Source organism: Prionailurus viverrinus, chromosome A1, assembly GCF_022837055.1.
Source record: "Prionailurus viverrinus isolate Anna chromosome A1, UM_Priviv_1.0, whole genome shotgun sequence".
In the NCBI taxonomy this organism is placed as follows: domain Eukaryota; kingdom Metazoa; phylum Chordata; class Mammalia; order Carnivora; family Felidae; genus Prionailurus; species Prionailurus viverrinus.
The window spans coordinates 86,845,049-86,917,137 of record NC_062561.1 but is presented as its reverse complement, the minus strand read 5'-3'; the positions used below and the strand labels follow the sequence as shown (position 1 = coordinate 86,917,137).

General features: G+C 35.3%; 2 protein-coding genes across 2 annotated transcripts; one reads left to right on the top strand and one right to left on the bottom strand.

The window, feature by feature from the left end:
• The first annotated feature begins 35,034 nt into the window (after positions 1–35,034).
• LOC125163958 (olfactory receptor 14A16-like) lies at positions 35,035–42,099 on the top strand. The gene is made up of 3 exons (XM_047856314.1): positions 35,035–35,936; positions 40,862–40,880; positions 42,085–42,099. The coding sequence occupies exons 1-3, from the start codon at positions 35,035–35,037 to the stop codon at positions 42,097–42,099; spliced, it is 936 nt and encodes a 311-aa protein (XP_047712270.1).
• Positions 42,100–57,263: 15,164 nt separating this feature from the next.
• On the bottom strand, positions 57,264–58,199 carry LOC125163951 (olfactory receptor 1C1). Its single transcript, XM_047856302.1, has one exon. It carries the CDS (start codon positions 58,197–58,199, stop codon positions 57,264–57,266), a length of 936 nt encoding a protein of 311 aa, XP_047712258.1.
• Positions 58,200–72,089: the final 13,890 nt, after the last annotated feature.

Genomic DNA, 72,089 nt, shown 5'->3' with positions numbered 1-72,089 from the left:
AACATTAGCATAATATTTATCCATTTGTCAGGCACTGGACACTAGGGATGTTTCCATAATTTGGCTATTGTTTATAATGCTGCTATAAAACTCAGGCTACATGTATCCCTTTGAATTAGTAATTTTGAACTCTTTGTATAAATACCTAGTGGTGAAATTGCTAAGGTAGTTCTAATTTTAACTTTTTGAGGAACCTCCATATTTGTTTCTGGAGTACCTGAACTAATTTGCTTTCCCACCAACAGTGCAGGAGAGTTTCCCTTTATCCTCATCCCTGACAACACCTGTGGTTCCCTGTGTTGTTTTCCTTCCTTTTCAATTTCTTAGAATAGTTTAGATAAATAAGTATTAACTCTGCTTCATTTAATTTTATTTTTTTATTTTTCCCTTTTTTAAAAATTTAAATATTACTTATTTACTGTATAATGAAATGTTGGTTTCAGGAGTAAAATTCAGTAATTCATCACTTGCATATAACATCCAGTGCTAATCACAAGTGCCTTTTTAATTCCCATCACCCAACTAGCCCATCACCTACCAACCTCCATTCATCAACCCATAGTTATTTCTCTAAAATTAAGAGTCCCTTGTGATTTGTTTCTCTCTCTTGTATACCTCTCTTCCCTATGTTCATCTGTTTTATTTCTTAAATCCCACATATGAGTGAAATCTTATGTATTTGTCTTTCTCTGATTGACTTATTCCGCTTAGCATAATACATTCTGGCTCCAAACACATCATTTCAAATATCAAGACTCCATTCTTTTTTGATGACTGAGTAATGTCCCATTGTATATATACCACATCTTTATCCATTCATCAGTAGATGGATGTTTATGCTCTCTTCATAGGTTGGCTATCGTTGATAATACTCCTATAAACAATGGGGTTCATGTGCCTTTTGGAATTAGTATTTTTTGTATGATTTGGGTAAATAATAATGCATTTGATGGATCATAGGGTAGTTCTATTTTTAGTTTCTTGAGGAACCTACATACTGTTTTCCAGAGTTGCTGCACCAGTTTGCTTTCCCATGGACAATGCAAGAGGGTTACCTTTTCATTGCAGCCTCATCAACACCTGCTGTTTATTTTGTGTTAATTGTAGCCATTCTGACAGATGTGAGGCAATATCTCATCATGGTTTTGATTTATATACCCCTGATGATGAATGATGTTCACTGTCTTTTCATGTGTATGTTAGTCACCTGATGCCTTCTTTGGAAAATTGTCTATTCATGTCTTCTGCCCATTTCCTAACTGGATTATTTTTTTTCCTGGGTGTTGACTTTGATTAGTATTTTATAGATTTTGGATACTAACCCATTATCAGATATGTCATTTGCAAATATCTTCTCTCATTCAGTAGGCTGTCTTTTAGTTTTGATGATTTTATTTCCTTCACTGTGCAGAAGAATTTTATCCTGATGAAGTCCCAAAAGTTCATGTTTATTTTGTTTCCCTTGCCTCTGGTGACTTGTCTAGTAAGAAGTTGCTCTGGGCAAGGTCAAAGAGGTTGCTGACTATTTTCTCCTCTAGGATTTTGATTGTTTTCTGTCTCATCTTTAGGTCTTTCAACCATTTTGAATTTACTTTTGTGTATGGTGTAAGAAAGTGATCCAGGTCCATTCTTCTACATGTTGCCATCCAGTCTTCCCAACACTATTTTTTAAAGGGACTGTCTTATTTCCATTGGTTATTCTTTCCTACTTTGTTGAAGATTAGTTGACCATATATATGTGGGTCTAATACTGGGTTTTATCCTTTTATCTATTGATTTATGTATCTGTTACAAAAACAATACCATACGGTCTTGATGAGTACAGCTTTGTAATATAGTTTGAAATGTGGAATTGTGATGCCTCCAGTTTTGCTTTTCTTTTTCAAGATTGCTCTGGCTATTCGGAGTCTTTGTGGTTGCACACAAATTTTAGGATTGTGTGTTCTAGCTCCACAGAAAATGCTGGTGGTATTTGTAGAGATTGGATTAAATGCATAGATTGCTTTGGGTAGTAGGGACATTTTAACAGTGTTTATTCCTCCAATTAATGAGCATGGAATGGTTTTACATTGTTTTGTGTCCTATTTTTTTTCAGAAGTGTTCTATAGTTTTAAGATGACAGATCTTTTACCTCTTTTGTTAGGTTTATTCCTAGGTATCTTATTGTTTTTGTTGAAATTTCAAATGGGATTGATTTCTTGATTTATTTTTTCTGCTACTTCGTTATTGATGTATAGAAATGCAATGAATTTCTGCACATTGATTTATATCTCACAACTTTGCTGAATTCATGCATTAGTTCTAGCAATTTTTTTGGTGGAGTCTTCATGTTTTGTACATAAAGTATCATGTCATCTGATAATATTGAAATTTGACCTCTTCCTTGTGAATTTGGATGCCTTTTATTTTTTGTTGTTGTTGTCTGATTGCTGAGGCTAAGACTTCTAGTACTATATTAAACAGTAATTGTGCAAGTGGATGCACTTGACTTTTTTGGGATTGTAAGATAAATGCTCTGTTTTTCCCAAGTGAGAATGATTTTAGCTGTGAGTCTTTCATATATGACCTTTATTATATTGAAGTATGTTCCCTCCATTCCTTCTTGTTGAGAGTTTTTATCAAGAATGGATGCTGTTTTTGTCAAATGCTTTTTTTCTCCATCTATTGACAGAATCATATGGTTCTTACCTTTTCTTTTAACAATGTTGTGTATGAATATGATTGGTTTGCCAATATTGAACCAGCCCATAAATAAACCCAACTTGATCGTGGTAATTATTTTAATGTACTGTTAAATTCAATTTGCTAATATCTTGTCAGAATTTTTGCATCCAGGTGCATCAAGAATATTGGATTCTAATTCTCCTTTTTAGTGGGGTCTTTGGTTTTGGAAAATAGATAATGCTGGTTTTGTAGAATGATTTTGGAAGTTTCTCTTCTATTTCTACTTTTTGGAAACAGTTTAAGAATAACAGGTTTTAACTCTCTCTTATATGTCTGGTAGAATTCCCCTGGGAAGCCATCTAACCGAGGACCCTTGTTTGTTAGGAGATTTTTGATAACTAATTCAATTTCTTCACTAGTTATGGGTCTGTTCAATTTTTTCTATTTCTTCCTGTTTGAGTTTTGGTAGTGTGTGGGTGTCTAGGAATTTGTCCATTTCTTCCATTTTGTCCAGTTTGTTGGCATATAATTTTTCAAATTATCTCTAATAATTTTATTTGAAGTGTTGGTTGTGGTAAGTCCATTTTCATTTGTGATTTTATCTATTTTGATCCTCTCTTGTTTTTGAGAAGTCTGGCTATGGGTTTATAAATTTTGTTTATTTGTTCAAAAAACCAGCTCTTAGTTTCATTGATCTGTTTTAGTGTTTTTTTGTGTGTTTGTTTGGATTCTATGTTGTTAAGTTCAGCTCTGATCTTTATTATTTCTCTTCTTCTGCTGGCCTTGGGGTTTCTTTGATGTTATGCTTCCAGTTCTTGTAGGTGTGCTGTTAGATTTTGTATTTGGGACTTTTCTTGTTCCTTGAGTTAGGTCAGGATTGCAATGTATTTTCCTCTTAGGACTGCCTTTGCTATATCCCAAAGGTTTCAGACTGTTGTGTTTTCATTTTCATTTGCTTCCATAGATTTTTTTATTTTTATTTTTTTCTTTAACTGCCTGGCTGACCCATTCATTCTTTAGTAGTATGTTCTTTAACCTTCATGCATTTGGAGGTTTTCCAAACTTTTTCCTGTGGTTGATTTCAAGTTTCATAGCATCATGATCTGAAAATGTGCATGGTATGGTCTCAATTATTTTATATTTATTAAGGGCTTTTTTGACCCAGTATGTGATCTATCTTGGAGAATGTTCCATGTTCACTGGAGAAGAATGTGTATTATGCTGCTTTTGGATGAAAATCTCTGAATATATCTGTCAAGTCCATCTGGTACAGTGTATTTTTCAGGGCCATTGTGTGCGTATTGATTTTATGCCTAGACGATCTGTCCGTTACTGTAAGTGGAGTATTAAAGTATCCTGCATTACCACATTCTTACCAATGAGGTTGCTTATGTTTGTGATTAACTGTTTTATATATATGTGTGTGTACTACCGAATTGGATGCATTAACATTTATAACTGTTAGCTCTTCTTTTTGGATAGACCCCATAATTATGATATAATGCCCTTCTTCATCTCTTGGTACAGCCTTTCGTTTAAAGTCTGATTTGTCTGATATAAGTATGGCTACTACAGCTTTCTTTGACTTCCAGTAGCACAGTAGGTTTTTCTCCATCCCCTCACTTTCAATCTGAAAGTGTCCTGAAATCTGAAATGGGTCTCTTGTAGACAGCAAATAGATGGGTCTTGTTTGTTATCCATTCTGATACCCTATGTCTTTTGATTTGAGCATTTAGTCCATTTACATTCAGTGTTATTATTGAAAGATATGGGTTTAGAGTCATTGTGATATCTCTAGGTTTCATGCTTGTAGTGATGTCTCTGTTGCTTTGTTGTCTTTGAAACATTCTACTCTCAGTGTCCCCCTCAGGATCTATTGTAGCTGTGGTTTAGTCCTGATGAACCCCTTCAGTTTTTGTTTGTTTTGGAAAACTTTTATCTCTCCTTCTATTCTGAATGACAGGTTTGCTGGATAAAGATTCTTGGCTGCATAATTTTTCCTATTCAGCACATCGAAAATTTCCTGCCACTCCTTTCTGGCCTGCCAAATTTCAGTAGATAGGTCTGCTACTACTCTTATATGTCTACCCTTATAGGTTAAGGCCCATTTGTCCCTAAATGCTTTAAGAATTCTCGCTTTACCTGTGTCGTTTACCAGTTTCACTATGATATGTTGTGCAGGAGGTTGATTCAAGTTAGGTGTGAAGGGAGTTATCTGTGCCTTCTGGATTTCAATGTCTTTTTTCCCCCAGATTGGGGAAGTTTTCAGCTATGATTTCTTCAAGTACACCTTCTGTCTGTTTCTCTCTCTCTTCTTTTTCTGGAACTTCTATTATATGGATATTATTACATTTCATTGAATAACTTAGTTCTGTAATTCTCCCCATGTGGTCTAGAATTTTTTTTTATCTATCTTTTTCTCAACTTCATCTTTTTCCATAATTTTATCATGTGTTTAATTTATTCTGCCCTCTGCTTCTTCAATCCTCGCTGTGACTACCTCTAATTTATTTTGCATCTCATTTACAACATTTTTTTAATTTCATCATGACAATTTATTAGCTCCTTGATATCTGCAGAAATAGATTCTCTGCTGTCTTCTGTACTTTTTTCAAGCCCAGCGAGTAATCTTTTAACTATTATTCTAAATTCTTGTTCAGTTATATCGTTTATATCTGTTTTTGTCAATTCTTTAGCTATCATATCTTCCTAGAATTTCATTTGAGGAGAATTCTTCTATTTCATCATTTTGGCTAGTTTTCTGCCTCTTATGTGATTCAAAAGCTTGTTGTGTATCCTGCATCTGCAGGTACTACTATATGAAAGAAGAGCCATACACTGTCCAGGGCCTGGTCTTTCAGGAGGTTGTTTGGAGAGTGTAAATTTCTCTCTGTTGTTGTGACTTTGGTTGCTCTATCTCCCTACTCGTAATGATGTGTTGGCCCCTTCAGGAGGTGTGCTTTGATTTGTTCATTGAAGTACTACTTGAAAAGAGAACCAACAAAAACAAAGCAAAAGACAGAAACAAAAACAAAAAGCAAAAAAAAACAACAACAACAACAACAAAACCAAAAAACCCAGCTACAACAAACCAACTGGGCAGGGGAAAAAGAAAAGAAAATTGACCAGGCAGAGAAACTATACTGCTTAATCAGACACAGAGAGAGAGAGAGAGAGGAAAATAAAGAAGGAGATATTGAATAGGTAGAAAGAGAATATATTAAATATGTCTGCTTAAACAAACCAAAAACCAGAATAACCAGACTCTGGAAGGAAGAAATAAGGAGAAAAGGAAGAAAATACATACACATATTATATATATCATATGTATATGTATACACATGTATGTGTGTATATATATATATATATATATATATATATATATATATAAAATAGTCCAAGAATTAAATCATAAATGCAAAATGGCTGGGTGCCTTGGAACCAGGTGCAGTGCTGGTCTGGAGGAGAGGCTCTCTGGTTTGTCAGTGTCAGTCTCTGGTGGCCACCCAGTTACCAGATGCAGAGGGGCGTGGTTTGCTGTAGGTGGGTCCCGCCTTCACTGTGGGTCTGCTGTCCATTCCCTGAATCCCCACCTTTTTGGTGATGGGGAGAAAAATGGTGATACCCCAGTCTCTCTTCATGGATTGGGTGTCTCAAACCACCCGGTTCCTCATAGTGTTATCACAGCGCCACAGGCATGAAAAAGGAGGTTTGTCCCACTCCACTGTTTCCTGAGCCTCCCTGGCTCTTGGCTGGAATTTAAACCACAGTGTCTTCAAGGGCCCTGCTCTGTGTACCCCAGTTCCAGGGAAGTGCTGCTCCATGCCACTGATATATGGCCTCTGGCTATTGGGCACAGGTAGTCTTTGTCCTTTGACTGGTTATATACCTTCTTCCCACAGCACTCCAGAAAGTGGATTACTTTCTCCCACTGTGGATTGGTCCTCATAACTAGATACAAAACCCAGGGCTGGCTTCCTTCTTCCCCAGGTGTGGGAACAGGGCAGCCAGCCCCAGTTTGGAGAAAGCCTGGCAGTTAGAAATTGGATCTTTCTCCATCGCAAGTCCATGGTTTTTCTCTTGTCTAGATACTGTCCTATGCTTTCACAACCTCTCTTTCTCTTCCCTTTGTCTCTCTGCAGAAGAGGTTCCCTCCCCTCTGTGCCTATGGACCCCGTTTTATCTCTCCCACTTTGCAGTCACACACCTGTGGTTCATCAGGTTGTCCTCGTGGGTCCCCAGAGAACTGTCTGTCGCTCTACAGCCCAGACTCTTGTAATTGAAAGTCCTTTGGCCTCAATACTGCAATGTTTGAAGGATGAGGGAACTTCAGGTCCCCCTACTTCTCTGCCATGTTGGATCCTCTAGGATTTTCAACTCACAGTGTCATGACATCTATAAATATAACTTTATTCATTATCAGTCTGTATGCTTTTAATAAATTTTATTATTTTTATCTTAAAATATTGATTAGAACTTCTGATGTTATGTTAAAATACAAATGACAAGATATACTTGTTTTGTTTTGATTTTCTGTGATATGGGCATGGTGACATTTAGAAAATATTCATCATTAATAGTGATTTCACTTGTAGACCTTTCATAGATGTAGATTTATCAATTGGAGAAAGTTGACTTTTATTCCAATATGACTAAGAGTATTTATCCTCAATGCATGCTGGGTTTATTCAAATTATTGTATGTAATCCGTTGTAGGAGTTACTTTTTTATACTTTATTCTATGAATTTGATATATATTATCTAAATCAGTGTTCAAATGTAAAAAAATATTGCATTCATGGTAAAAAATCTCACTTGATAATGGTTTATAATAATTTTCCTGTATTCCTGGGATCAGTTTGCTAATATTTGAAGATTTTAATAATTTATGTGTTCATGAGTTACAACAGTTTGTAGTTTTCTTTTAATGTCTTTGACATTGGTATTACAGTAATACTGTGCTCACAGAATATGTTTGAAAACGTTTCTTTTCCCTCTATTTCTTGAGGAAGGTTGTAAACCACTGCTCCTAGCCATCCACTCAATGCTCTAGAATCCACTAGTAAAGCCATTTGAATCTGGACTTACAGAATTGATACTGAAAATTGTGGGGAATAACCTTAGGAATCCCCCAGGCTTATACCAATGGGTTAATAAGGCATAAAGAAATACAAAGCAGTAATATGCTCACACCTGAGTTTGGGTAAACAAGATTGGCACCCCAAGAATAGGGAGGTGCAAAGGCAACCCCAGAGAGGGGATACAAAGGACCCCAGAATAGAGAAGGGGTGCAGAGCCCACCCCCAGAATAGAGAGGGAGGGGCAAGACCCCCAAAATAGACAGGAGTGCAAAGACACCGATTACAAAGATATAGGTGGTAAACAAGAATAGGCGTTCAGGACATAAGTGCCCCCCAATTTAGTACTTTAGCAAGAAACTGCTCTCACAGGAGGGAAGGACCAAGTTAGGCAAACAGGTAAATTAGACTATAGACTGCTGTGCTGCAGGCAAAGCATCCTAGAGCAGAGATGGTTAACAAAAAAAAAGGTGCCTTGTTAACCCTGAGGTTATTCCCCCTATATGTCTTTTATTCAAATAATTATTATTTTAAAATATATTTAATATAAATATATAAATATAAAATATAAAATATAAATATATACATTATATAAAATATATTTAAAATATTTAAAATAGAAGATGGCGGCTTAGGAGGACGCTGGGCTCACCGCACGTCCTGCTGATCACTTAGATTCCATCTACACCTGCCTAAATAACCCAGAAAACCGCCAGAGGATTAGCAGAACAGAGTCGCTGGAGCCAAACGCAGACGAGAGGCCCACGGAAGAGGGTAGGAAGGGCGGCGAGGCGGTGCGCGCTCCACGGACTGGCGGGAGGGAGCCGGGGCGGAGGGGCGGCTCGCCGGCCAAGCAGAGCCCCCGAGTCGGGCTTGCAAAAGCGGAGGGGCCGGGCGGACTGTGTTCCGACAGCAAGCGCGACTTAGCGTCTGGGAGGTCAGAAATTAACAGCTCTGCTCGGAAAGCGGGAAGGCTAGAGGACAAAGGGAGGGAGAGCTGCTGAGCCCCCTGACAACAGAGCTCAGTTTGGTGGGGAACAAAGGCGCTTGCCAGCGCCATCTCCCCCGCCCATCCCCCAGCCGAAATCCCAAAGGGAACCGGTTCCTGCCAGGGAACTTGCTCGCTCCGCGCAAACACCCAACTCTGCGCTTCTGCGGAGCCAAACCTCCGGCAGCGGATCTGACTCCCTCCCGCTGCCACAGGGCCCCTCCTGAAGTGGATCACCTAAGGAGAAGCGATCTAAGCCTGCCCCTCCTGCCCCCGAGCACCTTGCCTACCCACCCCAGCTAATACGCCAGATCCCCAGCATCACAAGCCTGGCAGGGTGCAAGTAGCCCAGATGAGCCACACCACCCCACAGTGAATCCCGCCCCTAGGAGAGGGGAAGAGAAGGCACACACCAGTCTGACTGTGGCCCCAGCGGTGGGCTGGGGGCAGACATCAGGTCTGACTGCGGCCCCGCCCACCAACTCCAGGTATACACCACAGCACAGGGGAAGTGCCCTGCAGGTCCTCACCACGCCAGGGACTATCCAAAATGACCAAGCGGAAGAACTCCCCTCAGAAGAATCTCCAGGAAATAACAACAGCTAATGAGCTGATCAAAAAGGATTTAAATAATATAACAGAAAGTGAATTTAGAATAATAGTCATAAAATTAATCGCTGGGCTTGAAAACAGTATAGAGGACAGCAGAGAATCTCTTGCTACAGAGATCAAGGGACTAAGGAACAGTCACGAGGAGCTGAAAAACGCTTTAAACGAAATGCATAACAAAATGGAAACCACCACAGCTCGGCTTGAAGAGGCAGAGGAGAGAATAGGTGAACTAGAAGATAAAGTTATGGAAAAAGAGGAAGCTGAGAAAAAGAGAGATAAAAAAATCCAGGAGTATGAGGGGAAAATTAGAGAATTAAGTGATACACTAAAAAGAAATAATATACGCATAATTGGTATCCCAGAGGAGGAAGAGAGAGGGAAAGGTGCTGAAGGGGTACTTGAAGAAATCATAGCTGAGAACTTCCCTGAACTGGGGAAGGAAAAAGGCATTGAAATCCAAGAGGCACAGAGAACTCCCTTCAGACGTAACTTGAATCGATCTTCTGCACGACATATCATAGTGAAACTGGCAAAATACAAGGATAAAGAGAAAATTCTGAAAGCAGCAAGGGGTAAACGTGCCCTCACATATAAAGGGAGACCTATAAGACTCGTGACTGATCTCTCTTTTGAAACTTGGCAGGCCAGAAAGAATTGGCAAGAGATTTTCAGGGTGCTAGACAGAAAAAATATGCAGCCAAGAATCCTTTATCCAGCAAGTCTGTCATTTAGAATAGAAGGAGAGATAAAGGTCTTCCCAAACAAACAAAAACTGAAGGAATTTGTCACCACTAAACCAGCCCTACAAGAGATCCTAAGGGGGACCCTGTGAGACAAAGTCCCAGAGACATCACTATAAGCATAAAACATACAGACATCACAATGACTCTAAACCCGTATCTTTCTATAATAACACTGAATGCAAATGGATTAAATGCGCCAACCAAAAGACATAGGGTATCAGAATGGATAAAAAAACAAGACCCATCTATTTGCTGTCTACAAGAGACTCATTTTAGACCTGAGGACACCTTTAGATTGAGAGTGAGGGGATGGAGAACTATTTATCATGCGACTGGAAGCCAAAAGAAAGCTGGAGTAGCCATACTTATATCAGACAAACTAGACTTTAAATTAAAGGCTGTAACAAGAGATGAAGAAGGACATTATATAATAGTTACAGGGTCTATCCATCAGGAAGAGCTAACAATTATCAATGTCTATGCACCGAATACCGGAGCCCCCAAATATATAAAACAATTACTCATAAACATAAGCAACCTTATTGATAAGAATGTGGTAATTGCAGGGGACTTTAATACACCACTTACAGAAATGGATAGATCAACTAGACACATGGTCAATAAAGAAACAAGGGCCCTGAATGAGACATTGGATGAGATGGACTTGACAGATATATTTAGAACTCTGCATCCCAAAGCAACAGAATATACTTTCTTCTCGAGTGCACATGGAACATTCTCCAAGATAGATCATATACTGGGTCACAAAACAGCCCTTCATAAGTTTACAAGAATTGAAATTATACCATGCTTACTTTCAGACCACAATGCCATGAAGCTTGAAATCAACCACAGGAAAAAGTCTGGAAAACCTCCAAAAGCATGGAGGTTAAAGAACACCCTACTAACGAATGAGTGGGTCAACCAGGCAATTAGAGAAGAAATTAAAAAATATATGGAAACAAACGAAAATGAAAATACAACAATCCAAACGCTTTGGGACGCAGCAAAGGCAGTCCTGAGAGGAAAATACATTGCAATCCAGGCCTATCTCAAGAAACAAGAAAAATCCCAAATACAAAATCTAACAGCACACCTAAAGGAACTAGAAGCAGAACAGCAAAGGCAGCCTAAGCCCAGCAGAAGAAGAGAAATAATAAAGATCAGAGCAGAAATAAACAATATAGAAACTAAAAAAACTGTAGAGCAGATCAACGAAACCAAGAGTTGGTTTTTTGAAAAAATAAACAAAATTGACAAACCTCTAGCCAGGCTTCTCAAAAAGAAAAGGGAGATGACCCAAATAGATAAAATCATGAATGAAAATGGAACTATTACAACCAATCCCTCAGAGATACAAACAATTATCAGGGAATACTATGAAAACTTATATGCCAACAAATTGGACAACCTGGAAGAAATGGATGAATTCCTGAACACCCACACGCTTCCAAAACTCAATCAGGAGGAAATAGAAAGCTTGAACAGACCCATAACCAGCGAAGAAATTGAATCGGTTATCAAAAATCTCCCAACAAATAAGAGTCCAGGACCAGATGGCTTCCCAGGGGAGTTCTACCAGACGTTTAAAGCAGAGATAATACCTATCCTTCTCAAGCTAGTCCAAGAAATAGAAAGGGAAGGAAAACTTCCAGACTCATTCTATGAAGCCAGTATTACTTTGATTCCTAAACCAGACAGAGACCCAGTAAAAAAAGAGAACTACAGGCCAATATCCCTGATGAATATGGATGCAAAAATTCTCAATAAGATACTAGCAAATCGAATTCAACGGCATATAAAAAGAATTATTCACCATGATCAAGTGGGATTCATTCCTGGGATGCAGGGCTGGTTCAACATTCGCAAATCAATCAACGTGATACATCACATTAACAAAAAAAGAGAGAAGAACCATATGATCCTGTCAATCGATGCAGAAAAGGCCTTCGACAAAATCCAGCACCATTTCTTAATAAAAACCCTTGAGAAAGTCGGGATAGAAGGAACATACTTAAAGATCATAAAAGCCATTTATGAAAAGCCCACAGCTAACATCATCCTCAACGGGGAAAAACTGAAAGCTTTTTCCCTGAGATCAGGAACACGACAAGGATGCCCACTCTCACCGCTGCTGTTTAACATAGTGCTGGAAGTTCTAGCATCAGCAATCAGACAACAAAAGGAAATCAAAGGCATCAAAATTGGCAAAGATGAAGTCAAGCTTTCGCTTTTTGCAGATGACATGATATTATACATGGAAAATCCGATAGACTCCACCAAAAGTCTGCTAGAACTGATACAGGAATTCAGCAAAGTTGCAGGCTACAAAATCAATGTACAGAAATCAGTTGCATTCTTATACACTAACAATGAAGCAACAGAAAGACAAATAAAGAAACTGATCCCATTCACAATTGCACCAAGAAGCATAAAATACCTAGGAATAAATCTAACCAAAGATGTAAAGGATCTGTATGCTGAAAACTATAGAAAGCTTCTGAAGGAAATTGAAGAAGATTTAAAGAAATGGAAAGACATTCCCTGCTCATGGATTGGAAAAATAAATATTGTCAAAATGTCAATACTACCCAAAGCTATCTACACATTCAATGCAATCCCAATCAAAATTGCACCAGCATTCTTCTCGAAACTAGAACAAGCCATCCTAAAATTCATATGGAACCACAAAAGACCCCGAATAGCCAAAGGAATTTTGAAGAAGAAGACCAAAGCAGGAGGCATCACAATCCCAGACTTTAGCCTCTACTACAAAGCTGTCATCATCAAGACAGCATGGTATTGGCACCAAAACAGACACATAGACCAATGGAATAGAATAGAAACCCCAGAACTAGACCCACAAACGTATGGCCAACTCATCTTTGACAAAGCAGGAAAGAACATCCAATGGAAAAAAGACAGCCTCTTTAACAAATGGTGCTGGGAGAACTGGACAGCAACATGCAGAAGGTTGAAACTAGACCACTTTCTCACACCATTCACAAAAATAAACTCAAAATGGATAAAGGACCTAAATGTGAGACAGGAAACCATCAAAACCTTAGAGGAGAAAGCAGGAAAAGACCTCTCTGACCTCAGCCGTAGCAATCTCTTACTCGACACATCCCCAAAGGCAAGGGAATTAAAAGCAAAAGTGAATCACTGGGACCTTATGAAGATAAAAAGCTTCTGCACAGCAAAGGAAACAACCAACAAAACTAAAAGGCAACCAACGGAATGGGAAAAGATATTTGCAAATGACATATCGGACAAAGGGCTAGTATCCAAAATCTATAAAGAGCTCACCAAACTCCACACCCGAAAAACAAATAACCCAGTGAAGAAATGGGCAGAAAACATGAATAGACACTTCTCTAAAGAAGACATCCGGATGGCCAACAGACACATGAAAAGATGTTCAGCGTCGCTCCTTATCAGGGAAATACAAATCAAAACCACACTCAGGTATCACCTCACGCCAGTCAGAGTGGCCAAAATGAACAAATCAGGAGACTATAGATGCTGGAGAGGATGTGGAGAAACGGGAACCCTCTTGCACTGTTGGTGGGAATGCAAATTGGTGCAGCCGCTCTGGAAAGCAGTGTGGAGGTTCCTCAGAAAATTAAAAATAGACCTACCCTATGACCCAGCAATAGCACTGCTAGGAATTTATCCAAGGGATACAGGAGCACTGATGCATAGGGCCACTTGTACCCCAATGTTCATAGCAGCACTCTCAACAATAGCCAAATTATGGAAAGAGCCTAAATGTCCATCAACTGATGAATGGATAAAGAAATTGTGGTTTATATACACAATGGAATATTACATGGCAATGAGAAAAAATGAAATATGGCCTTTTGTAGCAACGTGGATGGAACTGGAGAGTGTGATGCTAAGTGAAATAAGCCATACAGAGAAAGACAGGTACCATATGGTCTCACTCTTATGTGGATCCTGAGAAACTTAACAGGAACCCATGGGGGAGGGGAAGGAAAAAAAAAAAAAAAGAGGTTAGAAAGGGAGAGAGCCAAAGCATAAGAGACTGTTAAAAAATGAGAACAAACTGAGGGTTGATGGGGGGTGGGAGGGAGGAGAGGGTGGGTGATGGGTATTGAGGAGGGCACCTTTTGGGATGAGCACTGGGTGTTGTATGGAAACCAATTTGTCAATAAATTTCAGAAAAAAAAAAAATAAATAAAAAAAAATAAAAACTGAGAACAAACTGAGGGCTGATGGGCGGTGGGAGGGAGGGGAGGGTGGGTGATGGGTATTGAGGAGGGCACCTTTTGGGATGAGCATTGGGTGTTTAATGGAAACCAATTTGACAATAAATTTCATATACTGAAAAAAATATATATAAGTATTTCTTTGATGATATATGCATACTTAAATTGCATGTGGATTTGTTTATTATCAGTAAGGACAAACAATAAATTGAAATATTTTAATATCTAGGAAAAAAAAATATTTAAAATAATTATTATATTAAAATATAATAAAATTATATTGACCCAAACGACACTTGCAATCGAAGAATAAAGCCCATTTGATTGTGGTAAATGATTTTTTAATGTATTTTTGGATTCCCTTTGCTAGTACTTTTTTTTAGTGTTTTTTTTTTTAATCTAGGTTAATCAGAAATATTGATCTGTAGTTCTCTTCTTTAGAGGAGTCATTATCTGATTTGGGTATCAGGGTAATGCTGATCTCATAAAATAACGTTGGAAGTTTTCCTTCCTTTTTTGTTTTCATTCTGGAATAGTTTGAGAAAAATAGTATTAACTCTTCTTTAAATATTTGGTATAATTTACTTGTAAGGCCACCTGGCTCTGACTTTTAGTTTATTGTGAGGTTTTTAATTACTAATTCAATTTTTGTTCTGGTAATAATCTGTAAAAATTATATACTTCTTGCTTCAGTTTCAGTAGTGTATTTTTGTAAGAATTTATCCATTTCTTCCAGGTTGTCCATTTTTTGGATTATACTTTCTCATAATACATTCTTATCATTGTTTTCATTTCTGTTATGTTGTTATTTCTTCCCTCTCCTTTGTAATTTTATTTATTTTGGTCATTTTTCTTTTCTTCCTGTTAAGTCTGGCTAGAGGTTTTTCAATATTAATTTTTTTTCCAAATAACAACCTCCTGGTTTCATTCATCTGTTCTATTTTATTGTTGTTGTTTTGTTGTGGTTTTAGATTCTATACCATTTATTTCCACCCTATTTGTTATTATTTACCTCCCACTTCTGGTTTCAGGACTTTTTGTTGATCTTTGGCTGGCTCCTTTAGGTATAAGTTTACGTATTTGAGAGACTTTTCTTACTTCATTTCTGTAGGCCTCTATCTACCTCTCTCATAGAAAAATGTTTGCTTCTTTCCAAAGGTTTCAAAAAGTTGTTTTCATTTTCATTTGTTTCCAGAAAATTTGTATTTCTCGTTTTGTTTCTTGGTTGATGCATTCATTGCTTAGCAACATGTTACCTAACCTACATGTGTTTTTAGTATTTCCAGATTTATTCTTGTGTTTGCCTTCCAGTTTCATGATGTTGTGGTCAGAAAAGGTGCATTTTATGATTTGATGTTTTTGAATTTGTTGAGGATTCTTTTGTGGCCTAATATTTGATATATTCTGAGGAATTTTCCATGTTCACTTGTAAAGAATGTGTATTTTGCTTTTTAGCATGGAATGTTCAGAATATATCTGATAAGTCCTTCTGGTCCAGTGTCATTTGAAGCCATTGTCTCTTTGCCGGTTTTCTGCTTCCATGATATGATCATTGAAGTAAGTGAGTATTGAAGTTCCCTACTATTATTGTGCTATTATTGATTAGTTCTTTCATGTTTGTTATTAAACTTTTATGTATTTGGGTGTTCCCATGTTAGGTGCATATTATAATTTTATTTACAATTTATAACTACATTTTTTTATAATTTATAAATTATTTTTAAATTTATATAATTTAATTTATATATTTATAATTGTTATATCTTCTTATTGGATTGTCTCTTTCATGATTATATAGTGCCATTCTTGTTTTTTGTTACAGTCTCTGTTTCAAAATCTAGTTTGTCCAATATAAGTTTGCTACTCTGGTTTATTTTGACATTGATTTATGTGACACATTTTTCTACATGTCTTCACTTTTAATCTGCAGATAAATTTCAGTGAGAAATGAGTTTCCTGTAGGCATAATATAGATGGACCTTGTTTTCTATTTATTCTTTCACCATATGTCTTTAGATTGGATCATTTAATCCATTTACATTCAAAGTAGTTATTAATGGATATGTATTTATTGCCATTTTATTACTTGTTTCTGGTCATCTTCTTGAATATCTTGTCTATTTTTCTTTCATATTTGACTTTTTTAAGTGATATATTTGGATTTTTCTTTATTCTGTGCATATTTATTCATGGTTTTTACTTTATGGTTACCATTAAGTTTGTATATAACATCTTCTGCATATTACTGTCTATAATAACTTGATGGTCATTTAAGTTTGAACCCATTCTGTACTCCTCTCCTCCCCAAGTTTGAGGTATGTGGTGTCATATTTTACATCACTTATTTTGTGAGTTCCTTAACTGATTGTTTACAGAAAAAGTAATTTTCACTGTTCTTGTGTTCCCTACATTCATACTGTCACTTTGTTTTTCCCTTTCCCCTGACAAAATCCCCTTTGGTAAAATTGGCAAATCTGTTTCAGTGGTCAAAAACTCCTTTAGTTTTTATTTGTCTGGGAAACTTTTTGTCTCTCCTTCATTGTGAATGATAGCTTTGCTGGATAGAGTACTCTTGCCTGCAGACTTTTTTTCCCATTCAGCACTTTGAATATATTATGTAATTGCCTTCTGGCTTGCAAAGCTCCTACTGAAAAACCTGCTGATAACCTCATGATGTTTCCTTTGTAAATAATTATCTTCTTGTGTATTTCTGATTTTAATCATTTTTCTTTTTCATTGTCTCTTCCCATTTTATTTACAATATGTCTTGTTGTGGATATGCTTTTGTGGATTTTTTGGGGGGTGTTCTGTATCTCCTGAATCTGTATCTGTTTCCTTCCCTAAATTTGGTAAATTTTAAGCTATTATTTCTTCAAATTATCCCCTCCCCCTTTCCCCTCTCTTCTACTTTTAGACTCTTATAAAGCAAATGGTATTATGTAATGGAGACAGTGGATTATTAGTCTATTCTCTACTGCATAATTTTCTTTTTTCTTTTGTTCACCTTGTTAACATTCTGTTTCTCTGTCTAATAGATCATCTCTGCTTCATCTAGCCTGCAATTTATTTCATCAAATGTGTTTCTGATTTCATTTATTTTACCTTTATATCCGCTATGTCATTCCTTATCTTTGTATTAATGGTCTCATTGAAGCCTTTGACTCTTTTTTCAAGTTAACAAAGTATCTTTATAATCATTACTTGAAATTCTATATAAAGCATGTTACTTATATTTGTTTGATTTAGATTTCTGGCTGTGGCCTGTTCTTCATTTGGGACAAATTTCTCTGTCTTCTCAATTTTTCTAATCCTCTGTATCTGTTTCTGTGTATTAGCAAAGTCAGCTATGTAAGAATGAAAAATTAAGAAAAAAATGAGGGGAGCCTGGGTGGCTCAGTTGGTTAAGCCTCTGACTTCTGCTTAGATCATGATCTCATGGTCTGTGAGTTCAAGCCCCGCATTGGACTCTGTGCTTACAGCTCAGAGTCTGGAGTCTACTTCAGATTTTGTGTCTCCCTCTCTCTCTGACCCTCCCCCATTCATGCTCTGTCTTTCTCTGTCTCAAAAATTAAAAAAAAAACATTTAAAAAGCTAAAAAAAATGATAACATACATGTTTACTTACAAGTGAATTAGAATGAGAGATCAATTTACTTATATATTCAGGTACCACAGAGTGAGGGGGGCAAATATTTACAATTGTTAGCTCTTCTTGATGGATAGACTTCTTAATTCTGATATAATGCCCCTCTTCATATCTTGTTACACTCTTTGCTGTAAAATCTAGTTTGGGGGAGACTGAGTGGTTCAGTTGGTTAAATGTCCAACTTTGGCTCTGGTCATAATCTCATAGTTTGTGAGTTTGAGCCCCACGCTGGGCTCTGTGCTGACAACTCAGAATCTGGAGCCTGATTCAGATTTTATGTTTCCCTCTCTGTCTGCAACCCCCCCCCCCATGCTCTGTCTGTCTCTTTCTAAAAAAATAAGCATTAAAATTAATAAAAAATAAAAATAAATAAAAAATTAGTATGTCTGATATAAGTAAGACTATTCTGGATTTCTTTTGACATCTGTTAGCGTGATAGATGGTTCTACATACCCTCACTTTTAGTCCACAGATGTCCTCAGACCTAAAATAAGTCTCTTGTAGACAGCGTAGAGATGGGTTTTGTTTTTTTATCCATTCTGATACCTTATGTATTTTTATTGGGGCATTTAGTCCATTTCTATTCAGAGTGATTATTGAAAGATATGAATTTAGTGCCATTGTGTTATCTGTAGATTTTGTTTCTGGTGATTTTCTCAGGTCAAATATATAAAACAATTAATCACAAACATAAGCAAACTCCTTGATAAAAAATACTGTTATTGTATGAGAGTTTAATAATCCACTTACAGCAAAAGATAGATCATCTAAGAAGAAAATCAACAAGGAAACAACAGCTCCCAATGACACACTGGGCCAGACGGACTTAACAGATATATCCTGTTAGGATATATCCATTTTATCCTAAACAGCAGAATACACATTTTCTTGAGTGCACATGGAACATTCTCCAGAATAAATCACATATTGGGCCCAAATCAGCCCTCAAAAAGTACAAAAATATGATATCATACCATATACATTTTCGGATCACAACACTGTGAAACTCAAAATCAACCACAAGAGAAAAAAACTTGGAAAGCCCTCAAATACATTGAAGTTAAAGAACATCCCACTAAAGAATGAATTGGTAACCCTAAAATTGAAGAGGAAATTAAAATAAAAATACAAGGAAGCAAAAAAAAATGAAAATATGACATTCCAAACCCTTTGGGATGCAGCAAAGGCAGTTCAAAGAAAATGCATTACAATTCAGGCCTGTCTCAAGAAGCAAGAAATGTTCCAAGTGCATAACCTAGTTATACACTTAAAGGAGCTAGAAAAGGATCAGCAAATAAAGCCCAAGTCTGCAGAAGGAAAATAATAAAGATTAGAGCAGAAATAAATGATATAGAATCCAAAAATTAAAAAAAACCCAGTGGAACATATGAATGAAACTAAAGGAGAGTTCTCTGAAAGAATAAGCAAAATTGATAAACCCATAGCCAGAATTCTCAAAAAGAAAATATAGAAGATCCAAATAGATAAAATCACAAATGGAAGGGGAGAGATTACAACCAACACCACAGAAATACAAACAAATATGAGAAAACTATGAAAGAACATATGCCAACAAACTGGACAAACCGGAAGAAATGGACAAATTCTTAGAAACTTACACACTACAAAAACTCAAATGGGAAGAAATGGAAAAAATGACCAGACCCATAATCTGCAAAGAAATTGAATTGTTTATCAAAAATCACCCAACAAATAAGAGTTCTGGACCAGATGGCTTCCAGGGGTAATTTTACTAGACATTTAAAGAAGAGTTAATACCTATTCTCCTCAAATTTCTCCAAAGAATAGAAATGGAAAGAAAGGTTCCAAACTAATTCCACGAAGCTAGCATTACCTTGATTTCAAAAGGAGACAAAGATGCCACTAAAAAGGAGAATTATAAGCCAATATCCCTGATGAATCTGGATGCAAAAATTCTCAACATGATACAAGCAAATTGAATTCAACAGTACATTAAAAGTATTATTCAACATGATCAAGTGGGATTTATCCCTGGGCTGCAGAGTGGGTTCAATATTTGCAAATTAATCAGTATGATACACCATATCAGTAAAAGAAAGGATAATAATCACATAATCTTTTCAATAGATACAGAAAAAGCATTTGACAAAATATAGTACGCTTTCTTCATAAAAACCCTAAAGAAAGTAGGGATAGAAGGAACCGACATTAACATCATAAAAGCCATATGTGAAAGGCTCACAACTAATATCATCCTCAATGGGGAGAGTCTCAGGGATTTCTCCCTATGATCAGAAACAAGACAGGGATGTCCACTCTCACCACTGTTGTTCAACATTGTACTTAAACTCCTAGTCTCAGCAATAATACAACAAAAAGGAAGGAAATCAAATTGGCAAGAAAGAAAGCAAAGTTTCACTCTTCACAAATGACATGATAATATATATGGAAAACTAGAATGAACAAAAACATTGCTACAGCTGATACATAAATTCAGCAAAGTCATAGGATATAAAATCAATGTGTGGAAATTGGGTGCATTTTTTATACATTAATAATGAAGCAACAGGGAAAGAAATCAAGGAATCAATCCCATTTACATTTGCACCTTAAAGTATGAGATACCTAGGAAAAAAAAATCTAACTAAAATGGTAAAAGATCTATACACCGAATACTATAGAAAGCTTATGAAAGTAATTGAAGAAGACACAATAAAATAGAGAAAAATTCCATCATCATGAATTGGAATAACAAATATTGTGAAAATGTTGATACTTACCAAAGCGATCTACATATTCAATGTGATTCCTGGCAAAATAATGCCAGCATTCTTTACAGAGTTATTACAAACAATCCCAAAATGTGTATAGAACCAGAAAAAATACCAAATAATCAAAGTAACCTTGAAAAAGAAAAACAAAGCTGGAGGAATCACAATCCTGGACTTTAAGCTTCATTAAAAAGCTGTAGTCATCAAAACATTATGTTATTGGCACAAAAAACTGCAATACAGAACAACAGAACAGAATAAAGAAACCAGAAATGGACCCAAAAATATATGGGCAACTAATCTTTGACAAAGCAGGAAAGAATATCCAATGGAAAAAAAAAATACTGTCTCTTCAGCAAATGGTGCTGGGAAAACTGGACAGTGACATGCAGAAGAATGAAAGTGAACCACTTTCTGAAACCGAATACAAAAATAAATTCAAAATGGGTGAAAGACCAAAATATGAGATAGGAAACCATGATAATCCTACAGGACAATCAAGTAGCCATGCTTTGACTGTGGCCACAGCCACTTCTTACTTGACATGCATATGGGGGCAAGATAAATAAAAACAAAAATTTACTATTGCGACCTCATCAGTATAAAAAGCTTCTGCATAGCAAAGGAAACCATCAACAAAACTAAAAGGCAACCAATGGAATGGGAGAATATATTTTCAAATGACATATCAGATAAATGGTTAGCAACCAAAATATAAATAACTTACCAAACTCAACACCCCCAAACCAAATATTCCAATGAAGAAATGAGCAGAAGACATGAATAGACACTTTTCCAAAGAAGACATAAAGATGGCTAACAGACACATGAAAAGATGCTCAACATTGCGCATCATCAGGGATATACAAATCAACACCACGATGAGATACCTCACACCTGTCAGAATGGCTAAAATTAATAACTCAGGAAACAACAGATGTTTGTGACAATGGGGAGAAAAGGGAACACTTTTACACTGTTGGTGTGAATGCAAATGGGTGCAGCCACTCTGGAGAACAGTTTGAAAGCTGTTCAAAAAATTAAAAATAGATCTATTCTATGAGCCAGAAATTGCCCTACCAGGTATTTTTCCCAAAGGATACAAAAACGCTAATTCGAAGTTGCATATGCACCGCAATGTTTATAGCAGCACTATCAACAATAGCCGAATTATAGAAACGGCCCAAATCTCCATCGACAGATCAATGGTTAAAGAAGATATGGTATATATAAAACCACTCAGTGATGAAAAATAATGATATCTTGCCCCTTGGAACAATGTGGATGGAACTTAAGGATATTATGCTAAGCAAAATAAGTCAGTCAGACAAAGACAGATATCATATGATTTCACTCATATGTGGAATTTGAGAAACACAACAGATGGACATAGGGGAAGGATAGGAAATATAAGATAAAAACAGAGAGGGAGGCAACCATGAGAGTCTTAAATATAGAGAACAAACAAAGCCTTTCTGGAGGAGTGGGGGGAGTGTTAAATAGGTGATGGGCATTAATGAGGGCACTTTTTGGGACAAGAACTGAGCATCTTATATAAGACATGAGTCACTGGGTCCTTTGCTTGAAGCCAAGACTGCTACACTGTATGTTAACTAACTTGATTTTAAAATAATAAAATAAAAAAGAGAGAGAGAGAGAAAAAGTCTCCCAGTTTATTTGAGTAAAAGCACACACAAATAAAAAACCATGTGCAGACTAAGAAAGGATTAAATACAATGAGACTCTGGAGTTAATTATACATTTTTTTTTAATTTAAAATTTATTTTTGAGAGAGTGGGAAAGAGAGAACACGAATTTTTGAGAGAGGGAAAGAGAGAAAGAGAAAGAACACGAGCGGGGAAGGGGAAGAGAGAGGGAGACAGAAGATACAAAATGGGCTCTGCACTGCCAGCAGAGAGAGTTGAGCTGGGGTCAAACTCACAAATTGTGAGTTCATGACCTAAGCTGAGGTCAGAAGCTTAACTGACTGAGCTATCCATGTGCCCCTGGAGTTAATTATGCATTGTTTTATCATATCAATAAACATATATGAAAAATATATTTAAACGAGGCAACGTATCATTACACATATACATGTTTCTGGTTGCTTCAGTCATTGATGTATATTTAAGTCTTTATTTTGATTTCTATAATCTCATTATTTGAAACACTATATGTACAATATTTTTCTTGCAAATTATATCTAAAAAAAATCAAAATAGTTGCACCAATAGAAATTATTACAACTTAAATATCCACCGAAGGGGACAAGTTAAATAAATTATGACATAAGCATAAAAGAGAGCAGTTGTTGGTAATAAAAGTAAAACAAGATTTCATATAGCAGTATTTTAGATATACATATATGTTACTATATGAATTATATTAATCTGTGCATTAGTTTAAAATTTTTTGTGATACATAGAACAAGATGACTATTTTATTTTTGTTTTCGATGTAACACATATTTTTTTGGTATTAAGGATGTCATTTATTCATTTTTCCAAATTTTTATTTACATTTTACTTAGTTAACATATAATGTAATATTGGTTTCAGGAGTAGAATTTAGTGATCATCCCTTATCTATACACCCAGTTCTCATCATAACAAGTGGCTTCCTTAATACCCATCACCCATTTAGCTAATTTCCCACCCACCTCCCTCCATCAACACCCAGTTTATTCTCTATCATTGAGTCTTTTATGGTTTGCTTTCCTCTCTTTTTTTACCCTTCTCATATGTACCTCTGTTTTGTTTCCAAATACCACATATGAGTACAATCACATGGTATTTGTCTCTCTGACTTATTTGGCTCAGCATAAAACACTCTAGCTCCATCCACACTATAATTTGGCTACTGTTGACAATGCAGGTATAAACATTGGGGTTCATGGACCCTTTCAAACCTGTATTTTTTGGATTCTTTGGGTAAATACCTAGTAGTCTAATTGCTGGGTTATAGAGTAGATCAAATTTCAACTTTTGGAGGAAACTGCATACTGTTTTCCAGAGTGGTTGCCCCAGTTTGCATTCCCACCAACTGTTTAAGAGGGTTCCCCTTTCTTAAGAGGGCAAGGAATCCTTGCCAACATCTGTTGTTTCCTGTGTTGTTAAATTTAGCCGTTCGGACAGGTGTGAGATGTTAGCTCATCATGGTTTTGTGTGTATTTCCCTAAGAGTGATCCCATTGGCTGTTTGATGTCTTTTTTTTTTTTTTTTTTTTTGGTTCCATACATATTTTAGGATTTTTGACTCTGGCTCTGTGAGATATGCTGGTGTTTTGTTTTTGTTTTTGTTTTTTTTGCCAAGCTATCATTAAATGTGTAGATTGCTGTGGGTAGTATAGATATTTTAACAATGTTTGCTCTTCTAATTCATAAGCACGGAATTTTTTACCCAATTCTTTGTGTACTCTTCACTTTTTTTCATAACTTTTCTATAATTTTCAGAGTGAGTACAGATCTTTTACCTTTTCGTTTAGATTTATCCATGGGTGTCTTGATTTTGGAGAAATATTAATTGGGATCATTTCCTTAATTTATTTTTCTGCTTCTAGTTATTGGTGTATAGGAATGCCACAGATTTATTTACATTGACTTTATGCCCTGCACTTTGCTGAATTAATGTATTAGTTCTAGCCATTTTTTTGTTGGAGGCTTTTAGGTTTTCTATGTAGAGTATCATGTTGTCTATAGAAAGTGAAAGTTTGACTTCTTCCTTTCCAATTTGGATGCTGTTTATTTCGTTTTGTTTTCTTATTTCTGAAGCTAAGTACTATGGTAAATATTCATGGTGAGAGTGGACATCCCTGTCTTCTACTGGACCTTAGGGGAAAAAGCTCTCAGTTTTTCTTTAGCTGTGGTGTTCCATATGTGGCTTTTGTGATGTTGAGGTATGTTCCTTCTATATCTATTTTGTTGAAGGTTTTTTTTTATCAGAAATGAATATTGTATTTTGTCAAATATTTTTCTGCATATATTGACAGGATCATACGGTTTTTATTCTTTGTTCTATTAATGTGATGCATCATGTTGATGGATTTGCTAATATTAATACAGACCTCTAGGCAAAGGATAAATCCACTTGATTGTTGTGAATAATTCTTTTAATGTACTGTTGAATTCAATTTGCTAGTATCTTGTTGAGAATTTTTGCATCCATGTTAATTAGGGCTATTGGCTTATGATTCTCCTTTTCAGTGGGGTCTTTGGTTTTGGAATCAATGTAATGCTGGCCTCATAGAAAGAGTTTGGAAGTTTTCCTTCCATTTCTATTTTTTTTTTTTTGGAACAGTTTGAGAAGTATAGGTATTAACTATAAATATTTGGCAGAATTCCCCTTTGTAGAATTTTTATTGTTGGGATAAATTTGGTTATTGATTCAGTAAAATTTCTGGTTATGAGTCTGTTCAAATTTTCTGTTTCTTCCTGTTTTAGTTTTCATAATTTGTATGTTTCTAGGAATTGTCTATTTCTACCAGATTATTCAGTTTGTTGGCATATCATTTTTCACTATAATCCATTTATCCTATAATTTTTTTATTTTTCTAGGGTGTTCATTGTGATTATTCACCTTTCTTTTGTGATTTTATCCATTTCATTCCATTCTCTTCTTTTTGATAAGTCTGGTTAAGGGTGTATCAATTCTATTAATGATTTCAAAGCACCAGTTCCTAGCTTCATTGCTCTGTTCTGTTTTTATTATTGTTGTTGTTTGTTGTGTACATTTTTTTCAAATATTTATTTATTTTTCTTTCCTCTGGCTTTATATTTCATTTGATATTCCTCTTCTTACTCCTTAATGTGTATGCTGAGGTTGTGTGTTTTAGAGTTTTCTTGCTTCTTGAAGTAGGCCTATATTGCTATATACTTCTTTCTTAGGAACACCTTTGTTGCATCCCTAAGTTTTTGAACTGTCACGTTTTTATTTTTATTTGTTTCCATGTATTTTTTTTATTTCTTTAATTTCCTGGCTAACTCATTCATTCCTTAGTAAGATGTTCTTAATCTCCATGTAGATGTTGTTTTCCCAAATTTTTACTTGTGGCTCACTTTAAGTTCCATAGCTTAAAGTGTGAAAGGTCTTTATAGGTCTGAAAATATGCATGGTATGATATCAGTCTTTTTGTATTTCTTGAGGACTGATTTGTAACTCAGTATGTTATCTATTATGGATAACATTTCATTTACAGTTGAAAAGAATATGTATTTCACTGCTTTATGATTAAATGTTCTGAACATATTTGCTAACTCCACCTGATAAAGTTTGTCATTCAAAGCTATGCTTGCTTGTTGATTTGCTGCTTAGATTATCTGTTCATTGTTGTAATTGGGGTTTTAAAGTCCCCTACTATTATTGTGTTATTATCCATGAAATTCTTTATGTTTGTTACTAATTGATTTATGCACTTGTGTGCTCCTAAGTTGTATTATAAATATTTACCTTAGTTAGATTTCTTGATGTTTAGACCCCTTAATTATGATATAATTCCCTTCTTCATCTCTTGTTACAGTTTTTGGTTTAAAATCTAGTTTGTCTGATACAAGTACGGCTACTCTGACATTTTTTTGGCAAACATTAGAATGATAGATGTTTCTCTATCTCCTCACTTTCACTCTGTAGGTGTCTTTAGGTCTAAAATGAGTTTCTTGTAAATAGCATATAGATGGGTCTTTTCAAAAATCAAATCTAAAATATCTTGTATCTTTTGATTGGAGTATTTAGTCCATTTACATTCACAGTGATTATTGAAAGATACTAACTTAGTGCCATTTTGTTACATGTTAAGTGGGAGTTTCTGATGCTGTTCTCTGTTCCTTTCTAGTCTTTGTTGCTGTTGATTTTTCCCCCCTCGGAGTTCCCATTGCTTTTCATGCAGCTGGTTTAGTGGTCACAAACTCTTTTAACTTTTGTTTGTCTTGGAAATTCTTTATCTCTTCTATTATTTTTTTATTTTTTTTAAATGTTGATATATTTTTGAAAGAGAGAGGCAGAATGTAAATGAGGGAGGGTAGAGAGATAGGGAGACACAGAATCTAAACCAGACTCCAGGCTCTGAGCTGTCACCACAGAGCCTGATCTGGGCTTGAACTCATGAAGCATGAAATCATAACCTGAGCCAAAGTCAGAGGCTTAACTGACTGAGCCACACAGGCCCCCCTCTCTTCTTCTATTCTGAATGACAGCTTTGCTGGATAAAGTATTATTTTCTGCATATTTTCCCCATTCAGCCCAATGAATATATTATGCACTCCCTTCTGGCTTGCCAGGTTTCTGTGGACAAATCTGCTGCAAAACTAATCTGTCTTCCCTCATAGATTAAAGACTTTTCCCTTACTGCTTTCAGGATTCTTTCCTTCTCTGTGTATTTTGTAAATATGACTATGATATGTCTTGATGATGGCTGACACTGGTGGATTTAATGGGAGTTTTTTTGTGCCTCTTGGATTTCTATATCTATTACCTTCCCCAAATGAGGGAAATTTTAAGCCATAATTGGCTCAAACAACCTTCTGCTCTTTTCTATTTCTCTTCTTCCTCTGGGTATCCTATGGTATCATTGTAATTATGCTTGAGGAGTTATTGAGTTCCTTAAGTCTACATTTGTGATCCAATATATCTCTTTATGACTTTTTTCCAGCTTCATTATTTACCATACTTTTGTTTTCTATTTCACTGAATCATTCCTCTGCTTTGTCCATCCTACACAATAGCATCCATTCAGTTTTTCACTAGAGTTATAGTTTTGTTTTTTTTAATTTCAGCCTGACAAGATTTTAGTTATTTTATTCATGAAATAAATGATTCTTTAGTGTTTCCTATGCTTTTCTCAAGCTCAGCTAGTATATTTATGATTATCACTTTAAACTCTGGTTCAGATATCTCACTTGTATCTAAATTGATTGAATTTCTGTCTGTGAATTCTTCCTGTCTTGTCTTTTGGGGTGAATTTCTCTGTTTTACAATTTTTTTCTTGGTTATTATTTTGTGTCTGTGTGATTGTTAGGAAAGTCTGTTGTATTCCTAGACAATAGGACAGAGTTGTGGCTATATTAAGGAGGAGTAAAAACAGTTAATAAGCTAGATCCTAGGTGTGTTTTGCTCTACTAGTAGAAGAAGCTTTATCAAACAAACAAAAGTAAACAAAACAAAACAAGGAAGCCAGATCCCATTTCCCATTTCTCATTTCCCCTGAAGTTTTAAAATACTTTGATTAGTAGACTTGTTGAATGTGAGGAGTTTGTGTTTGTCTTCTGGGGATGGGGCCACTGATTCTCAGGTGGACTTGGCCTAGAGGAGATGCACCTGCAATGAGCAGTGGGGTGGGGTTTTGGTGTAAGCACCTCTGGCCTCTACTGGGTAGCACTTTTTGCCACTGATGTTGTGCAGTGTTGATGGGTGGGTGGGAAAATGGCATTTCCTGCTCTCTTGTCCCTGAAAAAGGGAGTTTAGACTTGCTACTCATTAGGAAGCCCTCACAAAAAAGCAAACACCTGTTTTGTGTCCCCAGCTTTGGCCAGATCTCTGCTTTCACCCTGCCTGTGTTTGAGCTGTCTGCCTGCTAGGTGACACAATACTACTTTGTTTTATCTCAGGCATGTGGCTGGGTTTCGAAACTCCAAACTCTGAATTTTAGGGAACAGAACAACATGGACCCATCCTGACCCTCTGGGGCAGGGTCTTTCAGAGTTTTTGCCATTTGCCAGTGTATCTCAAAAAAGCAGTTGCATAACCATGCATTAGTTCAGAGTTTATGGTAAAGTACAACACAATGTTGGCACTAAGTTTTGCAGCGCACAGCAAGCAACTTTGTTCCAATGATAGGGTGAGGGCAGCAAAGAGGTGTTGCCAGTTCTTTTTGTCCCTGTGACACCACTCCCAAATGCACTTCAGGTAGGAGTACTTTTTCTCACTGTTTGACCCAGGGTATCTTTAGACCATGGTGCTACTCCTGGGTCTCCACCCTTCTTATTCACCAGAACACCACCAACACTGCAAGGCATAACCCCAGTGATGGCATGGACCTCTAAATCTTCAGCCTTTGTGTTTTGCTTCTTATAATAACTTGCTGTAGTCAACCCCTCCCCTTTTCCCAGTGAAAGGTTTCAGGGAAGTTTGTCCTGTGAAATTCCCTCATGAATTTTCACTCTCTCTCTCTTTCTGTCTCTTTCACTCCTCTCATCATGATCAGGACTTCCTTCCCTTCACAGCACCCACAGTTCTTTTCTCCCCAAAGTCAACTCTTGGAAGCTCCTACCTTCCAAGGTGTGGCCATTTTTTCTACCTCTAGTTGTGAAGATGTGCTGTCTCTGTGCTCAGATTGGTTTCTTGGCTGTTCAAAGTATCTAGCAGTGTCCCAAGGATGAGACAAGCTTAGTGTATCCCTACTCCTCTACCATCTTAACTCCTCTCAATGTAACACCTTTAAACATTTTTTTAATGTTTTTTAAAATTTTGGAGTGAAACACATCACAAGTGGGGGACGGGCAGAGACAGAGGGAGACACAGAATTTGAAACAGGCTTCAGGCTCTCAACTGTTAGCACAGAGACCAACATGGGGCATGAGCTCATGTACTGTGAAATCATGACCTGAACCAATGTTGGGTGCTCAACCAACTGAGCTACCCAGGTGCCCCAACACCTTTGTAAATATAATTCACATATCATAAAATTTTCCATTTTATTTTTTTAAAATGTTTATTTTATTTCTTTAGAGAGAGAGAGAGAGCATGAGTGACTGGGGCAGAGGGTAGGGGATCTGAAGCAGGCTCTGTGCTGACAGCAGAGAGCCTGATGTGGGACTCAAACTCATGAACTGTGAGATCATGACTTGAGCTGAAGTCAGACACTTAACCAACTGAGCCACTCAGGCGCCTCCAAAATTTCCCATTTTAACGTATACTCTGCAGTGAATTTTAGTGTATTCAAAGAATTGTATACCATCACCGCTATTTAAGTTTAGAACATTTCCATTACTTTAAAAACTAAATTCTATACCCAATGCCAGTGACTACCAATTTTGTCCTAGGTTCAGTCACTGACACCACTAATTTCCTATCTGTCTTGTGAATTTTTCTAATCTGGATGTTTCATGTGAATAGAACCATATAATATGTGGTCGTATGAATCAGGATTTTTTTGCTGAGCATAATATTCTCAAGCTTCATCATTTTTGTTGCATGACTATACTACAAATCTGTATTTTGGAAGAGAAATACTGAGACTATTAAGACTGTGATTTTAAAATGTTCTGTATTGCTTGCTTTTTTACTTTAAAATTATATTCTTTACTTATTTATATTTATTTATATTTATACTTATTTATATTTATATTTACTTATACACATATTATATGTGTATAAGACTGTAATTTTCTTTGTATTCTGTATTTGTAAATATGTTAAAAACTACATATTCAGAAAAAATATGCAAGTATATATTATATTTGTAAATACCAAGGGAACACACTCAACTGAAACAATATTACCTATCTTCCAAAAGTCACTAAAAATTATAGCACAGAAACTATTCTGCTCCAGAGGTCAAATTAGCTATAGTGACAGGAAATATATTAATATATTTCAACATTAATTAAATTAAGAATTATGTCATCATCAAACTCAGCACTAATTTTTAGTAAAACCTAATAATATGTCAGCATTGAATTTATCCCCATAGCATATATGAAGTGTGCAACATGATGCATGTTTCCCAAACTTCCAGAAATAAGAAAAGTCTATTTGCAAATACTCTTGTGTTTATCAGTATAACTAAACATGTGAAATACATATGAGTTTTGAAATTGGAATAAAAATTTAAATTATGCTTATTTTTAGGATATTATGATTGCATGCCTAGAAAATTACTAAAAACACATTGAAGCAATTATTTAATAAAAAGCTATTGTAATATCTACATCAATAAAAATGAGCTAAGAAGAATTTTGTAATGATGCTATGAGTGAAATAAACTTTTAAGATAATTCTGAATGAGAAGGGGAAATGATGAGGACTTGAAAAAAGTTAGAAAATTATATCTTGCTTTTTAAAAAAAAATAGTATAATCTAAAATATAGGAAGGGAGAAAACAAATCCTTTCTAAACTAGATCTCAAAGCCAGAAGTCATGACAAAACAGATTAGTACATTTGGCTAGATTAAATTAAACCTCATATGCAAAATATTATTACAAAAAATATAAAAACAAAAAAAAGAGAAAATAATTGCCCTTATACCTGAAAATCATGAGACAATTAAGTTCTAAATTTCCGAACATATGTAAAGCTTAAAGAAAGCAATGAAGATTCATAAATATAGGAAAAAGGTATAAAAAGACATCCCACACAAAATTAAGACAAAATTAAGTGTTCATACACACTTTAAAACTTGTTCAACCTTACTGTATATTAAGTATGCGCACCTTAAGGTAATGGATTTTTTTCCTATTGTAATGTTAAAGAAAGATGTAAAATTGGAATAGTCTCTGTCTTGTTAGTTTTTGTCACAACTTTGGTGATAAATGAGGTAACCCCTATGAAGTCTCTTTCTTTCCAAGGACAATGTGTTTTGTTTTGTTTTGTTTTGTTATGTTTGTTTTGTTTTGTTTTGTTTTTAATTTGGGTCTATTCCCAAGGTATTTACTTACCCACTCAATGGAGAATCTCTTTAAAACTGAAAAAGCATGGACAGGAACCTATGGTTCTTAGTGCTCTCTGCCAAGGCAAAATCCTGTATAAGATCATGTTGGTGATGATTCTACTGTCCTTGCTCTGAATGTGGTTATGGCTGCTATTTTGCTTTGAAACCCTTGTCAGACGATTACACTTCTGTAAGTATTCATTTTCTTATCTTTACGGGTGTGATAATCCATTTCAAACCTCAGAGTTAACATGGATGAAGTGCACAGAGTAAGCGTATTGAACATTAGTTGTTAGCATTATCCATTGAAAGTCCACAAAAAGAGATAGAAAGGAGGAGAGCCTGTTAAACCAACCTCTATTATCCACTGGACTTGGATGTGCCCCATCCTGTAAAGAACTGAGATATTAAGTCTGTTTTCACAAAGAGAAGCACCATGCTGAAGAAGAGTGCTAAAGTAAAACTTCTGTAAGAGCTTTTAATGATGATAACCAGGGATACAGTCAAGTCTAAGTTTCAACATTACATAAGACTTTTTAGCTTATAAGCCTTAGGAGTGAGACCACCTGTGTTCAAATCCTTCCTCTACCCTGTGTGACATGGGACTAGTTTTTTAAGCTCTCCACAGCTCCAATCTTTTCATATAATGAGTTGTGTTCAGTATGGATGTAAGTCATATTCAATAATACATAAAAATATATTAGAATGTGACTGGTGTAGGTAATTAGGCAAGATCTCACTTTCCCAACATTGCATTTAGTAAATTGTGATTTACACTTGGCTTTGGCTAACTTGACAAAATGCATGCTTTCTGAGATCCATTTATTCTGAAAAAGAAAACAAACTAACAAAACAATAAAACATAACAAAACTCTCATCTGTTCTACTTGAAAGGAATAGAGTGGGAGAGGACGTTACTGAATAAATATTCCTCTTAAAAACTGAGAATAAACTGAGGGTTGATGGGGGGTGGGAGGGAGCGGAGGGTGGGTGATGGGTATTGAGGATGGCACCTTTTGGGATGAGCACTGAGTGTTGTATGGAAACCAATTTGACAATAAATTTCATATTTAAAAAAAAGAAGATACAGGGATGTCAACATTGAGCTATTTAAAACACAAAGATGAGCAGTTAACATTAAAATATTTATGGAACTAGAAATATTTTAAGAGGCTTATCAAAATATAAGATACTTGAACTTTATTTCTACAAATATCTGCTTTAGCTTGTTAATACAAAATGAAAAAAAGTCTAATACACTGGCTTGATCAAAAATAGTTAAGCATTTAACAGTTGTTTCAACACTTGTAGCTTGAGATATTCTCATCAGTGGCAGGTCCAAGAAAGTGAAGAGAGGCCATTGTCAGCTTCATTCTTAGCCCAGGCATGGAAGCCAGGGTGAATCAGGCTATGGGAAGTCTGTTGGTATTTTGAGGGACAAAGATGTCTCTTTCCCTGCTATAAAACACTTATAAGAGTACAATGATAGTGTAAAGTGTTTCTTAAATTTATTTATTTATTTTGAGAGAGATAGGTAGAAAGGGCAGAGACAGAGGGGGAGAGAATCTCAAGCAGGCTCTGTACTATCTGTGCAGACCCTACCTGGGGCTCTTATCTTGCAAACGGTGAGACCATGACCTGAGCCAAAATCAAGAGTCAGATTCAAAACTGAGCCACTCAGGTGCCCCAGGAATTTCTTAATACCAGTTAAAAGTTTATGTTTTTATTTCATAATTAATTAAGATATTCATTACCACTTTTTGTCAAGACACAAAACAACTTGTTCCTACTCTCTGAGGAAAACAAAACAAAACAAAAACCTCTATATAAAGCCTTTTCTTCTAAGTCTGTAATTAGCAAAACAGTTTGCTATAACACTAGAATTCAGAACACAAGCAAGAGAGCCACAGTGGGAAAAAGGTAGATATGAGTTGGACACAGACAAGTACATTCTATCTTCTGGCTAGTTTTGGAGCAAAGATGAAACAATTCACAACCATCGGTCTGTATCTAGAATTTTATTCGAACCTTTATTTCACTTTTATTTATTCAATAACACATTCAAATCTTCCACGCATCTCCTTTCTCTTAAGTTATTTTGTGTTTGCTCTTTCCTTCACATACCTATTGGTGTACACTGATTCCAGACCTTCATTATATGGTCATAAGTGTACTATTAAAATAATATGCTCTCTGCTTCCCTTTAACACACAAAAAAATCTTTCTTCAAAAGTTACTGAACATAAGGAACAACTAAGTTCTCAGAAATGCCACCTTTGTTATGCCATTCTCTTCAAACCCTGGAGTGTCATTTGCTGTCAGTGTAGACATAGTAAAGGCTGAGCCACTCAGTTCATGTCCTGCAATTCCTTACATCCCTGCCCCACAAAATGTCTTCACACCTTTCCTATCAAGCATTCTATGTACACCTCTTCAGACTGCCTTGATCCTGCTTTGTTCACAGTGCATTCTCTGGCTTAAATAACACCTGTTCTCTTTTCTTATTTATACAGTATCATTATTCCAAGGGCTAATAATTTAATTTCCCACATTCTATATCCAATCCACTGTGATTACTCAGAATTCCTGGTGCAGTTAATGTCTGACTGCCTTTGGTCCCCCAAACTCTATCTTTCAAGTTTATTAGAATTGTATGGTAGGAATGTATTATATTCTCTATTGTTGAATAATTAATATGTAATTCAGAATAAATAATTATAAGATAAATAACTGTATCTCCAGAAGAAAGTTGAGGTTGCTGCTGAGACTGATTCTGTAGCCTACTTCAGATTTTTTTCTCTCTCACTCTCTGCCCTCCCCGCCCCTGCTCACACACACACACTCTCTCTCTCAAAAATAAGTAACTATTAATAAATATATACAGAATGGGTCTGAGTGCAGGAAAATAGTCAATAAAATTCCATTGGAATTTACCTAATTAGTATTTCAATGAACAAGAATAATTCATATTTTTGAAAGTTTCTTACAATTTCAAGAATTGCAAACAAACTCAAAAACAATACAATGCAACAATAACCCAATGCACACAAACAAAAAAGAAATAAACTTTTTAATAAAGAAAAAAAAGCCTTACCATTTGAAAGTTTTTCAAAATTTCCTGACTCAGGCATAATGGAGGAAGAATGGATAGGTAGAAGAAATGGTGTTTGTTAAAGGCCTTCTTGCTAGTGAATTATGCCAGATGTTTTTATATGCATTATCTAATTGAATCAAATGGGAAAGCTCACTCTGAACATTGAATAAATTTATACTCTGATATTTATTCAAGATTAAAAGATATTAAATGAGTAAGTTGGAATTTATATTTGGGGCTGATTCCTCATATTCCATGGTTTGTCTCACTACTTATTGCAATACACATTATAAAACTTTCATGTTAGAGAGATCCAGAGTATAGTCCTTGCTCTAAACAGATAGATGAGGTGGGTGATTTGGAATGGGCTGACACCCCCTTCAGTCATTCCACAGTGCTATCACTGTGGTTCAATGACTCGATGGAGGCTTTCTGGTGTTACTCTCATGTGGTATTATATAGTTTGATAGATGTACATGACAGTAAGGGAAAGGGAAATTAAGAAACTACAACAATAAATTGTCTTCAGCTGAGTCTTAAGTTGTTTACTTTATTTTTTGTAGTAATTGATTAAATATCCAGAGAAATGGAAAACTTCACCTCTGGAGGAACATTCTTCCTCATGGGCTTCTCAGATATTAGGGAGATCCAGATCTTACATGCGGTCCTGTTTTTGCTAATTTACCTGGCAGCCATACTGGGGAACCTTCTCATCATCACCCTCACGACCAATGATCATCAGCTCCACACTCCAATGTACTTTTTCCTGAAGAACCTGTCTTTTCTGGATCTCTGCCTCATTTCCATCACTGTTCCCAAATCCATCATGAACTCTCTAATGAATCAAAACACAATTTCCTTTCTTGGATGTGTTTCACAGGTCTTTTTCTTCTTCCTCTTAGCCAGTACAGAAGTAGCGCTACTCACAGTCATGTCTTATGACCGCTATGTTGCCATCTGCCATCCTCTCAGATATGACATCATCCTAGGCCATGAAGCTTGCATACAGATGGCCACCTCTTCATGGATCAGTGGATGTCTCAATGCAATTCTTCATACAGCTTCTACCTTTTCCATATCCATATGCGGGCCTCCTAAAGTTAATCAGTTCTTCTGTGATGTCCCACAACTCCTCTCTCTTGCCTGTTCATATAACATTGGGGAATTAGTAGTCATTGGCCTCAGCCTACTGTTAGATTTTGGCTGTTTTGTGTTTATTGATATTTCTTACTATTATGTATTCTCCACTGTGCTGAGGATGCCCTCTGTAGAAGGCAGGCACAAAGCTATCTCTACATGTTTGCCTCACCTCATTGTTGTGACTCTGTTTCTCTCTTCTGGGTTTTTTGCCTATTTACACCCCTTATCCAAATCTCCATCACTCTTTGATTTGCTAGTTTCAGTATTCTATACTGTGGTGCCACCCACCATAAACCCCCTCATCTATAGTCTGAGAAATAAGGATATGAAGATGGCACTAAGGAAATTGTTAATGAGAAGATATTGTCTATCAAACTAAAGAGTTAATATTGCATACATTGTGATCTTTTTATTCACTGACATGATTATATAAATAATCCATTTCATAGTCTAGTAATAATACTGGATATATAGAGTAAAAGTTATGAAAAATTTAATTGTACTCATTAAAGTGCAATTAAGAAGCATCCTCATTGTTTAGATCAAGTTGATGGCAAAACCCATAGGTTTCTACTTGGAAGTGTACAGATATATGCTGACTTATATTTGTCATACTAATGGGAAGGTCCTTTTCTGTGATGAATGGTAAATTGTACAGGATACTGGAACATCAGAAATAAACTTGGGCTCTTCTAGATAAACTGATAATGTAGTAACTCTTAAGAAAGTTAATATGTAAAATGCCACATGACACAATATACATAATGCATTCTCAAATTAAAGGAAATAGACAGAGGTAGGTGATGTCTGCACAGCACTGTGAATGTATTAAATGCCACTAAACTTTACATATTAAGATGTATAATTTCATGTTGTGTTGATTTCATCTCAACAAGGCAAAAGTAAAAACAATGTGTTGTCCATCTGACTTCCCCTTTTCATAAGGTACTATATGACATTTTCTGGCATCATTTGTGTCCCTGAATCCTAGTGAGAAGACACAGATATACAAAATGTGATTTTATTCAAAGTGCTAAGTGGAAAAAAATCTGTATTCAAGAATAATCTATCCAGCAAGGCTATCTATTATTCAGAACAGAAGGAGAGATAAAGAATTTCCCAGAAAGGGGCGCCTGAGTGGCTCAGTTGGTTGAACATCCAACTTCGGCTCAGGTCATGATCTCACATTTCATGAGTTGGAGCCTTGAGCCAGGCTCTGTGCTGACAGCTCAGAGCCTGGATCCTGCTTTGGATTCTGTGTCTCTTTGTCTCTCTACCCCTCCCCCGCTCACACTCTGTCCTTTCTTTCAAGCATAAACAAACATCAAATAAAAATAAAAATAAAAATAAAAATAAAAATAAAAGAATTTCCCAGAAAAACAAAATTAAAGGAGTTCGTGATTACTTAACTAACCCTGCAAGAAATATTAAAGGGCACTGTGACACAGTGAGGAAGACAAGAAAGGATCATAGGAAGTCCCCGAAGCAATGAGAAAATGAGTAATAAAATGACAATAAATACATATCTATCAATAATAACTTTGCCTTTAAATGAACTAAATACTCCATTGAAAACACTTAAGTGTCAGTATGGATAAAAACAAAACAATACCCATATATATGCTTCCTACAAGAGACTTCTTTTAGATTTAAAGTTATGTACAGATTGACAGTGGGGGTATGGAAAAACATTTATCCTGCCAAAGAATGCCAAAAGAAAGCAAGAGAAGCAATACTTATATCAGACAAACTAGACTTTATAAGAAAGACAATAGCAAGAGATAGAGAAGGACACAATATATTCATAAATGGGACAATCTAACATGAAGATCTAACAATTGTAAATATTTATGTACCTGACATGGAAACACACGAATATATAAAATAATAACAAACATAAAGGAATGATTTGATAATGATACACTAATAATAGGGAACTTTAACTCCCCACTGACAAATGCATGAAAGTTAAACGACATGCTGCTAAACACTGAATGGATCAACAAGGAAATGAAAGAAGAAATTTTAAAAACACATGGAATTAAAAATAAACACAATGATCCAAAATCATTGGGATGCATCAAAAGAAGTCCTATGAGGGATATTTATAACAATACAGGCCTAATTCAAGAAGCAAGAAATTTTTAAGATATAAAACCTAATCTTACACCTAAAGTAGCCAGAAAAAGAAAAACAAAGCCTAAATCCAGCAGAAGGTAGGGTATAATGATGATTAGAGCAGAAATAAATGTTATAGAAACCACACACACACACACACACACACACACACACAACCCACAATAAAACGAATCAATAAAATCAGGAACTGGTTCTTTGAAAAAAATATATACAAACTTCTAGCCAGACTTATCAAAAAGAAAAGTGAAAGGACACAAATAAACAAAATCAAATATGGGACCAGAGAAATAACATGCAACAGCACATAATTTCAAAGAATTATAAAAGTACATTATGAAAAGCTATATGTGGATAAATTGAAAACTTAGAAGAAGTGGTAAAATTCCTAGAAATTTATAAAATACCAAAACTGAAATAGTGTGAATTAGTAAACTTGAACAGACTGATGACTTGCATAGGAATTGAATAGTAATCAAAAAATCTCCCAACAAAAGGGGACCAGAGGGCTTCACAGGTAAATTCTACAATACATTTAAAGAAGAGTTATGACCGGGGCACCTTGGTGGGTCAGTTGGTTAAGCATCTGACTCTTGACTTTTAGCTCAGGTCATGATCCCAGTGTCATGTTATCAAGCCATACATTGGGCTATGCATGGAGTGTGGAGCCTGCTTAAGGTGATCTCTCTCTCTAGCTCTGCCACTTTCCACTACTTGCTCACTTTCTCCCTCTCTAAAGTACAAAAATGAGTAAAGAAATAAGAGTTATCACCAAGTCTTCTCAAACTATTACAAAAAAATAGAAAAAAGAAGGAAAACTTTGAATTTTAGTCTATGAAACTAACATTACCTTGATACCAAAACCAGATAACAACAACAAATAAGAAAACTATAGGCCAATATCCCTGATGGATAGAGTGCAAAAATTCTCAATAAAATACTAACAAACCAAAACTAACTACATTTTAAGAAATCATTCATGACAATCAAGTAGGATTTATTCCTAGGTTAAAAGTGTTGTTCAATATTCATATAATGTGAAACACCACATTAATAAAAGAAAGGATAAAAAATGTGATCACTTAAATACATGTAGAATACATGTTGACAAAGTACAACATCTTTTAATAACAAAAACTCTCAAAGAAGGTTTGGAGGAAGTATTATTCAAAATAAAAGAGATCATCTATGGAAAATGCACAGCTAGTGTCATCTTCAACGGGGAAAAACTGAGAGCTTTTCCTCTACAGTTAGGAACAAGACATGGATGTCCACTCTTGGTACTATCATTTAACATAATGTTGGAAGTCCTAGACACAGCAATCAGACAACAGAGAAATAAAATGCATCCAATTTAGCAAGTAAGAAGGAAAACTTTCACTATTGACAAATTTAATATTATATATAAAAAATCTGAAAGACTCCACCCAAAAATTGCTGGAACTAATAAGTGAATTCAGTAAAGTTACAGGAAACAAAATCAACGCACAAAAATCTGTTGCATTTATGTACATGAATAATGAAGCAGCAGAAAAGAAAATTAAGAAACCGATCTCATTTACAATTGCAGCAAAAGCATAAGATATCTAGGAAAAAAACATAACCAGAGGTGAAAGACCTGTACTAGACATTTCCATGTTCATAGATTGCAGGATCAAAGATTGTTAAAATGTCTGTACTATGCAAATCAATATACACATTTAATGAAATCCCCATCAATATACCACCAGCATTTTTTCACAGATCTAGAACAAACAATCCTCTAAATTACATGGAAACACAAAAGACTTGAATAGCGAAAGCAATCTAGAAAAGTGAACACATTATGGAGGCATCACAATTCCAGACTTCAAGTTATATTACAAGGTTGTAGTAAAAAAAAACAACATGTTACTGGCACAAAAATAAACATATACACCAATAAACCAGAATTGAAATACCAGAAAGAAGTCTACAACTATATAGTCAATTAATCTTCTATAAAGCAGGAAAGAATATCCGGTGAGGGGTGCCTGGGTGGCTAAGTTCGTCAAGCTTCTGACTTCAGCTCAAGTCATGATCTGATGGTCAGTGAGTTCAAGCTCTGTGTCATGCTCTGTGATGACAGCTCAGAGCCTGGAGCCTGCTTCAGATTCTGTGTCTGTCTTTCTCTCTCTTTGCCCCTCCCCCACTCATTCTCTCTCTCTCTCTCTCTCTCTCTCTCTCCCAAAGGAAAAGAAAACTAAATGTTTTTAAAAATTAAAAAAATATTTTTAAAAAGTAGGAAAGAATATCCAATAAAAAAAGAGAGTCTTTTCAACAAATGGTGTTGGGAAAACTGTACAACAACATGCAGAAGAATGAAGTTGAACCACTCTCTTATACCATATACAAAAATAAATTCAAAATGGATTATAGACTTAAATGTGAGACTGAATCATAAAAATCCTAGAATAAATCACAGGCACTAAATTCTTTGACATCAGACATAGCAACTTATTACTAGATATGTCTCCTGAGGCAAGGGAAATAATAGAAAAAATACATGATTGGACATTATCAATATGAAAAGCTTCTGCCTGCACAGTGAAAGAAACAACAAAACTAAAAGGCAACCTAAGGAATGGGATAATATATTTGCAAATGGCCTGCCCAATGTAGGGTTAGTTTTAAAAATATATAAAGAACATATATAACTCAATACCCAAAAAATGAATAATCCAATTAAATAATGAGAAGACATGAGTAGATCTTTTATCAAAGAAGATATACAGATGGCTGATAGAAAAATGAAAATATACTCAACATCATTCAACATCAGGGAAATGCAAATCAAAACCAAGATGAGCAAGCACCTCTCACCTGTCAGAATGGCTAAAATTAACAGCACAAGAAGCAACAGGTGTAGGCAAAGATGCAGAGAAAGGGAACCCTCTTAGACTCTTGGTGGAAATTCATAGCAATTTTGGAAAACAGTATGGAGGTTCCCGAAAAAGTTAAAAATAGAGCTAGATTATAATCCAGTAATTGCATTAGGAGATATTTACCCCCAAATACAAAGATACTAATTCAAAAGGATGAATGCAACCCAATGTTTATAGCAACATTATTTCTAATAGCCAGATTATGGAAAGAACCCAATTGTTCATCAGCTAAAGAATGAATAAGGAAGAAGCAGTGAATATATACAATGGACTATTACTCAGCCATAAAGAAATGAAATCTTGTCATTTGCAACTACATGGATGGAGCTACAGAATATTATGCGAAAAAAAATAAGTCAGTCAGAGAAAGAGAAGTGATTTCACTCATATGTGGAATTTAAGAAACAAAACAAATATCAAAGGGAAAAAAGAGAGAAAAGCAAACCCAGAATCAGGCTTTTAGCTATAAAGAACCAACTAATGGGTACCAGAGCAATGTGGGGTGTTTGGGTTAAGGATATAGTGGTGATTAAGGAGTGCACTTGTTGTGATGAGCACTGGGTTTTTATGCAAGTATTAAATCATCAAATTGTACACCTGCAACTAATGTGTCACTGTATATTAAATAATGGAATTTAAATGAAATCTTCAAAAAAGTATCTGGCAGAACTAGCTATGATAATTAATAAAGGTGGTTACACTAAAAAACAGATTTTCAATGCAGATGAAACAACCTTATATTGGAAGATGTTATATAGTACTTTCATACCTTGAGAGTAGAAGTCTGTGTTTGCCTTTGAGTCTTCAAAGGATAGGCTATCTCTCCTTTAGGCACTAATGTATCTGGTGACATTAACTTGAAGCCAATTGTCATTTACAAGAGTGAAAATCCTAGGATACTAAAAAACTATTCTAACTCTATGCCTCTGATTTATAAATAGAACAACAAAGCCTGCATGACAGCACATCTGTTGCCAACATGGTATTAAAAGTTTAAACCTATTCTTTTTTTTTTTTTTTTTTTTTTTTTCAACGTTTGTTTTTTTATTTTTGGGACTGAGAGAGACAGAGCATGAACGGTGGAGAGGCAGAGAGAGAGGGAGACACAGAATCGGAAACAGGCTCCAGGCTCTGAGCCATCAGCCCAGAGCCTGACGCGGGGCTCGAACTCACGGACCGCGAGATCGTGACCTGGCTGAAGTCGGACGCCTAACCGACTGCGCCACCCAGGCGCCCCATTTTAAACCTATTCTTGAGAAATACTGCTCAGAAAACAAACAAACAAAAAACATTGATTTTAAAATATTACTATTCATTGACAATGCATCTCGTCACCCAAGAGCTCCAGTGAAGGTGTAAAATGAGATGGACATTGTTTTTATGCCTGATAACACAACATTTATTCTGTATCCCATGGATCAAGAAGTAATTTTGATTTTCAAATTTTCTTATTTTAGAAGTACGTACCATAAGGATATAGCTATCATGTATAGTGATTCATCTGATGGATGGTGTTGGGGGTGTAAATTGAAATCCTTCTGGAAATGATTCACCATTAGGTGCTGTTAGGAATCTTCATAACGCACGATAAGAGGTCAAACATCAACAAGAATTTAAATGAAAGTGATTTTAAACTTCATGGGTGACCTTGAGGGTTTCTTGCTTTCAGGGCAGCAAATAACTACAAATTTGGTAGAAACAGCAAGAGAACTCTAATTGGAAGTGAAGCCTTTTCTTTCAGATTGCATAATTTGTTGGCATGTAATTGCTCATAAATTCTTTTATTACTGTTTGTATTTTCACAGTGTTGGTTGTGATCTCTCTTTCATTCGTGATTTTATTTGTTTGGGTCCTTTCCTTTCTCTTTATGATCATTCTGGCTGTTATCAACTATCAACTTGTTAATTCTTTCAAAGGACCAGTTACTGGTTTCATTGATTTGTTCTAATGCTTTTGTTTTTCTTTTTGTTTCTTTTTTCTTTTTTTAAATTATTTTTATATTAGTGATTTCTGCTCAAATCTTTATTATTTCTCTTATTCGGCTAGGTTTGGGTTTTATTTGCTATTCTTTTTCCAGCATTTTTCTAGGTGTAGGATTAAGCTGTGTATTTGAGACCCCCATCCCTTAATTAGAAAGGCTTGGGTTGCTATAGACTTCCCTTTTATAACCAACATTGCTGCATCCCAGAGGTTTTGGACTTTTGTGTTTACAATTTCATTGGCTTCCATGTAATTTTTAATTTTGTCTTTAATGTTTTGGCTCACCCATTCATTCCTTAGTAGGATGTTCTTTAATCTCCAAGTATTCATGCTCTTTCCATTTTTTTCCTTCGGGTTGATTCTGAGTTTCATAGTGTGGTCTGAAAATATGCATGGTATGATATCAATCTTTTTGTAATTGTTGAGGGCTGATTTGTTACCCACTATGTGATCTATTCTGGAGAATGTTCCATGTGCACTCTAGAAGAATGTGCATTCTGACGCTTTAGGATGAAATGTTCTGAATAAATCTGTTAAGTCCATGGTCCAACGTGTTATTCAGAGCCATTGTTTCCTTTTTGATTTTATACTTACCTGATCTGTCCATTACTGTAAGTTGGGTATTGAAGTCCCTACTATTATGGTATCATTATTAATGAGTTTTTATTATGTTTGTGATTAATCAAATTTTATATTTGGGTGCTTTATATTGGGGGCATACATATTTACAACTGTTAGGGCTTCTTGGTTGATAGACACCTTTACTATGATATAATGTCCTTCTTCATCTCTTGGTACAGTCTTTATTTTAAAATCTAGTTTGTATATGAGTATGACTATTCCAACTTTATTTTAGTGATCATTAGCATGATAGATGGTTCTCCATTCCCTTTCAATTTGAAGGTGTCCTTAGGTCTAAAATGGGTCTCTTGTAAACAAAATATAGATGGGTCTTGGTTTATTCTTTATTCTGATGCCCTATGTCTTTTGATTGGAACATTTAGTCCATTTACATTGAGAGTGAGTACTGAAAGATATGAAGTTGTGCCATTGTGTTACTTGTTGAATTAGTGTTTCTGATCTCTGAACCGTTTTAGTCTTCATTACTTTTTTCATTTTGTTTTGCTTTGTCTTTTCTCCACTCAAAGGACACCCTTAAAATTTCTTGCAGGACTGGTTTAGTGGTTACTAACTTCCTTAATTTTTGTTTATCTCGGAAACTCTTTATCTCTCCTTCTATTTTGAATGAGAGGCTTGCTGTATAAAGAATTATTGGCTATATATATTTCCAATTTAGCATGCATAATATATCCCGCCACTCTTTTCTGACCTTCCAAGTTTCTGTGGATGAGTCTGCTATGAACCAGATTTGTCTTCCTCTATGGGTTAAGGACTTTTTTCTCTTGCTACTTTCATAATTCTTTCCTTGTCTGTATATTTTGTGACTTTATGATATGCCTTGGTCATGGTGGATTCCTGTTTAATCTAATGAAAGTTCTCTGTGCTTCTTGGATTTTGATGTCTGTGTCCTTCCCCAGATTAGGAAAGTTATTTGCTATTATTTGCTCCAATAAACTCTCTTCCCCTTTTTCTCTCTTTTCCCCATCTTGGACTCCTATGAAGTATTATTCAAATGTTGTTCCCTTTTAATAAGTTACTGATTTCTCTAAGTCTTGTTTTGTAATTTATTGCCTATGTTGCCTTCTTTTTTTCTGCTTCATTATTCTCCATAATTTTGTCTTTTATATCACTGATTTTCTGCCTTGTCTAAATGGACAAATATCTAGAAATATATAAACTATCAAAACTGAAACAGGAAGAAATAGAAAATTTACACATACCCATAACTCAGTAAATAACTTGAATCAGTAATCAAAAAATTTCCCAACAAACAAGAGTCCAGGGCTGGATGGCATTCCATGGGAATTCCATAAAATGTTTAAAGAGGGCTTACACTTATTCTTTTGAAGCTGAATCCAAGAATTAGAAATGGAATGGAAAACTTCCAAACGCATTCTATGGAACCAACAGTACTTTGATTCAAAAATCAAAGACCCCGTGTGATGCTAAGTGAAATAAGCCATACAGAGAAAGTCAGATACCATATGTTTTCACTTTTATGTGGATCCTGAGAAACTTGACAGAAACCCATGGGGGAGGTTAAGGGGGAAAAAAAAGAGGTTAGAGTGGGAGAGAGCCAAAGCATGAAAGACTCTTAAAAACTGAGAACAAACTGAGGGTTGACGGGGGGTGGGATGGAGGGGAGGGTGGGTGATGGGTATTGGGGAGGGCACCTTTTGGGATGAGCACTGGGTGTTGTATGGAAACCATTTTGACAATAAATTTCATATATTGAAAACAAAATCAAAGACCCCACAAAAAAGGAAAAATACAGACCAGTTTCCCTGATGAACATGGATGCAAAAATTCTCAACAGAACACTATAAAACAGGTTCCAATGATACATTGAAAGACTTATTCACCACAATCAAGTGGTATTTATTCCTGGGATACAAGTTTGGTTCAATATCTGCAAATCAATCAATGTGATACATCACATCAATAAAAGACAGAATAAGAACCACATGATCCTATAAACAGATGCAGAAAAACATTTAACAAAATACAGCATCCTTTCTTGAAAAAAACCCTCAAGAAAGTAGTGATAGAAGAAACATACCTGAAGATCATAAAGGACATATATGAAGCACCCACAATATCATCCTCAATGGGGAGAAACAAAGCTTTCCACCTAAGGTCAGGAACATGACAAGGATGGCCACTCTCACCACTGTTATTCAAGATAGTGTTGGAAGTCCTAGCCTTAGCAATCAAACAGCAAAAAGTAATAAAGAGATTCCAAATTGGCAAGGAGGAAGTTAAGCTTTCACTCTTTGCAGAAGACATGATACTCTTTGTGAAAAACCCGAAAGACTCCACCAAAAACCTGCTAACTGATCCATGAGTTCAGCAAAATTGTAGGATATGAATTCAATGTACAGTATTCAACTGCATCTCTATACACCATTAATGAAGTAGCAGAAAGAGAAATCAAGGAATTAATTCCATTTATAATTACTCCAAAGACTGTAAAATACCTAGAAATAAATCTAACCAAAGAGTTAAAAATCTATACACTGAAAACCACAGAAAGCTTATTGAAGGACAATGAATAAGACACAAAAAATGGAAAAACATTCCATGTTCATGGATTGGAAGAACATGTGTTGTTAAAATGTTGATACTACCCAAAGCAATCTACATATTCAATGCAATTCCTATAAAATAACATCAGCATTCTTCACAGAGCTCGAACAAACAATTCTAAAAGTTGTATGGAACCATAAAAGTCCCCCACATAGCCAAAGTAATGTTGAAACAGAAAACAAAAGCTGGAGGCATCACAATTCCATAGTTCAAGGTATGTTACAAAGCTCTAATCATTAGCATAGGATGGTAGTGGCACAAAAACAGACAAATAAGTCAATGGAATAGAATAGAGAACCCAGAAATGGACATAGAAGCATATGGCCAAGTAATCCTTGACAATTCAGGAAAGAATAGTCAATGGAAAGATACAGTCTCCTCAACAGATAGTGTTGGGAGAAGTGTACAGTGACATGCAGAAGAATAAACCTAGACCACTTTCTTACACCACACAAAATAAACTCAAAATGGGTGAAAGACCTAAACATAGTACAGGAAGCTATTAAAATCCTAGAAATAAAATAGACAACAAACTCTCTGATTTTAGCCATAGCAACTTCTTACTTGACATGTCTCATGAGGCAAGGGAAACAACACCCAAAACGAACTATTGGGACTCATCGAGGTAAAAATATTCTGCACAGCAAAGGAAACAGTCAACAAAATTAAAAGACAATAGATGGAATGAGAGAAGATATTTGCAAATGACATATCAAATAAAAGGTTAGTATCCAAACTGCATAAAGAATTTATCAAGCTAAACACCCAAAAAACAAATAATCCAATCAAGAAATGGGCAACAAACATGAACAGGCACTCTTCCAAAGAAGACATCCAGATGGATAACAGATACATGAAAACATCCTCAACATCACTCATCAGCAGGGGAATAAAAATCAAAACCACACTGAGACACCACTTCACACCTGTCAGAATGGCTAAAAATAACAACTCAGGCAACAGATTTTGATGAGGATGCAGAGAAAAAGGAACCCTTTTGCACTGCTGTTGGGGAATGCAAACTGGTGGAGCCACTCTGGAAAGTGTGGAGGTTCCTCAAAAATTTAAATATAAAACTACCCTGTGGCCCCAAAATTGCACTACTATATAATTAATCAAAGGATAAAAAATTGCTGATTCAAAGCGGCACGTGCCCCCCAATGTTTATAGCAGTGCTATTGACAATAGCCAAAGTACGGGAAGAGCCAGAATGTCCATCGACTGATGAATGAATAAAGAAGATGTGGTATACACACACACACACACACACACACACACACACACACACACACAAACACACACACTCTAATATTAGTCTGCAATCAAAAAGAATGAAATCTTACCATTTACAACAACATGGATGGAACTAGAGTGTATAAGTGAATAAGTCAGTGAGAGAACGAAAGATACAATTTCACTCATACGCGGAATTTAAGAAACAGAACAGATGAACATAGCATAAGGTAAACAAAAATAAGGTAAAAACAGATGGGGATAAAAACCATAAGAGACTCTTAAATACCAAAAACAAACTGAGAGTTGATGGAGGGGTGTTGGGTAGGGGGCTGGGCTAAATGAGTGATGGGAATTAAGGAGGTCACATGTGGGGATGAGCACTGGATGTTATACGTAAGTGATGAATCCCTAAATTCTAGTCCTGAAATCATTATTACACTGTTAACTAACTCAGATTTAAATTTAAAATATAATAAGTAAATAAATAAATAAAGCCTGACAATGTTACTTAATTGTTGCAATCTCATAATAAACTTTAATGGATAAAGAGTGGCTTCTTACTGCTGAACAAAGAATTTTTTTTTTGACCTGGAGTCTACTGGTGAGAAACTATGAAAATTGTTGAAATAACTACAAGTGGATTTAGAATATGACATAAACTTAGTTGATAATCAGGCAGGGTTTTAAAGGATTTACTCCAACTTTGAAAGAAGTTATACTGTGGGTAAAATGCTGACAAAAGCATTAATTATTACAGAGAAATCATCCATGAAGAGAAAGGTCAATAGTTACAGCATATTTTATTATTGTTTTTAAAAAAAAAATGTTTGTTACTTATATTTGAGACAGAGAGGGTGGGTGGCTGAGAGAGGGAGAGAGACAGAGTATCCCAAGCAGGCTCTACACTGTCAGTGCAGAGCCCGACATGGGGCTGAAAATCACTAATGTGAGATCTTGACCTGAACCCAAATCAAGAGTTGGTCACTTAACTGGATAAGCCGCCCAGACTCCCCTGTTATTGTTTTATATTAAGAAATTTCCACAGCCACCTCCACCTTGATCAACTCTGATTAGTCAGAAGCCATCAACCTCAAGGTAAGACCACCCACCAGCAAAAAGTTTATAACTCACTCAAAACTCAGATGATGGTGAGTATTTTTTACCAATAAATATTTAAATTAAGTATTTAAGTTTTTCTGTAGACATAATACTATTGCACACTTACTAGCCTAGAGTATAAACATAAATTTTATATACCATAGGAAAACAAAAAAAAATCATTTGATTCAATTTATTATATTTACTTTGGTGCCATGGTTCAGAACTGAAATTGTCATATCTTTGAAGTACTTCTGTCATTTAAAAAAAATTTTAGGGGCACCTGGGTGGCTCAGTCAGTTAAGCGTCTGACTTCAGCTTAGGTCATGATCATGCATTCTGTGAGTTCAAGCCCCACATAGGGCTCTGTGCTGACAGCTCAGAGCCTGGAGCCTGCTTCAGATTCTGTGTCTCCCTCTCTCTCTGGCCCTTCCCTTCTTGAGGTCTCTCTCTCTCTCTCTCTCAAAAATAAACAAACATTAAAAACTTTTAAAAATTAAAAATAAATAAATAATTTAACGCTTATTTATTTTTGAGAGAGAGAAGGTGAGTGGGGGAGGGAGAGGGAGAGAGGAAGACACAGAATCTGAAGCAAGCTCCAGGCTCCAAGCTGTCAGCACAGAGCCCAATGCGGGGCTCAAACTCATGAGCAGTAAGATCATGACCTGCACCCAAGTCGGATGCTTAACCGACTGAGCCACTCAGGTGCCCTGAGGTAATTCTGTCATTTTTAAAAATATTGGCCAGCGTGAAGGAACCTTATTGAAATAAATTGTATGTTACTTGATATTGAAGTAAAAAAAATATATAAGATATATTGATGGACTGAGTTTAATCATCATTATTCTGAGTCTCCAAAAACTGGTTCTGTATTTGCATTGAGTTTCTTCATAATTCATTCTCCTGGCAATGGATTATAATAAATTGTATTTAATAGTTCTAATTCTGTACACATGGGTATTTTTCATCATAAATAACTATTTTCAGAAGAAAAAAAATTTGTGTAATATGCAGAGAAAATTTTCAATGACAGTAAATATATATTGCTTTCTTAGAAAAATGATTTGTGTATCTGTCTCATTTTCAAGTCATTGATTTGTATTATACAAATGCTAGATGTACAATATAAAAAATTATATATATATATTTGGGAAATTTCATGTAAAGTGTAGTTTTCTTAGAAATAAGAACATTGATGGGAGGCCTGGGTGGCTCAATCAGTTAAGCGTCTGACTTCGACTCAGGTCATGATCTCGTGGTTCGTGGGTTTGAAACCCATGTCAGGCTATGTGCTGGCAACTCGAAGCCTGATACCTGCTTTGGATTCTGTGTCTCCCTCTCTCTGCCCCTGCCCCATTCATACTCTGTCTCTCTCTCTGTCTCTCTCAAAAATAAATAAACATTAAAGTTAAAAAAATAAAACATTGGGAATCCGTCATATAATGGCAATTCATGGATACTCAAAAGTCCATGTTTGTACCCAGAATATATGAATATGTTATTTATATGGAAAAAAAGGACATTGGTGATAGAATTAAATTTATAGAACTTGATATGGAGAGGATATCCTAGATAATCCAGTTGGGCTCAATGTAATCACATAAAATCTTAAAAAATGAGTCTTTCTCAACTGTAGTCAGAAAATCAGAAAGATGGCCCAATGAGATGAACCTTACTGGGCAATGTTGACTTTTAAAGATAAAGTAAGGAGGCCCATGATTCAAGGAATGTGGGAAACCTCTAGAAGCTGGAAAATGCAAGGAAACAGATTTTTCCCTAAAGATTTGAGACAATAACATAGCCCTGAGACACCATAATTTTATTTCAGTAAGTCTGACCTATAAAAACGTGAAATTTGTGCTTTTAAGCTATTAGGCTTATGGTAATCTGTATGTGCAATAATAGAAAACTAAAACACTGAATGAAAGTCAGTATTTCATTATCAATGTGCCACATTTGATCTATAGGATGTTTAAAATTGATTAGAGGGCAAATATTCTATCTATCTATCTATCTATCTATCTATCATCTATCTATCATCATCTACACACTCTCAAAATGTCTTTAAACTGTTAAAACATTTTGCATATTCAAACAACTAGACCCTATAAATCACACCTGGAATGCAAATTTTGTAACTATATCCAACAACAGATGTGAATCTCAGAGACAATATTAAGCACAAGAAACTGGACATACAGGATGTACCCTGTAAAATGTCATTCATCTTCTATAAATATTTAAAACAGGATGTTTTCAGAAGTCAGGATAACACTTATGTTCAGTGTTGAGTTGTAAAGGAGGTTCTGGGGTGTGATTTGTTCTACGTATTCTAGATGCTGATAAAATGGGTGTGTGAAGTTTGTAAAAATATGTTCAGCTGTATTCATAAGATATGTGCACTATTCTTTATGTAAAATATACATAAAGTATTTAACCAAAGAAGTAAAGCCCCTCAGATGTTGAGCGAGTAGAAAAATATTTCTGACCCAATGATAATGAATATCCACCTGTGCTCTGGAACAACCTGAAAAGGAGTTGGGTGATTTTACACATGTCTGAGGGAGGAGACTTTCCTGGCCTTGGCACAGATCACCGTGGTTGGAGAACCATAAAATGTGGCAAATATAAAAATACATAATGGTATCATAAAACAAAGATTTTGTTTACACCCAGGGTGCATTAGATACTAAGAAAGAACAAAGACTCCTGATTATGACTCCATATTGATTATCCACTATACTGGCAGAAACATTGAGTGCTATTCACCATCAGATTTATTTTTTTAAGTTTGTTTATTTATTTTTTTTATTTTGAGAGACAGTGAAGTGGAGGATCAGAGGGAGTGGGAGAGAGAGAGAATCCCCAGCAAGTTCCCCACTCTTAGTGGCTGAGTCAAGGTCAAGACTTGGATGCTCAACCAATTGAGCCACCCAGGCACCACCAGATTTATTTGATTTAACAAACCAGTGTGATATCACACTTTTTGCATACAGAAATATCTAGAATCAGATCCACACTGCTCTGCCCAAATGGATGCTATTTGGATTAATAGAATGTTAATGTAATTTTACACATATATTTCACTTCTGTGATATTAAAATATTGCCTGAAACATGGCACAATGTAACAAATTCTATTCTCTAGTTACAAATTTTTCCTGTGCTAATAAGTAACTTTACCAACACCTTTTCTTCCCATAATAATTGAAGCAACAATATTGCTATATCATGGATTATCTGCTGAGTATGTTGGTAAAAGTCACTAGGGTATAGGGACATCCTGCTGAACACAATACCAGCTGAAATGCATCTCTATAGATATGGGTAATGGTCTTTCCATAACTTATATTTACTTAGTTGTGAAGAAAAAACAGTTATGTAACAAAGGGCTTGAAACTTTATTGTTAGGGGGCCTACCAAAAAAAAAAAAAAAAAAAAGGAAAACCAAATCAATAATGTTTACAACAAGGAAAGTTTTTAAATACAAAATTATGACCAAAGACTTAAAATTCCAGGCCACGAACATATGAAGATGAGACAAAATATCTAGAACTAGTGTGAAAAATTCTGTGATGAGTATTAATACAGAAGCCAATAGATGTAAAGAAACATGGCAATCAAAGGCATTTTACTGGTAGATGGAAAACTTTAATTTTGGAGGGTGAAATACAGGAAGGTAAGATTGTTTTTACTGAATTATAAGGAGAGAAAGTATATGATAGCCAGAAAAGACTAATGCATAATGACAGATTCCAAGATCTAGAAGTTATTCTGTGTGAATGAAGAAGATGCTTTCTACAAAAGAGTGGATGGAAAATAACATTAGAAAAGAGATGATTTTAGGGGCGCCTGGGTGGCTCAGTCGGTTAAGTGGCCGACTTCGGCTCAGTTCATGATCTCACGGTCCATGAGTTCGAGCCCCGCGTGGGGCTCTGTGCTGACAGCTCAGAGCCTGGAGCCTGTTTCAGATTCTGTGTCTCCCTCTCTCCGACCCTCCCCTGTTCCTGCTCTGTCTCTCCCTGTCTCAAAAATAAATAAAACGTTAAAAAAAATTAAAAAAAGAAAAGAGATGATTTTATGGTATGTAAAGAAAAAAAACACAATCCAATCTGAAGTCAAACGAAATGAAGAAGAAAATTGTAAAAATTGCTGATGATCCCAATAACCAGAGTTAATTACTTTATTATATTTTGCATTATATATTTTATATTTTTCTAACATACAAATATAGATAAATGTGTGAGCACACACATATTTTACAAAGATGATATGAATCCTTACATGCTCTTTAATGCACTATTTTCTTTCACAAAACAATATGTGATATGCATTTTTCAAGTCCACATATAGGATTTACACTATCATTTTTATATCTACATTAAAAAGCTTGGAATATTGTCTTTTATCCATTTTGAATAAATATTAAGAACACTTTAAACATTCTTTAATTTTATTATAAAAATAAGTTATATGAACATCAGTGGATTATATATTGAAAGGCAGATAGAGAGACAGAAAGAGAGAAAATTTTTTATATTTCTTTGCAGTGAAATTTTCTAAAAAAAACCTCTTAGATGCCTGGGCCTATTAGAACACGAAATTTTTATAAACAGATAAATTATGCTAGATCCCACAATGAGGGTACTTCTGAAATAGGTTATAGTTCCTTGCTTCCGCTTTAGATGTATATGTATTGCAGATCATTTTCTTAATTTATCAATAGAATTTATAACTATTTCAATATTTTAGAAAAAATATGATATAATTGGCTCTTTCTTCTTTGTGAAATATAAGTTAATAAAAGCACTGAACACTGAACACATTTATAGTCTAACCTTTTCTTAATATTTTCACATGGTATTTGTATTTGCTTTAATTAATTAGCTTTTACATTTATTCTGTTCTTGAGTGTTTTTATAGCTATACTTCCAGAACTTGAATTTTTCATATTTCTCTATTTCTTTATCAAGCATGTTTTGTTTAATTGTTACAAAATGAGATGAAAGTTCAAGGGATAAAACTTAACTCATTTTTAAGTGGTATATGGTTTGTTTAGTTTATATTCAGTCTTCTCTTTTTTATATAAATTATAACAGTACAGTGGTAGCAGTATAGAGAATAAAAACTACGAGATTAGGGAAGAAGGAACAATTTATTTATTTTTTTATCAAAACTTCCTTGTCATTCTTAAATGTTCTGGGGTATCTATATTCACATCCTATAGTAAAACAACCACTCAAACAATTATCTGTGACATCTATGGTTCCTCATCTGCCCAATCTTATGAGTGGCTGGGAAGGAAATGTTAGCAGGTAAGTCTGTGCTTAATCTTTCCTCTTCTTTTTTTTTTTTTTTTTTTTTTTTTTTTAAATTTTTTTTTCAACGTTTATTTATTTTTGGGACAGAGAGAGATGGAGCATGAACGGGGGAGGGGCAGAGAGAGAGGGAGACACAGAATCAGAAACAGGCTCCAGGCTCTGAGCCATCAGCCCAGAGCCCGACGCGGGGCTCGAACTCACAGACCGCAAGATCGTGACCTGGCTGAAGTCGGACGCTTAACCGACTGTGCCACCCAGGCGCCCCTAATCTTTCCTCTTCTAATGACACATGTAAAAAGAAATAACCAGATCAAATCTTTTTTTTTGTAATTAATGAGATCTAATGAGATCTTCTGACAGTAATTTCTAGCAGAAAGGGAACTAAAAGTGTTACTTATGGAATGTGTTTAGGAGGATATATCCCACTTCTCTGGATTGCTTATGGTAAATAAATTTAGAATTAATGGGTAAGTAGGCAAGGATGCTGAAACATAGGTACCAATTATATAGTCATTTTATACTGAGTGGAGCAGTTTCTTGATCTAAGTACCTCCTTCTGTGCAAGGTAATATCCATCAAGTATGATTTGGAGACATCATATGTTACATGTAGGTCATGGCATGGTTTTCTTTTTTCTTTCTTTCTTTCTTTCTTTCTTTCTTTCTTTTTTTTTATTTTTTTTTAATTTGAAGTAGAGTTAATATACATGAGTTTCAGGGATACAACAGTGAACATTGTGTGTAATCTATATATTACACAATGCTCACCATGATAAGTGTAGTTTCCATCTGTCACCATACAAAATTATTACAATATTATTGACTCTATTCCCTATGCTATACCTTTCATCCCCGTGACTTACATATTTTATAAAAGGGGATTGTACCGCTTAATCTCTTTCAGATATTTTGCTCATCCACCATCCCCACCCCTCTGGCAACCACCAGTTTGTTCTCTGTACATGCCTGTTTCTATTTTTGTTTGCCTTTGTTTTGTTTCGTTGTTTATATCCCAATTATGAGTAACAACATATGGTGATTGTCTTTGTGTCCAACTAATTTCACTTAACATGATACGTTCTGTGTTCATCAATGTTGTGAATGACAAGATTTTATGCTCTTTTATCAATGAGTAATATTCTATTGTGTATATATATCATATTTTCTCCGTCCAATCACATATTGATGGACATTTAGGTTGTTTCCCTATCTTGTCTGTAATAAACATAATAAAACAATGTTGCAATAAACATAGCATGCAAATATCTTTTTGAATTAGTGTTTTGGCTTTCTTGGGTGAATACTCAGCAGTGAAATTACTGGATCATATGGTATTTCTTTTTTTCCTAATATTCGGAGGAACTTCCATACTGTTTTCCATAGTGGCTGAATCAATTTACATTTTTACCAATAGTACACAAGTATTCCCTTTTCTTCATATCCTCACCAACAGCTAACATCATACTTAATGGGGAACAACTGAAAGCTTTCCTCTAAGATCAGAAACAATGCAAGGATGTCCATTCTCAGCACTTTTCTTCAACATAGCACTGGAAATCCTGGCTGCAGCAATCAGACTAAATAAATAAATAAATAAATCACAACCAAATGTGTAAAGAAAAAGTAAAACCTACCTATTTACAGATCACATGATAGTACATAAAAAGCCCTAAAGAATCCCCCAAGCACTATAGAACTGGCAAATGAATTCAGTAAAGTTACAGCCTACAAAAATTATATCTATATATCTATATATCTATATCTATATCTACATCTACATCTATATATATCTATATGTATATGTATATGTATATGTATATGTATATCTATATCTATATCTATATCTATATCTATATCTATATATATCTGTTGCTTTTCTATATATAAATAAAAAGAAGCCTGAAGAGAAATTAAGAAAATTATCCTATTGACATCAATAAGAATAAAATACCTAAGACTAAATTTAGCCAAAGACAGGAAAGACCTGTACTCTGAGGACATAAGACATTGATGAAGAAAATTGAAGATAATACAAACAAATGGAAACATATGTCATGCTCATAGTCCATCTTAATAGGATAAAGAAGGTCTGGTGAGCTGCACCCATTTTATGAGGCTTTATGCTTTTCTTGTGTCTTGCAATCACCTATATCCTTTAAACTACTGAAATATGATACTAAAATTTTTATTTCTCATGAGTTCACTTTATTTATCCTAGTGGGTAAGTGGAATTATGGTTTCTATGGAAAGTTTGAAGGATACCAAATGCATTATAAAACACCCAGTTCATGCTACCAGGTTACAATTTTGTGCAAATTTACCTATATATTTCCTTGTTTTTTCTATGCTTATTTATTTACTTTGAGAGAGAGAGAGCATATGTGAGGAAGGGAGCAACAGAGAGAGAGGGAGGGAGAGAATCCCAAGCAGGCTTTTTGTTGTCAACACAGAAAGCAATACAGGGCTCAAACTCATGGACTGTGATATCATGACCTGAGTCAAAATCAAGAGTCAGATACTCAATTGACTGAGCCACCCAGGAGTCCCCAACTTTTAAATTTCTGATCTGGTCTAAGAAAGATTCATGATCTATGGTGTAGACTGCTGCATATCTACTTCCATCCCCCCCCATCACTATCATTTCCCTCTTCCTTACTGATCCCTCCTATGTGCTGCCATTTGTGTCAATTTTGCTGAAGCTCATCATCAGACAGGTAAAGTCTTGCAAGTTGTTTATGGTAAAAGGATATAGAATTTTCCATTACATAGCTGTTCCATCTCAGCTGGCTATTTAGATATTTGCAAAAGAAAGAATTCAAGTAACTTGGGTTAGGTCACTATTTTGGTTGTGGGAAACTGCTAAATGTTTAGACCTTTACTCTGAGTCTGCAACAATTGATTTAAGGATTGAACACTGATGAAACACAAATTAATAAAGAGAAGAAAACTAACAACTAATAAAAATTGTAGAATAAAGAGTATAATATTATTTATTCCTGGAAAAATAACTATTGGTAATGTAATATCTGATGGGTCAACATGGTAAAGGACACCAGTCCAGAATTTACCTGTATGATATTTGAAATCCTAAAACAGACATCACCAAACCCTAATAGTATTCTCTATGCAAAATTATAACCCTAAGCAACTTTCTACACATAAAACTGTCATAAGGGATTGAGATAACCTTTGGGAAAGATAATATTTTACTACACAAATATGAAACAACTATCCTTTCTTATTAGATAAAACTGAAGGTTACAAGTCATCACTCCAGCTTTGTTTGTTTATTTTTAATGTGAATGTGCATTCCTTACTTTGCATTATAAATTAGGAATGCAAGGACCTTACCATTCCACTTTACTATGAAGCTAGTATTTGTGTCCATGACTACTTATTTAAATTTGGACTCATAAAATTTCAAGTTCAGAATGGTTTATCTTAATCTATGATATTTGTGAAATTTATCACAGAGACTGATAATTTTCACAAGAATATATTTGTACTGGAGCCAGAGATTCCTTACTCACAAAGTAGGGCAATACACACACTATATAACTTCCCTGAAATTCATTTTCCATATCTGAAAGATGGATTTATAATTTTATCTAATTTTTATACTCTGAGGATTATATGTGATAATCTATATAAAGCATTTATCATCATTTCCAGCATGACAGAGACATTTATTAGCTGTTATTTGCTTTTATTACTGTTACTATGATCACCCATGAATGCACATTTTATTACCATATTCATGATGTCTAATTCAGCCATTAAGTATTCATGATTGCTGCTAAAAGTGTAAATCCTTACAAAGCATTTTCTGAAGTGTTCTCTTCATGTCGTTGTTCCTTAGACTGTAGATGAAAGGATTTACCATTGGAGTCACCACTGTATACATGATGGCTAACAAGGTGTCACTCTCAGGGATAAAAGAGGAGGAGGGGGTGAAATAGACAGCACTGGCGGTGCCATAGAACAACACCACCACTGACAGGTGGCAACCACAGGTGGAGAAAGCTTTCTGTTTCCCCTGAGTAGATGTGATCTTCAGGATCGTGGAGAAGATCAGTCCATAAGATATGAGGATGCAGATAAGGGGAGTGAGAGCAAATAGACCTCCCACTATAAAAATAACCATCACATTGAGGGATATATCAGAGCAAGAGAGCTTCAAGAGAGGGTTGAGATCACAGAAGAAATGGTGGATGATATTGGAAGCACAGAAGTACAGATGTGCCATTAAGAGAGTGTGTACGAGGGCATGGAGATAAGTGACAATCCGGAGCCCAGCCACTAGCTGGACACAAAAGTGCAGATTCATAATTGTAGTATAATGTAAAGGGCGGCAAATTGCCACATACCTATCGTATGCCATCACACAGAGAAGAAGGCTGTCCATATTCACAAAAGAAATGAAGAAGAAAAGCTGGCTGAGGCATCCTATGAAAGAGATTGTCTGTGTATCAGTCACGATGTTCACTATCATTTGGGGGATAGTAGTCGAGGTAAAACAGATATCAACAAAGGCCAAGTTACTAAGGAAGAAATACATGGGTAAATGGAGGTGAAAGTCAAAGCCCACAACCAAGATGATGAGCATGTTGCCTGATATAGTGATTAAGTACATACATAGGAAGAGCACAGATAGGAAATGTTGCTGCTCTGCTGATCCAGAAAGTCCCAGAAGGACAAAATCCTTGATAATTGTTAGATTTCCTGTTTCCATCTTCCCAACAAATCTAGGAAAGAAAAATATTAAATTGTAAAGACTAGAAATGTTAACTATTTCGTGTGCGTGTTTGTGTGTGTGCATGTGTGTGTGTGTGTGTAATAAAGTACCATTCAAATTCTTTGTGCTCACCAATTATATCTTGTATTTACAACATTGTCTATATATTCACATAGACATGTTGGGCATAACAATCTAAACTTTTTTCAAGAAAGAATGTTTTTTTTCCTTCAAACAAAAATGCAAATTTTCTGCATAATATCTTCTTTTTAAAAAAATGTTTATTTATTTATTTATTTTGAGAGACAGAGTATGCAAATGGGGGAGGGGCAGAGAGAGAGGGAGAGAGAGAATCCCAGGCAGTCCCAGGCTGTCTGCACAGAGCCTGAAGTAGGGCTTGATTTTGACCTCAGCCAAAATCAAGAGTTGGACACTTAAACAGACTCAACCACCCAGATATCCCTGCAACAATCTTTGAAAATTATCAATACATACCTTCCTCCTTAAGACTTTTGCCAATCAACAATTTTCCTCCCCACTATATATCCATAGGCCTGAGCATTCATTTAGATTCATTTAGATTCCTAGTCAAGGGTGAAAAAACAGAGAGTAATGAAATACAGATAATCATGTTTCTCTCTATAGATAATTATATTGTATCACTGTGGGAGTATTTACTTATTAAAGTGTATTTATTTATATAATATAAGGGGACAGGTCTTGAACCAGGACACCATTTTCTCCCTTGAGGTCAGCACACTGGAGACTATACAAAGTTCCAAATACATCTTTTTTTTTTTTAATGTTTATTTAGCTTTGAGAGAGAGAGAGAGTGCAAGTGAGGAAGGGGCAGAGAGAGAGAGGGAGGGAGACACAGAATCCAAAGTAGGCTCCATGCTCTGAGCTGTCAGCACAGAGAACAATATAGGACTCAAACCCATGAACCGTGAGATCATGACCTGAGATGAAGTTGGGCGCTCAACCGACTGACCCACCCAGACACCCCCCAAATTCATCTTCTAATGTGAGTTGGTTTTATATTTTTTGTGAGTTGGTTTCTCCCTTATTTTTATAAATATTAGTTTTAATTTTAATATGATAAATACTGATAATGGTAAACCACATAAACTGAAAGTCGTTGGAGGGGTCTTCATTTATTATTTTGTTTTGTTTTCCTTTTGACATATTGAAATGATCATATGGATCTTATCCTTTCTGTTATTGACATGCTGTATCACATTGATTGATTTGCAAAGATTGCAACCCAGGAATAAATTTCACTTGATGGAATTGAATGTTGTTGTTGTTGTTGTTGTTGTTGTTTTAATATATTATTGAATTTGGTTTGCTAGTATTTGATTAGAATTTTTGCATCTATACTTATCCGGGATATTGGCCTGTTCTCTTTTTAGTGGCGTGTTTATCCAGTTTTGATATTACAGTAATGCTGGCTTCATAGAACAAATTTGGAAGTTTTCCTTTTTCTTCTATTTTTTTTACAATATTTTTTGAGAATAATTGGTATTAATTTTTCTTTAAATGTTTGGTAGAATTCACCTGTGAAGCCATCTGGCCCTGGACTTTTGATTGTTCAGTTTGTTTTTTTTTTTTTATTACTGGTTCAATTTATTTAGTGGTTATTGGTATGTTCAAATTTTCTATTTCTGACTGTTTCAGTTTTGGCATTTCATGTTTCTAGGAATTTATCCATTTATTCCAGGTGGTCCAATTGGTTGGCATATACTTTTTCATAATATTCACTTATAATTGTTTGTATTTCTGTGGTGTTATTTGTTATTTTTCCTCTCTCATTTATGATTTTTTTATATGAACATTGTTTTTCATTTTTTCTGATAAGTCTGGCTAGAGATTTATCAATTTTATTGATTTCATTTCAAAGAGGCATCTTATTTATTCGATGGTACTATGTATTTTTTGTTTTTTTTAAGTTTCTATGTCATTTATTTTTTAACTGTTTTATCGTTTATTTATGTTTGAGAGAGCTAGAAAGAGCACGAGTGGGGAAAGAACAGAGAGAGAGAGAGACACAGAATGTGAAGCAGGCTCCAGGCTCTGAGCTGGAAACACAGAGTCTGATGAAAGGCTTGAACCCTTGAACCATGAGATCATGATATGAGCCAAGTCAGATGGTTAATGGACTGAGCCACCCAGGCATCCCTCTATATCATGTATTTCTGGTTAAATCTTTATTATTTATTTTCTTCTGCTGAATATACGTTTTGTTAGTTTTTATTTTTCTAGTCCCTGTGTAAGGTTAAGTTGTTTATTTGAGATTATTCTTGCTTCTTGGGGTAGGCCTGTATTGCTACACACTTCCTAATTAACACTGCTTTTGCTTCACCCCAAATGTTTTGGACTGCTATGTTTTCATGATTTTTTCCATGTACTTAAAAAAAAATTCTTATTTGATTTCCTGGTTGTCCATTGATTGTTTAACAGAATGTTATTAAATCTCTATATTTTTGTGGTATTTCCAGAATTTTTCTTGTGGTTCACTTCCAGTTTCATATCATTGTGATCAGTTAAAATGCATGGTATGACTTTGATCTTTTTGAATCAAGTTTGATAAAACTTGTGTGTATCCTAATGTGGATGCTATTCTGGAGTACACCCAATGTGTATTTGAAAACAGTGTGTACTATGCTGTTTTAGGATGGAATGTTCTGAATATATTTGTTAAATCCACTTGTTTGAGTGTGTCATTTGAAGAATTGTTTCCTTGTTCTGTTTAGAAATCTGTCCATTAACATAAATGAGGTGTTAAAGTTCCCTATTATTATTGTATTACTATTAGTTTCTTTATGTTTGTTATGAACTGTTTTATGTATTTGGGTGATTTATTGGATGCACAAATATTTACAGTTGTTATAGTTTCTTGATAGATTGTCCCCTTTACAATTTTACAGCATCCTTCTTCCACTTTTGTTACTGTTTTTGTTTTAAAATCTAGTTTTTTTTCCTGATATAACTATTGCTACTACAGCTTTAAAAAAATGCTTGTTTTTGAGAGAGAAGGGGGACGGGCAGAGAGAGGGAGAAGAGGATCTGAAGCAGGTTCTGCACTGTCAGCAGAGAGCCGGATGTGGGGCTCAAACTCACAACCTGTGAGTCGCGACCTGAGCCAATGTTGGACGCTTGACCAACTGAATCACCCAGGTGCCCCAACCACTCCAGCTTTCTTTTGGCTTCCATTTGGATAGTAAATATTTCTCCATCCTCTCACTTTCAATCTGTTGCTGTTTTTAGGTTTAAAATGAGTCTTTTGTGGGCACATCATAGATGGGTCTTTTTTTTTTTCTAACTTGTTCTTTCATCATATGCCTTTTGATTGATTGAAGCATTTAGCTCATTTACATGAAAAGTAATTATTGATAAATATTTATTTATTGTTAGTTTATTATTTGTTCTGCAGTTGTTTCTGAACATTTTCTCTGATCCTTTCTTGTCTTTCTCTGTTTCACGTTGTGCTGATTTTCTTTAGTGGTATATTTGGATTTCTTTCACTTTATTCTTTCCATATTATTAGTGGTTCTGGATACTTGGTTACCATTAGGTTTGTATATAATGACTACTACATATAGGCTATGTTAAGTTGATGGCTATTTAAATTTGAATACATTCTTTCCCCTTCTCCTCTCTATATTTCAGGTATATGTTATTATATTTTATATCCTTTTTTGTCAGTTCACTGATTTTTGAGGGTGTGTGCAAATATTCACATTTACTGTTTTTGTGTTTCCTATCTTTAAACTGTCACTTTTGGTCTCTCCTTTCCCCTCAAAGTTTCCCTTGCATTATATCTTGCAGAGCTGGTTTAATGATCACAAACTCATTTAGTGTTTGTTCATCTGGGGAATTCTTTATCTGTCCTTATATTCTGGATGATAGACTTGCTGGATATTTCATTCTTGGATCTAGATTTTTTCCAGCACTTTGAATATATCATGACACTCCCTTTTGGCTTGAAAACTTTCTGTTGAAAAATTTTCTGCTAACTTCATGCATTTTCCCTTACTAGATAAGGATGTATTTCATCTTGCTGCTTTCATTTTTTCTCTTTATTACTATATTTTGCCATTTTAATTACAATGTGTCTTGATTTGGTCTGCTTTTGTTGATTCTCATGCAGGTTCCCTGTGTCTCCTGGATCTGGAAATCTACTTTATTCCCCAGATTAGGGAAGTTTTCAGCTACTATCTCTTCAAATAAACTTTCTGCCCCTTTCCTCTCTCTTCTTCTGGGATTTCTGTAAAATGGATGTTATTATGTTTGATCAAGTCACTGATTTCCCTAAATCAATTCTCATTTTGCATAATTATTTTATCCTCTTTTGCGCGCGTGTGTGTATGTGTGTGTGTGTATTATGATCTAGCTGCAGAACCCCATGTATGCTGTGTACCCTCCGGGACTTGTAATAAGTCTTGTTTTTTCAAAGTTCCCTCATAGTTGTTGAAACATAACCATTGTAAGAATCACAAGGGTTGGTCCAGCCACAATATTGGCTCCAGTTGGGGAAATATCTGTGGGGGCTTTCCACAAGTAGTATGAGCTCAGCTGTATGTCCCAGGAATTCCTAGACATTACAATTGATGGGCTAAGACAGCATAAAACAGAGAACAGTATTTAGAGAAGCTATGTCAAAATGGGTTAAATGAATGTGGATTGTGTTTGTATGCACTGCCCATTAGCGTATGTTAAACCTCATAAAACCCTCCACATAATACTTGATTACCTTTGAAAACATTAAAAAAAAAATCAAGTCTCTGAAATGCAAAATTTGATTTTCCTTTAACTTTTACCTAAGAACAAATGGCATGATGACTGTATTAACAATTTAGTGTCCAGGCTAAACACCAGTGTGACTTCATCTCCATCTAGTAGATGTATGTGCATGTTCATGTGTGTGTGTGTGTGTGTGTGTGCATGTGTGTGTGTCCGTGTGTGTGTGTGTGTTTGTAAGGGGCAGTCTATATTGGAACTGAGAATATGTTCTGGGTCTGGTAGTGAGGAATTAGAATTATAAACTGCATAGGGAGAAGGACATGAATGCAGAACACGAAAGCTACATTTGTAGGGAATTCCAAACATTACCTTGCCGCAAGCCATGGAGCAAGGATGTTGGAACAATAAGCACATACTGTAAGACTCTATAGTGTTGAATTATAATATATTAAACATGTTTTCAATATATATTATCACATGGTAATATTTTATTTTAAGAATTTATCACATTAGGGTGGAGCTCCACATATACAAAATATAGAATTGTTTAAGGTAGTGAAGTACAAAACTGTTGGTTCAAGAGAATGCATGTGGCTGTGTATGTAGAGGAAATACTGTGATTGAGGGCATAATCCTGGCTTAGATGAACCAAGCAGGCATTGGCAGAGGGGAAGGGAAACAAGGGAAGACAAGACAGTAATCAAGGGAAAACATGATGCTGAGTATAAAAGAATGGTTGAGGACTTGTTGAACAAAATATTTGTAATAGATATTATTAATGTAGAGTTAGTGGGGGCAATACTTGGATTAAATTTGGTTTTAATTGTTAATATTAAATGACATCAATTTAAAAATATTTTTGAAATGAATTTGAATTTTAAAAACTATGTGAGAGGTCTCTGGGTGGCTCAGTTGGTTGAGGGTCTGATTCTTGATTTTGGCTCAGGTCACAGTCCCACAGTAGTGGGATCAAGCCATGAATTGGGCTCTGTGCTGAGCACAAAAGTCTGATTAAGATTCAGGCCCACCTGGGTGGCTCAGTCGGTGAAGCGTCCGACTTCGGCTCGGGTCATGATCTCACACTCCAGGAGTTCGAGCCCCACGTCAGGCTCTGTGCTGATGGCTCGGAGACTGGAGCCTGCTTCAGATTCTGTGTCTCCCTCTCTCTGACCATACCCCGTTCATGCTCTTGTCTCTCTCTGTCTCAAAAATAAATAAACATTAAAAAAATAAAAAGAAAGTTTCTCTCTCTCATCTCTATCTCTATCTCTTCCTTTGTCCCTCTACTCCACTTGTGCTCTCTATCTTAAAACCAATCCAAACTAAACCGAATCAAACAAAAAAACTGTGTGAAATATCTCAAACTGAGAGAAATCTCACTTTTAAGCTTCTCCCCCCTCATTTGTAAATACAAAAGTTTTACTTTATAGTAAGATGTTACATCGGCCTTTAAGAATATTTTGCAGTAGCTTCTAATACCAAGCTCCAATCCCCTCTCCAAGATTGTTTTTATGCAAAACATAATAGCATTTATGGATCCCAGAAAATATAATATATAAGCTGGAAATGATAGATTATTTTACAAGAACATATGGACACTCATATTTTAATTAATTGTTTTCAATTCGTTAAGATTTCTGAAACATAACATGGGTATATATTAAGCATAAAATGAGCTCTAGTGTTGTTTTATTTTTATTATACCATTTGTTTTGATCCCAATTGTCTTTTATCATCACATACCACTCATGTTTGAGACTTATTTAAAAAGCCAAATTCCTCTTTGAGCTCACTGGATCACTTCCTGTTCATGAATGAATTTCCCCACCTCCATGTTCTGTAACTTAAAGCACTTTATAATCATATTTATATCATGTGATTTCACTCATATATGGGATTTTAGAAACTCAACAGACAAACATAGGGGAAAGGAAAGAAAAATAAGGTAAAAACAGATGCAGTCAAATCATAAGAAACTCTTAAAAACAGAACAAACTGAGTGTTGCTGGAGGGGTTTTGTGCTAAATGGGTTATGGTCATTAAAGAGGGCGCTTGTTAGGATGAGCACAGTGTATCATATGTAAGAGATGAATCCCTGGGTTCTATTCCTGACACCAAGACTCACTGTATGTAAAAAACTTGAATTTAAATTAAATAAATGCATAGATAGATAAATAGATGATAGATAGATAAAATCATATATAAAATAGCCCTGTACTGAATGGATCAACAACTATTATATGACCTTATAGACTTATTTTATTAATATTCCTTTTATGAATTATCACCTAAATGAACTATGCCATTTGCTGTTGTGTATTATACATGGTATTTCATTATCTTACACAAGGGACATATTTCTGATACTTAAAAAAAAAAAAGTAAGCCACAGAGCTACACTTTATAGACAAATGGCATGCAGAGGATTAGAGGATTTACATAAACGACTGAAAACTTACAGAAGAAACATTTAAACCCAGGTATGTCTGACTCAAGGACCATGATGAACAGCAATATTCCAGAAGGGGACCAGGTAATAGTCTTAATCACTGGCTGACCAGGGTGATGAGACCTATACCCCCATTCCAGATCATCAGGAACATATAACCTAAGCAAAAACATACCTGCGACTTGATGTAACACTGATTGTGGGTTAGTAGCCAGGCCAATCTGACATATCCATTCCATCACATAGCTTTTGTGAAAATTAAATGAGTTGTTCCATGGAAACTGCTTTGAACATTCTCTGCAGCAGTCAGAACTATGTAAATCTGTCACCTATTTTTTTGTTGTTGTTGTTAAAATTAGGTCATATTTATTTTGTTTTTCTATTACTAACATAAGAATTCAGGGACTGTAGAGTAAGTGATTTGTCACTTAGAAGTGAGAGGGATCATGGCTAGTTCTATAATTTTAGGGCAAAATGAAAAGGTACAGTCACTTGTTCAAAAAATAGTAAAAACAAGTGATATTTAAGGTATTAATGCATAAAGGCTTTTTCTTATTTTCTTTTCTGATTTCTTAGTCACTTTGTGATATATTTGTGTTATAATTTCCTTCAAGATAAAATTAAAATTTAAAGCTTTTAGCCTGAATCTCATTGTTTATCTTAATATTCTGCAGAACTACTTTTTTCACAGTAATTATAAAGCTGTGTTTCTATTTTTTTACTTTTTATTCTAATTTCAATTAGTAAACATAGAGTGTTATATTAGTTTCAGGAGTACATTATAGTGAATCCGAAATTCCCTATATCACCTAGTGCACATCACAAGTGCACTCCTTAATTCTCCCTTACTTCCCATCATCTATTTCACCCATCCACTCATCTCCTCTCCACTATAGTAACCATCAGTTCGCCGTGTGTGTGTGTGTGTGTGTGTGTGTGTATAGTGTGAGTGTGTGTGTGTGTGTGATGACTGGATAGAAATGTAGGTCTATTTTAACTTTTTAAGGAAATTCCAGACTTTTCCAGAGTGGCTGCATTAGTTTGCATTCCCACTGATCATGCAAAAAGGTTCCTTTTTTTCTCTACATCCTTAGCAACATCAGTTATTTCTTGTGTTATTGGTTTTAATCATTAACAGGTGTGAAGTGACATCACATTGTAATTTTGATTTGCATTTCCCTAATGATGAATAATGTTGAACATCGTTTCATGTATCTGTTGGCCATCTGGATGTCTTCTGTGGAGAAATGGCTGTTCACTTCTGCCCATTTTGTAATTGGATTATTTGTTTTTCATTGTTGATGTATTTATTTTTGAGAGAGAGAAAGAGAGAGAAAGTGAAAGAGAGAGGGGGGTAGAGAGAGAGGGAGACAGAGAATCACAAGCAGGCTCTGTGCTGTCAACACAGAGCCCCATGAGGGGCTCAAACTCATGAATTTGGTGGTCATATACTGAGCTGTCATCAACACTCAGATGCTCAACCAACTGAGCCACCCAGGTGCCCCTCAGTTTTGACTTTTATAAGTTATTTATATATTATTGATAGCAACCCTTCATAAGTTATATCACTGGCAAAAAAAAATATCTTCTCTCATTCCAAAGGTTGCTTTTAAATTTTGTTGATTATTTCATTTGCTGTGCAGAAGCTTTTTTATTTGATGTAGTCACAAGAGTTTATTGTTGCTACTGTTTCCCTTGCCTCACGGGATCTATCTAGAAAAATGTTGCTATAACCAATGTCATAGAACTTACTGCCTGTGCTCTTTTCAAAGATTTTATGGTTTTGGGTCTCACATTCTTTAAAGGAGTTTGAATTCATTTGTATGTATGGTGTTAAAAATTGGTCCAGTGTGTTTTTAATAATTACAGTCCAACTTTACCAAGACCATTTGTGGAATAGATTGTCCTTTTCCCTTTGGATATTCTCTCCCAGTTTATGGATGATTAATTGACCATATAGTTATGGGTTTATTTCTGGATTTTCTCTTCTGATCCATTGATCTGTGTGTATATTTTTTTGCCAAATATGTAACAGTATATAATGAATATAGAATGTATATAATGTGTATATATATCCCAGTACCATGCATACTGTTTTGGTCACTAGGCTTTGCAATGTAAAATGAAGCCTTGAATTGTGATGTTTGCAGCTTTGCTTTTCTTTTACAAAATTGGTTTGTTATCCAGAGTCTATTGTGGTTCCATACATATTTTAGGATTGTTTGTTCTACTTCTGTGAAAAATTTTCTTTGCATTTTGATGGGCATTGCATTAAATGTGTACATTGCTTTGGGAAGTATATACATCTTAAAAATATTTCTTCTTCCAATTCATGGCTATGGAGTGTCTTTTCATTCCTTTGTGTCATCTTCAATTTCTTTCATCAATGTGTTTTTAGACTATAGGTTTTTTTTTAATCTCTTTTGTTAGGTTTATTCCTAGGTGTGCCACTGTTTTTGGTGCAAATGTAAGAGGAATTGTTTTCTTTTTTTTTTTTCTTTCTACTGCTTCATTGTTGTGGTATAGAAAAGCAACAGATTTCTGTACATTGATTTTGTGTCCTGTGACTTTACTGAATTTATTTAACGGTTTTAGCAGTTCTTTGGTGTAGTCTTTTGAGTTTTCTACATAGAGTATCATGTCATCTGAATATAGTAAAATTTTACTTCTTTCTTGCTGATTTGGATGTGTTTTATTTATTTTTGTTGTCTGACTGCTGTGGCTAAGGCTTCTGGTATTATTTTGAATAAGTAGTGGGAGTGGACATCCTATCTTCTTCCTAACTTTAGGGGAAAAAAAAACTCTGTTGTTCCCATTAAGGATGATATTATCTGTGATTTTCTTATATATGGTCTTTATTATGTTGAGGTATGTTTTGTTTGTTTTCTAAATCTATGTTGTTGGAGGGTTTTTTTCAAGAGTGGGTGTTTTACTTTGTCAAATGCTTTTACTGAATCTTTAAATTTTTTTTTCAATGTTTATTTATTTTTGGGACAGAGAGAGACAGAGCATGAACTGGGGAGGGGCAGAGAGAGAGGGAGACACAGAATCAGAAACAGGCTCCAGGCTCTGAGCCATCAGCCCAGAGCCTGATTCGAACTCACGGACCGCGAGATCTTGACCTGGCTGAAGTCGGACGCTTAACTGACTGTGCCACCCAGGCGCCCCAACTTTTACTGAATCTTTAGATGACCATATGCTTTTCATTCTTTCTCTTAATGATGTGATATGTCTCCTTGATTGATTTGCCAATACTGAACCACACCCAGGGATAAATCTCACTTGATTGTGATGAATGATTGTTTTTAATGTACAGTTGGATTTGGTTTCCTAATATTTTGTTGAGAATTTCACAGTAATGTCGGCTTCATAGAAACTATTTTTGGAACAGTTTGACAAAAATAGGTATTAACTCTTCTTTAAATATTTGGTAGAATTCTGCTGTGAAGCCATCTGGCCCTGTACCTTTGTTCATCGAGAATTTTTTGATTACTGATTAAATTTCTTTGCTTATTATTGGTCTGTTAAAGTTTCCTATTTTTTCCTGTTTCAGTGTTGGTAGTTTATATTTCCATTTCTTCCAGGTTATCCACTGTATTGTCATTTGGTTTTTCATAGTATTCCCTTATAATTATTTGCATTTCTGTGGTGTGGTTTTTATTCCTCATTGTTCATTTGAGATTTTATTTATTTGGGTCTTTTCTCTTTTCTTTTTGATGCATTTGGCCAGAGGTTTATCAATTTTATTTTATTTTTTTTAAAGAACCAGCTCCTGGTTTCATTGGTTTGTTCTATTCCTTTGTAGTTCTATATCACTTATTTCTTCTTTTATTTTATTTTATTTTTTTAATTTTCTTCCATGTACTGGATTTATGCTTTGCTTGTTGTTCTTATTCTAGCTCTTATAGGCGTAAGGTTGGGTTGTGTATTTGAGATTTATCTTGCTCTGGAGTCAAGCCTTTCTTGGTATAAACTTCCCTCTTAGAAATGCTTTTGTTTCATCCTAAAATTTTGAACTATTTTCTTTATATTTTAATTTATTTCTATGTACTTTTTTTTCTTATCTGAAGGTTGTTAATGTTGAGAAGCAAGGGAGAGAAATGGCACCAACCAGCTACTTTGCCCCTGGAGAGTGATATCAGTGCTGGACTGCTCTCCAGGAAGCACTCATATATTTGTGATCTTTCCAGAATTTTTCTTGTGGTTGACTTCTAGATTCATAGTTTTGGTTCAAAAAAGTTGTATGATATGACTTTGGTATTTCTGTAGTTGTTGAAGCTTGTTTTGTGGCCTACTATGTGATCTATTCTGGAGAATGTTCCATATTTACTTGCAAAGAATGTGTATTCTGTTGCATTAGAATGGAACATTCTCAATATATCTGTTACATCTATTTCATGGATTTTTGAGTGTCACAAAGTTTGTGTCCTTCAAAGCCATAGTTTCATTGTTGATTTTCTTAAGTTAATTTGTGTATTGATGTAAGTGAGGTATTAATGTTCCCTACTTATTATTATATTACATGGTTTTAATTTTTATTTCGCTGATGATGAGTGATGTTGAGCATCTTGTCATATGTCTGTTAGCTACCTGGATGTTTTCTTTTGGAAAAATGTCTATTCATGTCTTCTGCCCAATTTTTAACTGGATTATTTGATTTTTGGTTTTGAGTTTTACAACTTCTTTGTATATTTTGGATACTAACCTTGTATCTGACATGTCATTTGCAAGTATCTTTTCCCATTTCATAGATTGCCTCTTAGTTTTGTTGACTGTTTTGTTTGCTATGTGGAAGCACTTCATTTTGATGAGGTCCCACTAGTTTATTTTTGCCTTTGTTTCTCTAGTTAGAAGTTCCTATGGCTGACTTCAAAGACGTTATGGCCTGTGTTCTCTACTAGGATTTTGATTTGATGGTTTCCTGTCACAAATTTAGTTCTGTCATCCATTTTGAATTTTTGTGGGTATGGTATAAAAAAAGTGGTCCAATGTCATTCTTTTGCAGGTAGCTGTCCAGTTTTCCCAACACCATTTTTTGAAGAGATGGTCTTCTCCGCCCCCCCCCCCCCCCCCCCAATGGATGTTCTTTCCTGCTTTGTCAATGATTAAATGCCCAGATTGTGGGTTCCTTTTTTGGTTTTTTATTCTATTTTATTGATCTATGTGTCTTTGTGTGTGTTGTGCATGTGTGTGCACGTGTGTGTGTGTGTGTGTGTGTGTGCGTGCCAGTAACATACTGCCTTGATTACCACAGCTTTGGAATATACATTAAAGTCTGGAATTAGAGGATTGTTTGTTCTAGCTCTGTGAAAAATGCTGGTGTTGTTTTGATAAGTATCATATTAAACGTGTAGATTCTTTTGGCTCATAGAGACATTTTAACAATCTTTTTTTCCCTTCCAATCAATGAGCGTAGAAAGTGTTTTTCCATTTCTTTGACTCATCTTCAATATTTGTCCTCAGTGTTTTATAGTGTTTAGAGGACAGATCTTTTACTGTGGTTAGGTTCAGTCCTAATGGTTTTTGGTGCAGTTGTAAATGAGATTGATTCCTTGTTTCAGACCTAGACGTTTCTGATGGATTATTTTGGGTTTTCTATATGGAGTACCATGTCATCTGAAAGTAGTGAAATTTTGACTTCACTGTTGCCAATTTGGATGCTGTGTGTGTGTGTGTGTGTGTGTGTGTGTGTGTGTGATTGTTTTGTTGTTGTGTTGTTGTTGCTGCTGTGAGATTGCAGAGGATGGGAGTTCCAGTACTATTTTAAATAACAGTGATGACAGTGGACATCGCTGTCTTCTTCCTGACTGTAGAGGACAAGCTCTCAGTTGTTGAATCCTCCTGATGATATTAACAATGGGTTTTGCATATATGGTCTTTATGATATTGAGGTATGTGCTCCTCTATCCCCACTTAGTTAAGGGTTTTAACCATGAATGGGTGGTATATTTTGTCATAAGATTTTTATGTATCCATTGAAAGGATCATACCATTTTTATCCTTTCTTTTATTAATACAGTGTACCAAATTGATTTGTGAATACTGAATCACTTTGCAGCGCAGGAATAAATCCTCTTTGTCATGTAGAATGATTCTTTTAATTTATTGTTGGATTCACTTTGCTGGTAATTTGTTGCTAATTTTTAATTTATGTTCTTTAGATATATTGGCCTGTAGTTTTCTACCATTGTGGAGTCTTTCTCTGGTTTTGGAATCGGAGTCATTTTGGCCTCATAGAATGAATTTGTAAGATTTCCTTTGATTTTTATTTTTGGAATAGTTTGAGGAAAACAAATGGGTATTGTTAACTCTTATTTAAAATGTTTGGTAGAATTCCCTTGTGGAGCCATCTGGACCTGCAATTTTGTTTGTTGGGAGACTTTTGATCACTGATTCAATTTCTTTGCTGGTTATCAGTTGGATCAAGTCTATTACTTCTTGTTTTAGTTTTGTTATTTTATATGCCTCTAGGAATTTATTAATCTATTCCAAGTTGTCCCAAATATTGGCAGATAGCTTTTCATACTATTTTCTTATAAGTGTTTGTATTTCTGTGGGGTTTTTTTTTGTTATTTATCCTCTGTTATTTGTTATTTTATTTGTTTGAATCCTTTCTCTTCTTCTTGTAATATGGCTAAGGTTTTATGAATTTTATTATTTTTTTAAAGAACCAACTCCTGGTTTCACTGATCACT

What these genes read in the sequence shown, in the direction of transcription:
- LOC125163951 (XM_047856302.1), bottom strand. Translation starts at nt 58,199, where the DNA reads ATGGAAACAGGAAATCTAACAATTATCAAGGATTTTGTCCTTCTGGGA.
- LOC125163958 (XM_047856314.1), top strand. Translation starts at nt 35,035, where the DNA reads ATGGAAAACTTCACCTCTGGAGGAACATTCTTCCTCATGGGCTTCTCA.